Here is a 72089-nt window from a genome sequence, read left to right as displayed (position 1 = left end):
AAAACAGGATTTTGATACCAATAGTTACAACAAATTAATTACATTTCAATGCTAATTTTAAATATATAAGCTTCATCAAGTTTAGTTTTACCCATCCAGAGTTAACAGCCTGGTAAAATGTGTGATATTTTAGAAAAGAGGGGGAAACCCACCTTAAAAGTAATAAAATCTTAATGAAAATCACAACATCAGATTCAGCGTATCAGAGAACCCTGTTGAAGAAGTTTCAAGCTCCTATCTACAAAAAATGTGGAATTCTGTATTTTTTGCCCCAAAACAGATCACGGATGCGTGTTTATTTGATTTTTTTTTTCCAAGGGTGATCATATCGACCCAGTGCTCCTAGAATGCCGCGAGAGGGCTCATTCCAAGGAAAATTGAAAGTTCTATTGCTCTTTTTAAGCAACCAAAAAAATCATTCAATCATTTTTTCTAACAGTCACCGGATTAAAATTCTGAGATAGCCATTTTATTCAGCATAGTCGAAAAACCTAATAACTCTTGTTTTGGGGGACGACTTACTCCCCCACAGTCTCCGTGGGAGGGGCTGCAAGTTACAAACTTTGACCAGTGTTTACATATAGTAATGGTTATTGGGAAGTGTACATATGTTTTCAGGGAGATTTTTCTGGGTTAGGGGGAGGGGGTTATGTGGGGGACTCAATGGAGGAATGTCATGGGGGAAGAGAATTTCCATGGAGGGGCGCAGGATTTTCTAGCATTTCTTTCAAAAAATGGAAAAATAAATATGAAAAAGCTTTTTCGACTGAAAGTAAGGATCAGCATTAAAACTTAAAACGAATAGAAATTATTACGCATGTTAAGGGTTTACCTCCTCCTAATACCTTGCTCTTTATGCTAAAGTATTTTTAGTAATTTCAAATATTGATTTTACGGCTTTTGTGATTCAGGGATTAGGACAAAATTTAAGCTTTTGTGTAAAGAGCGAGGTATTGACAAGGGGGTTAACCCCTTCTCATACGTAGTGAATACATACGAATATAGAAGTTCGTTACGTAAGTTAATTTGTAAGTTAAATATATTTTTACTAATAAAAACGTTCGTAAAAAAGTAAGGTCTAGTTACCTTTTTAAGTAACCAAAAGATTGGAGGGTAACTAGGCCTCCTCCCCCACTCCTTTTTTCTCAAAATCGACCGACCAAAGCTATGAGAAAGCCATTTAGAAAAAAAAAGAAATTAATATTTGAATTTGGTTTTAATCATTCATGTGTGGAGTCTAAATCGAAACGTGCATTATATTCAAAAACGTTCAGAAATTAAATAAAAAAATAAGTTCTGTTTAGCTGAAAGTAAGGAGCGACATTACAACTTAAAACGAACAGAAATTACTCCGTATATGAAAGGGGCTGTTCTCTCCTCAACGCCCCACTCTTTACGCGTAAGTTTTTTACTGTTTTAAAAAGTAGATTTGAGAAAAAGAGTCAAAATTAAGCGTAAAGAGCTAGGCTCTGGGGAGGGAACAGCCCCGTTATATACGGAGTAATTTCTCTTCATTCTAAGTTTTAATGTCGCTCCTCACTTTCAGTTGAAAAAAAAATTTTGTATTGTTTAATAACTACCTATAGCACTGCTGGAACGAAGTAACTGTCAACTACGGCTGACAAAGATTCGAATGATTAGATGGAGGAAAATTTGGCAAATTCCATTTTTTTTGCGACGGTATTCAATTCAATAGGATACATTATACCATTAATGCTACAGGTCCAGACTACAGGTACAGGCCAGACAAAAGAATGACTTCAAATGGTTAAAACTAAAAACTAAGCTAAAGCCGTATCTAGGAGTAAGGAGGGGTGGTACTGGGTTTGTACCCAATCCCTGAAATTTTAACCAAATCATAAAAAAGTAAAAAATAATGCATATTACAAGATTTCTTATACGTTTTGTATAATATAAGTTTCTTATAAGTTTTTTTTTGTTACAGGATCTTTTAATTGATGATTTTTTCGTTGGATATGCAAATTCTCCATTGGGGGGGGGCATATTTCCTAGCATTATTTAAACAACAATCAGAAATTAAATAAAAATAAGTTTTTTCTACTGAGAGTAAGAAGCAAAAATTAAAACTAAAAATGCTTAAAATGAATTCCAGGTTGTTTACTGTTTGTGTAAATAATCATCATTCCTACGTGTATGTGTAGGAATATTGATTTGAAACAAAAAACATCATTTAAAAAATGAGAGGAAAGCGAATTCTCCGTATAATCTAAAACTGGGAGTTTTACCCTCTCATTTTATTCCATGCTCTTCGGTAGAAAAAAAAGAATAAAAAAGTATACCTTAAAGTGTCTAGATAAAAACGAATATCAATTGCAAATTCCTTAACAGTACACTAAAGCGAATTTATTTTAAGCATTTTAAATTTTAATGTTGTTCCTTGATGATTTTTTCGTTGGATATGCAAATTCTCCATTGGGGGGGGGGCATATTTCCTAGCATTATTTAAACAACAATCAGAAATTAAATAAAAATAAGTTTTTTCTACTGAGAGTAAGAAGCAAAAATTAAAACTAAAAATGCTTAAAATGAATTCCAGGTTGTTTACTGTTTGTGTAAATAATCATCATTCCTACGTGTATGTGTAGGAATATTGATTTGAAACAAAAAACATCATTTAAAAAATGAGAGGAAAGCGAATTCTCCGTATAATCTAAAACTGGGAGTTTTACCCTCTCATTTTATTCCATGCTCTTCGGTAGAAAAAAAAGAATAAAAAAGTATACCTTAAAGTGTCTAGATAAAAACGAATATCAATTGCAAATTCCTTAACAGTACACTAAAGCGAATTTATTTTAAGCATTTTAAATTTTAATGTTGTTCCTTACTTTCAGTAAAAAACACTTGTTTTTCCTTATTTAATTTCTGAACGTTGTTTAAATAATCCTGATAAATCTGGCTCCCCCTCCATTGTGAATTCTCTTACCCTACGAAGTTTCTCCATGGAGAGAGCCTTTACCAAAAAAAAAAATCTCTACAAATCACATAAAAATCGTATTATATGTATTTCAGTTACTTTTTTACGATATGGCCAAAATTTTGGCGTGAAGGATACAAACCCAGTGCTCTCCCCTCGATATGACTTTAGCTTAGTTTTTAGCCACGCCATTCTTTTTCGATATACCTGTAGAATTAATGATAAAATTTATCAAACAGTTCGTGGTAACGAACTGTAGTAAGGAGCGACCCAGCTCAATAGTAAACGAAACTAAAAAACGGAATTTTGATAGTAATAGATATATCAAAACAAACGGATTTTCATTTTGATTTAAAACATATTGTTTCACCAAATTTAATATTACGAATAAAAAGTTACGAGCCTGAAAAAATTTGTCTGATCACGGGCGTGTGCTTATTTTTTTGTTTGTTTTTTTTTTTCCTCAGGGATGATCGTATCGACCAAGTAGTCCTAGAATGTTGGGAAAAGGCTCATTCTAATGAAAAATAGAAATTTTAGTGCCCTTTTTAATTGACCAAAAATTCGAGGGCACCTAGGTCCCCTCCCACGCTCAATTATTCCCAAAGTCAACGGATTGAAATTTTGAGAGAGCCATTTTGTTCAACATAGTCGAAACCCATAATAACTATGTGTTTGGGGCTGACTAACTCCCCCACAGTCCCCCGGAAGGGGCTGCAAGTTACAAACTTTGAACAGTGTTTACATACAGTAATGGTTTTTTGGAAGTGTACAGACCTTTTCAGGGGGATTTTTTGGTTGGGGGGATGATGGGAGGGGGGGAGCATCTAAGAAATAAGATATTTCTATATATCAGGTTCCATTAAAATCTGATCACCCATTTGTAAGATAAAGATACCTCAATTTTCATGATTTCCCATTCCTCCAATCCCCCCAGATAGTTAAATCGAGAAAACAACTCTTATCAAGTCAGTTGGCGTAGGTCCTTGCACGCCTACTAATTTTCATCCTCCTATCATGTTCAGAAGCACTGAACTCGCCAAAGCACTGAAAATCCTCCCCCAACTCTCCCGAAGAGAGCGAAAGAGTGGTCTGAAACCTTTTAACGTACGTGAGACCAAGATAAAATGAATTTTATTGTTTCACTATCTGATAATTTTTAATTCGTTATGCAATTACATAATTTATTAAACTAATTGGATAACAATTCCAAATAGAATATCTCTAAGGTGGTCAAGCTCTGAATTAAAGAAACGTAGAGAATTTACTTGCAATGCTCTGTCAGCTAGAAAAGTGGCCACTTTTCTTTTCTCTGTAGGAGAATAATTAGAGGAATAATAGAACATCTCGTTTTAAGATGAGCTTCTTTAATAAGAGCTCTTATTGTAAATCCTGACCATATCTGGTGGCATTATGGGGGGGGAGCTGGAGGGGGAAACTGAGGATCTTGGAAAACGCTTAGAGAGGAGAGATAAAGATGAAACCTGGTGGAAATAATAAACATATGTGGTAGATAAGTGATTGACGTAACCGGACTGGATCTGCTCTCTTTTAGAGAGTTAGGGGATCCAGTGCTTTGGCTAGTTAGATGCTTCTAGACGTGCTAAGTCGATAAATATAGGTAGGCGCTGTATTCCTATTAAAGATGCTATTGCGTTGGATTCGCTGACATATTGGCTAGGAGTTTGTCTGTTTTTAAGTCTAGCAGACGTTTCGTAGTTTAGGAACAGTTAGAGACTTTTGAAATTTAGTCCAAGATCAAGCGATGCAGAAATGGTATGTAATTATAAGTATAGCCTAATTTTTTTTATGACAATGCTGCAAAGAATTTTGAACTTTCAATGATAAATGTATATTTTGGCATTTTTGATTGTTTGATTTAAACATATTAAGAGAACTGCTTAGTAAAATTATATTGTGGATCAAGAGCACAAGGGTAAAGCAAAAGAAAGTTGTTTCAAATCTGGGAGGGGTTGTATATTTTTGCTAAATCATCTAAGGTTTAACTTGCAAGATCATGAAATATCGTTAACTTGAAGATCAGAAAATCAAATGAACCTATTTTTCCTTAATATACTGAAAGTAATAATGTTGAAGAATCCACAGCATTTATGTTGAAAATCAGTTTCCAAAACACTATATTGAATTAAATATTACAAAAGGCAGTTGATCATCATGTTCCAACTTAAATTTTTATCTTTCCAAGCATATAATGATAATTCGTCCTTTTTCTAGCTCGAACTTACACCCTGATTACCTAAAAATAATATCAAGTCTGGAAACAGGAATCTAGGCTTTGGAATGGATTATCTACAATTTCTATTATGCGTTTGAAATTAGTCGAGCATTAATCCATCTAATGAATAATAACAGTAGGATTGGAGTTTCTCCAGCCTTAATTGAAAAAGCAAGAGTAATTCAAATAATTTAAACGATGTAAATATTTTGGATTATAGCTATCCTTTCTTCATTGTTAAAGGTATTCAAACAATTTTTAAAAGCTAATCTATATGATCCAAGAATAAAAAAAAAATTCAGTTTGGGTTCAAGGGTTTACAGTCAGCAAAGCAAGCAGTAGCACTAATTAGGTTAGTTACAAATTGTGACCGAGGAAAATAGGTCCTTCCGTCGATCAATTTCACTGACAAAAAAAAACAGTGCTTTCAAAACTATTTATTATTTACAATTGTAGCACAATCAGCCGTATGGTATCCTATATAGTAATTCCAAACTTACGTATCCAGAACTCGACTGTTGAAAGAGATATCCATCTACTTGCAACAATTGGTTCAACTCTTTCTTTTTAAAATCAGTAACTTATGGAACACTGAAAATACCATGTAGCTTTGGTTACACCTACTTCTTTAAGTCCTGTCCATCATCGCGGGAATGTTTTGGAGCCACTCCTTTCGATGCGGCATGAAATAGGGCACAGTTCCTTGTTTTATCTTGTGCAGTTAGATTCAACTCTACGATGTGCTCTCTGTCAAAGTTTTCATTCCACCTCTTCCGAGGTCTTCCTCGCTGTCAAGATCAATCTATGGTTCCTTCGAGAGAGATCTCTCATAGACAGTAGTGGTTCATTCTCTTGACGTGCCCTAGCCATCGCAGTCGTTGTCGTTTGATTTTATTTAGGATTGTGTCGGAGGACTTTAGCCGTCTTCAGACCTCCTCATTGGTCACATGTTCAGTGTAGGTGATTCTTAGGTTACAACCATTGATTAAAATTAGTTTTACAGAATGAAATAACGAAAATACTGTATTTTTCACTCGTCGAGTCACAAATAACTTAATATTCATTTTGAATTATTCATCATTTGCCTACATCTAAAATTTTCTATGCCGAACTTTCACAAGATAAAAAGTGAGAAATCTCGATCCTCATAGTTAGGGGGAGATATTTGGGAACCAAATTCTCGGTCCATTTGAACTCCACCACTGAGGAAATATTGCTTTTTTTATACAAATATTTTACATGTGTAAATGACCTTCACTCCCTTCATCTGGTAATAGTTACTATTAAGAAAACTTGATTTGACGTTTTTTCTTCCACTGAATTTTTTTTTCTGTGTAATAGTTATTATTTTAGAGTAAAATTTATGTGCTGTACGGCCCCTGTTTGTATTGGATTCTTTACTGCGGCTTTTCAAATCAACTTCCCGAAGATTTGTGCTAATACGAAAAGATTTGTGCTAAAGTACTAATACGATGGAAAACACATGTGACTATTCTTGGTTAAATCACTAGGCTGGTATTCATTTACCTTTTTTTATCCATCTCCCAGCTAATTTGATCTCTTTCCAGTCCAGTATCTGATCTTTTCAATTTTAAAAAGGAGCACTGCAACAAACTCAGTAGACATTGATGCAGTAATTGTTGTCAAAGTTCTTTGGAAATTTCGTTTTTACTCCCTCTTTTCATAAAATGAAATAATTAGAATTTGGAAGGCCGATAAGGCCTTCCCTTTTAATGCAAGATAAATGATAATAGAAATATCCTTATAGGGATATAATATAGATATCCTTAATAGAGATATAACAAGGTAGGTTCCAAAGTCAAGAACTGGTATCACCATCGCCTTGTATAGCTTCAAGAAGATTCCATTTGAACAGCTAGTAAGTGATCTTTTAATAACTCCAAGGCTAAAATTTGCTCTGGAAACAGTTTGTGCAGGGTGTTCCTGGGGCTTCAGAGGATAATCTATAGTGACTCCTAGGTCTTTGCCACTGGTGGAAGTTTGAAAAGGAATGGGGGATGATGTCGGGTTATCATTCATAGAGCATTGATACAGGTAATTATTATGACCAAAAGGAATGGTGATGCATTTAGATATGTTCAAAACAAGAGCCATTTATATGCTCATGCCTGAATATGGTCAAGGTCAGATTGTATTGATGATTTATCAGGTAAACCAAATAGTTCTGAGTCATCAGAATAAAGGGTCAAGTGGTTGCTGACTTAAGTAATCATATAATTTATATAAAGAAGAAACAATATGGGTTCCAAAACTGTTCCCTGGGGAACACTGCTTTGAACATTACAGGGCTGGGAGTAGGCACATTTGCTATCTGTCGCAAAAACTCATACAGTCTGAGACCTACCAGCCAGGAAGTTCATTAGCCAGTCTTCTAATTCATGGTGGACCTCTGCTGCTATTAACTTAAAACGAAGCTGATTATGTGGGACCTTGTCAAATGCATTGGTTAGGTATGAGAGAATCAAATCAACAAGGAGGCATTTTTCCAGTAACTGGGTAGCCTGTTTGTAGGTATCTAGAAGGTTAGTTTCTAATGATTGTCCTGGGAGAAAGCTGAGCTGCCTATTGGGGATGATTTCATTAGTATCAAGGTATTGAAGAGGTGTATTATTAACAATCCTCTCAAGAACTTTTGCAACAGCAGATGTGAGGCTGATAGGTCTATAATTCTCAGCTATTTCGAAGTTAGACATGTTTTTTATAATGGCTTGACTTGTTCTTCTTCGCCAATGGCGTTTCTTTAAGTTGTTTTTTGTTTTATGCTAGCAGTCATGTGTGGTAAGGTCTTAGGTATGGGGGGGGGTCAAACTTTCAATTGTGTCCTGTTGTCGAGTTTCCACACATAGAGCCCTGAATTTTTCCCAGTGCTTGTTGATCCCACTCTGGAGTGTCAACTCCCAATTAATATGTCTCAATGTGAGTCTAATCGCCTCTTAGTCTGTAAAAATTCTTTTGTCTCTTTTTACTTTGTGTCCATGGGTAACTAATTCAATGGTGAGGCTTGACGAATGTTTAAAACATTACAAACTTTAATGAACTAGTAAACAATTTAAACATTAAAAGTATTAAGAATTGAAGACCTAAAAATCTATATTAATTTGGATGAACAATAATTCACCAAGTCAATTAGTGAAATGGGCAGGAACATGAAATTCATAGTGTAGGTGTGAAAGAAAGAAACATATCAAACTTAGACATAATTAAATCATAAAAAGAATGTGCTAGTAGTGATTTATAAAGTTAACTTAGTGAAGAATTTTTACAAATAAGCCAATAGTGATCTGCAGAATATTATAAAACTGACAAGTATTTTTAATTATGATGTGGATTTAATCCAATTTTTATTCTTTAATATTTTTGAATTCCTTGAACCAATTGTAAGTACATTTGAATTAAAAGTAGTCTTAATAGAAACAAATTAGTTACAACTTAAGAAAAAAACAATTTAAACTAAGTATTCACAGTGTAAACTTATACTTTTGTTGATTTGTATTATATTAATGTAAGGTGTAGGAGTATAAGATTTAATTACCATAGTTATATGTGCAAGGATTAAAATAATAAACACAAATTAGTATAGTATAGATGTAGATCAATAATCATTTTGTGGTGAAGGAAGTATAAAAATAAATTTTTAATAGACAATATCAAATTTCAAATTTCCTTTTAAACATAAAACAAATTATCATAATAATGCAAGATTAGTCTGAATGATGAGGACATCATTCTACGACGGGAAGGGGGATATGTGACATAGAGTCTTACAATTCCCCCTGCAAAATCCAAAATTTCAGAATTTGTTTCTTTTCCGATCCGATTTCGCAATAGTGAAAGAAAAACATTCTTTTTTAAATTTGCCAATAAATACGATAAGAAAACTAGCTTTTCAAATTCAACTAGCTTTTGTGACCTCAGTACACTTTATGAAAAAAAAACCTCTTATCAAGATGATGACCAAAGTCGTGACTTTGGAATCAACTCTGGTTGATTCTGTAAGAGGATAGTGTCTTATCAGATTGAAAAATACCAGTTGTATTGTAGAGGCGTGATATCCTCTTTAGGGAAAGTCAATCTGCACGATAGAACAGGATATATGCAAGAGGAAAGATCTTTCGATTTTGCAGGGAGAATTGTAGGGCTTTATATCACAGAGGTGGTCACTTTTACCAAAAGGCAGGATATAATTTATCCTTTTGATGAGTTCACTACTGTTTACAGAGGCTAGGTCAAGTAATGTTGGTTGCTGGTTTGGGCGAAAACGTGGGGGTTAGTTGATTGCTTTGAAAGCAGAGAGATTATGAATATAATCAATAAAGGGACTGATGGTTGACGAACTACAAGTAACTGGGTTATACATAAATCCTTCATTCCACAAGAGATTAGGAAAACTGAAGTCACCTCATAGAAGGAAATCACCTTTGAAATTTTCTGTGGCTTTGCAGAACATATTTGAGAGTACATACTCAGCATTGTTGGAGGAGTAACTGGGTTATACATAAATCCTTCATTCCACAAGAGATTAGGAAAACTGAAGTCACCTCATAGAAGGAAATCACCTTTGAAATTTTCTGTGGCTTTGCAGAACATATTTGAGAGTACATACTCAGCATTGTTGGAGGAGGGAGCTGAGGGACTACGGTATACACATCAATTCCTGTTTTGACTTAAGTCTTCGCCTTGGTCTGTGATTTCAAATATAATGGTCTCCACGGATGGCAAGCTAGATTATATTTAAAGTTTCCAGACAATATACTCTGCTTTTACACAAGCTTGGACTCCAAGCTTGCATTCCCATGAGGAGAGGTTAGAGAGGATTTGGTAACCGGGCAACTGAATATGCGTATCTTCTAATCTACTCTTTCTATTCTTATTACATACTTCGGTAAGTTAGAACTAGATCATGATCTTTACGATCGATTAGACTTTTTAATTATTTTTTTTTTTAGTAATGGGAATGGCAGCTGCCTAAAAATTGAAAGTTCTTAAACCGAACTGGCCAGACATGACAACAAACGACAAAGAGAGATAAAACTCGACAAAGAAGAAACCTCAAACGATACTGCGGGCAGTAGAGGGAAAGAGATGAAAGACTAAAATAACACGAATTTTTCGCCTGTATCTAAACTAGTTGTCCTTAGTACAAGATAAAAAGAAAAAACACTAAACTAAAAATAAATAACCGCCACCAATAATAAGAAATACAATTGTCGCTACTGATCCACGTAGGGAAATGAAGCTATTAGAGTTACTTCAATGAGGAGATCAAAGCAACTGAGGAAAAACAATGAAAATTGAAACTAAGTTAACTATTCTGTTGCGAAATAATCCTTTTGTTAGCTAATATCGAAGCAACTCCTTCTGGTCCAGTGGGTAATCTTGTCTCCTGGTGATTATGCAAAATTCTAATTTCTTTATTGACTATTGGTTCATTTTTCAAAAGACAATCATAAATTGGGTCACTATTTAAATTCCCCGTGTCGCTATTTACTCAAAAATTAGCAAACATATTTTTTAAATTTCTATAACATCCCTCAGCCACTGACAAAAACCCCTATCATTACAAATAGCTATAGCCTCATCAAATCGTATAAAATGTTCAGGATGTTAGAATATATGTTCAGCCAGAGCCGAAAACAAAAGGTTCAGGAGGCTTTCTTAATTGTAGGTTGTTTTTTTTTCTATAGAGTTGCAATGTTCAATAAATATTTCAATTAATTGTTGGTGAGTTCTACCAATATAAAACTTTCCGAAAGAACAAGGAATTTTATGCTCCCCACTAACTAAATCTCCCCGGTTTAAATCCTTCCCTGAATTAAGGAAACTACCTAATGGTCTCATTGATTGAAAACCAGTGTAAATATTGTGTTTACACACATTTCGTTTAAGCATCTCCTCCAAAATAGGTACATAAGGCAAAGAAATGAAACTTTTCGGCATATTTGATTCTCTACACTGTGAAACTCCAATAACCCTTTTGTTATGTTTAATGCGTCTATTCCTTATTATTTTATCAATAAATTTAATTGGTTAACTAATACAATATAAAATATCCATCAAATACAACAATTAAGAATCTAAAAACTCCTGGGAACAAGTTCTGAATACTGTGTCCACCAGTGCAATCAGAGCCCATTCAAATGCCTATCATTGTGTGTAGGCCTTCTGTATATTCAGAACAGTAAATGGAAATCACATTTAATCAATAGGTGATCCAAAAAAGGTAGGTTGTCACTTTCCTGACACTCCACTGTAAATTTTGCATTTTTATCAAAACTATTTAAATGTTTATGTAAATGGACTAAGAACTCTAGACCTTGTTTCCAAATGCAAACTGCATCGTCCATGAATCTGCCCCAGAAACAAGGGGAAAGCCTAAGACTGTGTATAGTGGATGAGTCCATGAAGATATTTACCAGCAATGGAGAGGGAGTTGCCCTCATAGCCAAACCAAACATCTGTTTATTGAATTCACTTCTAAAAACAAAATAAAGAGAATATTCATTTGCAAGGACAACCAACTTCATAATTACTTCAATCTCCAAACTAGCCATGGTCACATCTTGTATAAAATCAAAGTACTTTTGTAATTCAATCCTTAATATATCTTTACACTTTTTCACGTTGCGATTCGAACACATGGAAACTACATCAAAACCACTGAGAAATGAATTTTCCTCCAATGAAAACTATAAGGTTTTTCAACTTTTTAGTGAGATCGGTGAAATTTTTTAAATATGATTTTTGTGTTCCTAAGAATTGACGCAACGCCACCAACAACCACTTTCCTAATTTTGCCACAGGGGATGCGTAAATTCATACAATGAGACGGAGTGGGAGTCCCGTCTTATGAATGTTGGGTAGACCATACACCTTGGGTGTGGAACAACCTCTTGGATAAAATTTATATTAAAATTATGGGGTATGTGTGTAAATTATTTTTCAGTGACTCCAATTCCTTTCTTATCAACTTTACATATTTATCTGTAGGATCAAAATCCAGTTTTTTGTAAGTAAAGTATCCGATAGTATCGGATACAATTGTATCTATTTTACGGTCAGAATCATCAGTGTCCATAATTACAATTATGTTGCCTTTGTCTGCCTTAGTGATAGTAAGGACCTTATCCTTTTTCAAATCAGAAAGTAATTCAATATCATTTTTAGGGATAATTTAATCCCGGCAATGTCGGCAATATGTATACATATATATATATATATATATATATATATATATATATATATATATATATATATATATATATATATATATATATATATATATATATCTATATATATAAAAATAAGTTGTCTGTCTGTGTGTCTGTCTGTGGATCAGGTGACGTCATGTTTCTGTGTTGACTGACGTCATGAAATTAGTTGTCGTCATTTTTGCTTTGACGGTGACGTCATCCAAGATATTTAAGAGATATGTTCACGTAGAAATCTATTAATGTTTAAGTTTACAATGACTGATGAACTTACCATGGCAAAAGCCGATGAAGATGCTCAAAGAGTCTATGCCAAAAAACTTGCTGCTGATAGAGAAAGTCAGAAAAGAAAGCGTGCCGAGGAACTACCAGAGCAACGCGAAAGCAGACTTGCTGCTAAAAGAGAAAGTGAAAAAAGAAGGCGTGCCGAGGAATCAAAAGAACAGCAAGGAAACAGGTTTGAGGCTGATAGAGAAAGAAAGAACAGAAAGCGTGCCGAGGAATCAAAAGAACAGCAAGGAAACAGGCCTGAGGCTGATAGAGAAAGAAAGAACAGAAAGCGTGCCGAGGAACTACCAGAGCAACACGGAAGCAGACTTGCTGCTAAAAGAGAAAGTGAAAAAAGAAGGCGTGCCGAGGAATTACAAGAACAGCAAGAAATCAGGCTTGCTGCTGATAGAGAAAGTAAGAAAAGAAAGCGTGCCGAGGAATCACAAGAACAGCAAGAAATCAGGCTTGCTGCTGATAGAGAAAGTAAGAAAAGAAAGCGTGCCGAGGAATCAGAGCAACCTGAAAGTTATCGCCTGGCATTCAGGTACAACCCAGTCGATGATTATAGCTTGAGTAGATGTGTTCAAATCGGGACAATGTCTAAAATTTGTCCCTATTGCAAGGCCTTGAAATTCAATGGTGAAACAATGGGAATGTGTTGCGTCTCAGGAAAAGTTAAACTTCCTCTATTGGCTACACCACCAGAGCCATTGAAGACTTTCCTTACTGGAACTACGTCAGAATCTAAGCGTCTTTTGTCAAAAATCAGAAAATACAACTCATGTTTCCAAATGGAGTCGTTTAGGGCCCAAATCGAAAATCCAGATCAATTTATGTCTACTTTCAAAGTAAAAGGGCAAATTTATCATAAAGCAGGGTCCCTTCTACCATTCTCAGGCGAGAATCATAAATTTTTACATTTGTACTTCATCAGTGATAGAAATTCTGAAATGAATGCACGTTGCGAAATTTCTCCCAACGTTGAAAGGACAATCGTTTCCCAATTGCAACATCTTTTCCACGAAAATAATAATTTAGTGCGTCTGTTCAAAACAGCCATCGATTTGATGCCTACTGATACGCATAAAATTGTTATTTCCGCTGACAAAACGCCTCCTGGCCAACATGTGCGTAGATACAATGCTCCGACTATCGACGAAGTGGCAATCGTTATGGTCGGTGATCAGTTTTTACCTCGAGATATTATTCTTCATAAGCGAAACGCTCAGTTGTTAAGAATTGCTGAAACTCATCGATGCTACGATGCCCTACAATATCCTATCATTTTTTGGGATGGAGCCGACGGCTATCACTTTAATATTAAATTGATGAATCCAGCCACTAACAAAGAAATGAATAAGAAATGCAGTGCAATGCATTATTATTCCTATAGACTAATGATTCGGCAGGATGAAGAAAATTATATTTTAAAATGCCGTGAATTGTTTCACCAATTCGTCGTTGATATGTATGCTAAAATTGAATCAGAACGTTTGCTATATATCCGCCTGAATCAGACCAAGCTCTGCTCTGGACAATACATTCATTTGCTAGATACAGTTGTGAATGACGGTAATACCACAAACGTTGGAAGATTAACAATTTTACCTTCGTCATATGCTGGCAGTCCCCGTCATATGCATGAATATGCTCAAGATGCTATTGCGTATGTTCGTCTCTATGGTCGTCTAGATTTATTTATTACATTTACATGTAATCAATCTTGGGACGAGATACTGCAGCTTTTACTTCAAGGACAATCGGCGGTTCATAGGCATGACATTACGGCCCGTGTCTTTCGGCAAAAGTTGAAATCACTGATAAACTACGTTGTAAAACTTGAAGTGATTGGGTCAGTGCGATGCTGGATGTACTCAGTGGAATGGCAAAAACGAGGTTTGCCACACGCACATATTCTAATCTGGCTACATAAAAAAATTACTTCGAACGAAATTGATGATGTGATTTCCGCTGAAATACCTGATAAAAATGTCGATAAGGGGTTACATGATATTATTGTAAAAAATATGATACATGGACCTTGCGGTGCACTGAACGAAAATTCACCATGCATGGCCAGGTTTCATTTCCGATACAATTCTTTCATTTCCGATACATGAACGTAGTCCAGCTGTTGTTCACTTAGCGGTACATTTACAGAATGGTCAACGTGTTTATTTCACGGAAACCAACGTGCAACAAAGAGTCCTGAATCCACCGGATACAACATTAACAGCTTTTTTTTCGCTTTGCAAAAATTATTCTTTTGCAAAAAAACTGCTGTATACTGAAGTGCCTTCGTATTACACGTGGAATACTAAAAATAAAGTATTTGAACGTCGAAAACAGGGTTAGTCAGTCGACGGCCAACCTACCATCTTCAAAGATACCACGATAGGAAGACTCTACACCGTTCACCCCAATCAACATGAATGCTTCTTTCTACGCCTGCTTTTGGTGAATGTACCCGGTCCGACATCCTTTGAGTATTTGAGGACTGTAAATGGTACTATACATGACACTTACCGTAGTGCATGCCAAGCTCTGAATTTATTGGAGAATGACCAACACTGTGATAACTGTATCAATGACGTGTGCGAAACGTCAACCCCAAGTCAAATTCGTGCATTGTTTGGCATCATTTTAACAACTTGCTCTCCATCAGCTCCTACAGAGCTATGGGAAAAATATAAGTCAAAAATGTTCGAAGATATACTCCATCGAAAACAGTTAGAGACGTCAGATATGACTTTTGATTTTACATCAGAAATTTATAACTACACTGTAGTTGTTATAGAAGATTTGTGCGTACATATGGCAAACAAACCTCTTCAGGATTTGGGAATGCCTTCACCTAACCGTATCGCTGCTGTTTCGACATGTGTAGAATTGGATCGTGAACAAAGTTACAGTACGAGTGATCTATTGTCGTATGTACAAAATAACATTTCCAAGTTAACGTCGGAACAAAAAGACATTTATGATACGATAATGCATTGTGTCGATAACAACGTTGGAGAAATTTTCTTTTTGGATGCGCCAGGAGGTACTGGTAAAACGTTTGTGATAAAACTGATTCTGGCATCAATTCGATCAAAAAATGATATAGCGTTGGCAATTGCTTCGTCCGGAATAGCCGCAACATTGCTGCCTGGTGGAAGAACTGCTCATTCCGCTTTGAATTGCCTCTGAACTTGCATTCTACAGAAACTCCCACGTGCAATATTTCCAAATCATCTGGGATGGGTAAATTATTGCAGCAATGCAAACTTATTATTTGGGATGAGTGCACAATGGCACACAAAAAATCGCTCGAGGCTCTGGATCAATGCTTGAAAGATTTGCGAGGGAAGTCGAAACCCTTTGGCAGCACATTAATATTGCTTGCGGGAGATTTCAGGCAAACATTACCTATAATACCTAGATCAACTCCTGCAGACGAAATGAATGCTTGCCTGAAAAATTCTAATTTATGGACACACGTAAAAACATTAAAATTAACTACAAATATGCGTGTCCGATTGCAAAACGATGACTCTGGTCAAACATTTTCAGATCAATTGCTGGTAATGGGAAACGGAAAGCTCCCAGTAGACTCAATTTCAGGACGTATACAACTACCTGCTGATTTCTTTAATTTAGTGACGTCCAAAAATGAATTGATCGAAAAAGTATTTCCGAATATTCTAAAAAATTATAAAAACAATAAATGGCTAAGTGAAAGAGCGATTCTCGCACCCAAAAATATAGACGTCCACGAAATCAACAATATTGTTTTGACCAAGATTCGAGACCAGGCAGTCCTTTACAAGTCAGTCGACACAGTTTTGGAACCAAATGAAGCGGTTAATTATCCATCTGAATTTTTAAATTCCATAGATCTTTCAGGGTTTCCACCACACGTGCTACAACTAAAAATAGGCGTACCAATAATACTTTTAAGAAATATAAACCCACCAAAGCTTTGCAATGGCACTCGACTTGCCGTAAAAAAAAAACAATGGAAAACCTAATAGAGGCCACAATCTTGACAGGGCCTTTTGAGGGTGAGGCTGTTCTTATTCCTCGCATTCCCATGATTCCAACGGATCTGCCTTTTCAATTTAAAAGATTGCAATTCCCAATTCGATTAGCATTTGCAATCACCATTAACAAAGCTCAAGGTCAATCATTAGAAAAATGTGGTATAGATCTTAATACTGATTGTCTTTCCCATTGACAATTGTACGTTGCATGTTCGAGGGTCGGTAAACCTGACAATCTATTTATATGCAGCGACAATTGGACAGCGAAGAATGTTGTATATTCGCAAGTTTTACGCAGTTAATTTGTACTTTGGAACCAAATGAAGCGGTTAATTATCCATCTGAATTTTTAAATTCCATAGATCCTTCAGGGTTTCCACCACACGTGCTACAACTAAAAATAGGCGTACCAATAATACTTTTAAGAAATATTAACCCACCAAAGCTTTGCAATGGCACGTGACTTGCCGTAAAAAAAACAATGGAAAACCTAATAGAGGCCACAATCTTGACAGGGCCTTATGAGGGTGAGGCTGTTCTGATTCCTCGCATTCCCATGATTCCAACGGATCTGCTTTTTCAATTTAAAAGATTGCAATTCCCAATTCGATTAGCATTTGCAACCACCATCAACAAAGCTCAAGGGCAATCACTAGAAAAATGCGGTATAGATCTTAATACAGATTGCTTTACCAATGTACAATTGTATGTTGCATCTTTGAGGGTCGGTAAACCTGACAATCTATTTATACGCACAGACAATGGGACAGCGAAGACTGTTGTATATTCACAAGTTTTACGTTGTTAATTTGTATTGTATCTATCTATCTATCTATCTATATAAAAACGAGTTGTGTGTATGCATACAAAACTAAATACAACTTTTTTTATAAATGTTTTCTGCTTGCTTATTTAGTTCTTCTATGTATGCATGTTTGTTTTTTTGTAAACAGAGGGTTTGTTATGACGTCATTACAAGTATATAAGGCTTTGTATATGACGTCATTATAAGATGACGTTACAACCTGGGACACTGGGACACAAATGATGACTGGGACACCGGGAATATAAATGACGACCGGGACACTCAAAGAGAAATTAGAGACCGGGACACCGGGACACAAATGACAACCGGGACACAGGGAATATAAATAACGACTGGGACACTCAAAGAGAAATTACAGACCGGGACATCGGGACACAAATGACGACCGGGACACAGGGAATATAAATGACGACCGGGACACAGGGACAGAACTACAATGGGTACGCCGGGGGGGCACAGGGGGAATATATAAATGATGAAAGAGACACAATATTCAATTAGAAATCACCATCAACAAAGCTCAAGGGCAATCATTAGAAAAATATGGTATAGATCTGAATACGGATTGTTTTTCCATAGGACAATTATATGTTGCATGTGCAAGAGTCAGTAAACCTGACAATCTATTACACAACTACAATAGCGCGTAACTAATACGGCGCGTAACGACTTACGCGCGCGGGGAGGGGGGTTTTTGGGGGGGGGACGTGCGAAGCGCCGCACCAACAGCTAGTATCTTATAGAAATAGGCATAACACTACTGCTAAAAGAACCTGAACCCACTACGTGATCAATCCATGACGTACGGCCTGACGGGCTCAAATATATAAAACTATGTAGAGTGACTTCATCAGAACAAACCAAATCATTTTTAGCTATCATTGCCTTCAGCTCGCGGTTGAAAATAGTTTCTGTAGTGTACTTAGCATTAAAATCACCCAGGAAACAAACATAAATATATTTATCAGATAAAAACGATACTTGCTTACCTAAGTACAGGGAGAATTCATGCAAATTTTCACTTGAGCAAACTGACATATAAACATTAACAAGTATATTAGTAACTACACCAGCATAAATAGACTGTGGCACTGTTGCAGAATCAATACATATCTGGTATAACAAGGTAAAATGCTGGTAGTGTAAGTCATACCCGTGTTGGAGATATTCTGTAGATATGCCATCGATACCAGGGGCTTTCAGGCACTTTAACTAGCGGATAGTACACTTTACATCTGAAGGAGCAATTACAAAAGCGCTTCTTTTTTTAGAAGGGGCTGTAATTTACATTTCAAACTAGTTTCATTGTCACTTTTCAGCTTAAAATTTTTAGATTTAAAGACACCACGGTAATGCTTAAACCACTCTTCCTCACTTATGTTTGAGGACGGTCGACTTTCCGATCCGATTTTTTAATACACTTCCACATGTGGTTTGGATCATTGATCGCTTCCTTAGATACTTCGTCAGCATTCTCCATCTTTGTTCTGTTAACCAACATACTGTATTTCTTCTTGGTTCTTCGGAAAAGATTAAACAGGGTCATACTTCTAGGCTTATTTGAGTCGAGTCAAATGCCATACCAAAACTTGGCTCGCCATCTAGCAATTTTGGGTTTAGGGCAGGTATCCCACCCCAGTTTGCGGGTGCCTTTTCTACTTTTGCACTTTGGTACAGCAGCGGTCTCTCCAACTTCCATTGTATGAATATTCTCCCAACAATAAACATCCAAGGCTATTTGGTTTTTACTTCCATGTAGCAACAAATGATACGGTACTTTAATTTTGTTTAGATTACTATCAGATGTAGCAGCGTACATCTCTCTGTTTATTTTCGACCACTCCGACTTAGTATAGAATTTTCCACTTTCGGGGGTAGGGGCCACTGGCTTGAATAGAAATTTGAAACTTAGGCCAAGATGGTCACTCACTGTGAGTTCTGATTCTACTAGAACTCATCCTGACAGTCTTACGTTGGTTAAAACATGGTCGATATTACTAGTCGAGCCTAATTTATCAATAAAAGACAATTTCTGACTTTTCATATATGTAGACACATCCTAAGGTAAGCTGGCGAGAAGTATATCAATTAATTTACTGTTTGGGTTGCATTGAAAATCGTCACAAATCACGTGGCGCCTGTTGTTATGTTTATGGGTGAGTCTACTTAAGCGGTTACACGCTTCTGAGAACCTTTTCTCCGATTGTTCACTCTTATGGTATGCCGGTAAGTAGACATTAATTAAGAAAAATCCAGATGTTCATGGGAATTCTACTGATAGATAATAATTACAAGATCAAAGCAAATTATTTTGGACCTTACTGATCCCTTTACTACCCCCGATAAAGTTTACAAGCAATAAAACCTACCATTAAAATTGTAATTATTATAATTATTCGCGATTATTATAATATTTCTGGCTTTTTCGTTTTTCTCCATAGCTACAGGATAAATCAAAGGTGTCACTTAAAACTAAGTTTTCAGAATGATTTCTAGCTGAGAGGCTGCCCTCTGGTCAAGCAACCACAAAACAGTGTCAATTAAAGGACACACCCTTCCAGCCGGGAAATCTTCTTGATTTTGCAGAATCCTCGCCACCATGTCAGATTTTGAGTCTCCAGCCAAAGCAAAGACACACAGCTTGGCAGCATTAAGCAGAGGAAACATAAAAGCGACTCTACATGGTTGTTTTTTAGGAGAGTCTTCAATAGGAGCAACAATTCTTTCGTGTTCTTCTAGCAGTGGATGATCTGGAAACTGTGAACAGGTGTGTCCATCCGGACCCATCCCTAAAAGCAGAATATCAAATACAGGAACTTAATCATTGAAATTTTTTCTTAGTTTCTCCTCCTAATCAATAGCAGCATTACTGGGGGTCAGTGAGGTGTCAACAGGAACAAACTGCTTCTCATCAATAATAAGAATCGCAAGCAGTTTTCGTTTGTACGTCCCAAACGTCGATTCATAATGATAAACGGGAACTATCCCTTCGTCACAGAAGAAAAATTTCCATTTGGTCAGATCTAATTTAGCTTCTCTTCTTAAGAGGCCAGTGCATAAGAAATCGACCATTGATCCGCCTGATAGCCCAACAGTAAATGTATTTTTTTCTGCTATGACGGACTCAGCAGTTGAAACCAATATCTCTAGAAGTCGTTCGGAAACCCTTTGGCTATCTTTGACAACTTCAATTTTTCGTACATTTTGAAAATTTTAACACATTTTAACACGTGCTGATAGAAACGTCTTTGAATGCTAATTTGTCTGTTTTTGATGTAATTGAATGGAGCTTCCAGAATTTCTTCTCTATGCTCCAAATTAGCCTATTATTAACGGTAATTGGCTAATTTGTCTATTACTGTGAATTTCAAATCCTCTTTTCTTCTTCAATATTTTTTTTTGCATGTTTGAACTTTTTTTCTTACCAAAACACAATTGAATGTTCGATGCACTATTTAATGCTTGGTATATTTTTGGATCTGAATCTTTGGCAGCAACATAACAAAGAATGAAATTTAGCCTTCAGTAACCAAAAATTTAAAAACGTATCAAAAAAATACACCAATCGATCGTGGCTGCAGTGATAGCTGCAGCCTAGTAAAAGCCGAAAACATCGCATAGTAAACAAAACAAATAAAATCAACAAAACATCACATAGTAAAAAAAACAAATAAAAATTAGTTTCATGATAGCTGCTAAGGGTTTGTTTTACTATTTACGGGCACATATAAAGTAATTTCATTGTCCAAAATATTTTTGACCACACGTAAATCTTCCATCGTGTTTCGATTAAGATCCAATAGATCCAATTGTTTTTTTTACTATGTGATGTTTTGTTGATTTTATTTGTTTTGTTTACTATGCGATGTTTTCGGCTTTTACTAGGCTGCAGCTATCACTGCAGCCACGATCGATTGGTGTATTTTTTTGATACGTTTTTAAATTTTTGGTTACTGAAGGCTAAATTTCATTCTTTGTTATGTTGCTGCCAAAGATTCAGATCCAAAAATATACCAAGCATTAAATAGTGCATTGAACATTCAATTGTGTTTTGGTAAGAAAAAAAGTTCAAACATGCAAAAAAAAATATTGAAGAAGAAAAGAGGATTTGAAATTCACAGTAATAGACAAATTAGCCAATTACCGTTAATAATAGGCTAATTTGAAGCATAGAGAAGAAATTCTGGAAGCTCCATTCAATTACATCAAAAACAGACAAATTAGCATTCAAAGACGTTTCTATCAGCACGTGTTAAAATGTGTTAAAATTTTCAAAATGTACGAAAAATTGAAATTGTCAAAGATAGCCAAAGGGTTTCCGAACGACTTCTAGAGATATTGGTTTCAACTGCTGAGTCCGTCATAGCAGAAAAAAATACATTTACTGTTGGGCTATCAGGCGGATCAATGGTCGATTTCTTATGCACTGGCCTCTTAAGAAGAGAAGCTAAATTAGATCTGACCAAATGGAAATTTTTCTTCTGTGACGAAGGGATAGTTCCCGTTTATCATTATGAATCGACGTTTGGGACGTACAAACGAAAACTGCTTGCGATTCTTATTATTGATGAGAAGCAGTTTGTTCCTGTTGACACCTCACTAACCCCTGCTATTGATTAGGAGGAGAAACTAAGAAAAAATTTCAATGACTAAGTTCCTGTATTTGATATTCTGCTTTTAGGGATGGGTCCGGATGAACACACCTGTTCACAGTTTCCAGATCATCCACTGCTAGAAGAACACGAAAGAATTGTTGCTCCAATTGAAGACTCTCCTAAAAAGCAACCATGTAGAGTCGCTTTTATGTTTCCTCTGCTTAATGCTGCCAAGCTGTGTGTCTTTGCTTTGGCTGGAGACTCAAAATCTGACATGGTGGCGAGGATTCTGCAAAATCAAGAAGATTTCCCGGCTGGAAGGGTGTGTCCTTTAATTGACACTGTTTTGTGGTTGCTTGACCAGAGGGCAGCCTCTCAGCTAGAAATCATTCTGAAAACTTAGTTTTAAGTGACACCTTTGATTTATCCTGTAGCTATGGAGAAAAACGAAAAAGCCAGAAATATTATAATAATCGCGAATAATTATAATAATTACAATTTTAATAGTAGGTTTTATTGCTTGTAAACTTTATCGGGGGTAGTAAAGGGATCAGTAAGGTCCAAAATAATTTGCTTTGATCTTGTAATTATTATCTATCAGTAGAATTCCCATGAACATCTGGATTTTTCTTAATTAATGTCTACTTACCGGCATACCATAAGAGTGAACAATCGGAGAAAAGGTTCTCAGAAGCGTGTAACCGCTTAAGTAGACTCACCCATAAACATAACAACAGGCGCCACGTGATTTGTGACGATTTTCAATGCAACCCAAACAGTAAATTAATTGATATACTTCTCGCCAGCTTACCTTAGGATGTGTCTACATATATGAAAAGTCAGAAATTGTCTTTTATTGATAAATTAGGCTCGACTAGTAATATCGACCATGTTTTAACCAACGTAAGACTGTCAGGATGAGTTCTAGTAGAATCAGAACTCACAGTGAGTGACCATCTTGGCCTAAGTTTCAAATTTCTATTCAAGCCAGTGGCCCCTACCCCCGAAAGTGGAAAATTCTATACTAAGTCGGAGTGGTCGAAAATAAACAGAGAGATGTACGCTGCTACATCTGATAGTAATCTAAACAAAATTAAAGTACCGTATCATTTGTTGCTACATGGAAGTAAAAACCAAATAGCCTTGGATGTTTATTGTTGGGAGAATATTCATGCAATGGAAGTTGGAGAGACCGCTGCTGTACCAAAGTGCAAAAGTAGAAAAGGCACCCGCAAACTGGGGTGGGATACCTGCCCTAAACCCAAAATTGCTAGATGGCGAGCCAAGTTTTGGTATGGCATTTGACTCGACTCAAATAAGCCTAGAAGTATGACCCTGTTTAATCTTTTCCGAAGAACCAAGAAGAAATACAGTATGTTGGTTAACAGAACAAAGATGGAGAATGCTGACGAAGTATCTAAGGAAGCGATCAATGATCCAAACCACATGTGGAAGTGTATTAAAAAATCGGATCGGAAAGTCGACCGTCCTCAAACATAAGTGAGGAAGAGTGGTTTAAGCATTACCGTGGTGTCTTTAAATCTAAGAATTTAAAGCTGAAAAGTGACAATGAAACTAGTTTGAAATGTAAATTACAGCCCCTTCTAAAAAAAGAAGCGCTTTTGTAATTGCTCCTTCAGATGTAAAGTGTACTATCCGCTAGTTAAAGTGCCTGAAAGCCCCTGGTATCGATGGCATATCTACAGAATATCTCCAACACGGGTATGACTTACACTACCAGCATTTTACCTTGTTATACCAGATATGTATTGATTCTGCAACAGTGCCACAGTCTATTTATGCTGGTGTAGTTACTAATATACTTGTTAATGTTTATATGTCAGTTTGCTCAAGTGAAAATTTGCATGAATTCTCCCTGTACTTAGGTAAGCAAGTATCGTTTTTATCTGATAAATATATTTATGTTTGTTTCCTGGGTGATTTTAATGCTAAGTACACTACAGAAACTATTTTCAACCGCGAGCTGAAGGCAGTGATAGCTAAAAATGATTTGGTTTGTTCTGATGAAGTCACTCTACATAGTTTTATGTATTTGAGCCCGTCAGGCCGTACGTCATGGATTGATCACGTAGTGGGTTCAGGTTCTTTTAGCAGTAGTGTTATGCCTATTTCTATAAGATACTAGCTGTTGGTGCGGCGCTTCGCACGCCCCCCCCCAAAAAACCCCCCTCCCCGCGCGCGTAAGTCGTTACGCGCCGTATTAGTTACGCGCTATTGTAGTTGTGTAATAGATTGTCAGGTTTACTGACTCTTGCACATGCAACATATAATTGTCCTATGGAAAAACAATCCGTATTCAGATCTATACCATATTTTTCTAATGATTGCCCTTGAGCTTTGTTGATGGTGATTTCTAATTGAATATTGTGTCTCTTTCATCATTTATATATTCCCCCTGTGCCCCCCCGGCGTACCCATTGTAGTTCTGTCCCTGTGTCCCGGTCGTCATTTATATTCCCTGTGTCCCGGTCGTCATTTGTGTCCTGATGTCCCGGTCTGTAATTTCTCTTTGAGTGTCCCAGTCGTTATTTATATTCCCTGTGTCCCGGTTGTCATTTGTGTCCCGGTGTCCCGGTCTCTAATTTCTTTTTGAGTGTCCCGGTCGTCATTTATATTCCCGGTGTCCCAGTCATCATTTGTGTCCCAGTGTCCCAGGTTGTAACGTCATCTTATAATGACGTCATATACAAAGCCTTATATACTTGTAATGACTCCATAACAAACCCTCTGTTTACAAAAAAACAAACATGCATACATAGAAGAACTAAATAAGCAAGCAGAAAACATTTATAAAAAAAAGTTGTATTTAGTTTTGTATGTTTGACGACTGATGTCATTATAAGGATTGCGCATTATGACATCAATATATGTATTTAGTATGTTTTTATATGACGTCGTTATAAGTTGACGTCATTATAAGTATATAAGGCTTTGTAAATGACGTCATTATAAGTATATAAGGCTTGCGATTCAAAGAGAATATTTAGTATAAATCCTACAATGACAGAAGAAACAGCCGAGGAATCAAATCGTGCGAAAAATTTTAGTATAAATCCTACAATTTCAGAAGAAACAGCCGAGGAAGCGGATCAAAGAGATAATACCAAAAGGCTTGCGGCTAAAAGAGAAAGTAAGAAAAGAAAGTGTGCCAAGGAATCACAAAAACAACGTGAAAACAGGCTTGCGGCTCAAAGAGAAATTGCCAAAAAAATCGTGCCGTCACAAAAGCACCGTGAAAACAGGCTTGCGGCTCAAAGAGAAATTACCAAAAGAAAGCGTGCCGAGGAATCACAAGAGCAACGTGAAAACAGGATTGCGGCTCTAAGAGAAATTACCGAAAAAAATCATGCCGAGGAATCACAAGAACAACTTGAAAACAGGCTTGCGGCTCAAAGAGATAATGCCAAAAGAAAGCGTGCCGATGAATAACAAGAGCAACGTGAAAATTATCGCCTGACATTCAGGTACAGCCAAGTCGATGATTATAGCTTGAGTAGATGTGTTCAAATCGGGACTATGTCTAAAATTTGTCCCTATTGCAAGGCCTTGAAATTTAATGGTGAAACAATGGGAATGGGTTACAACTCAGGAAAAGTTAAGCTTCCTCAACTGGCTGCACCACCAGAGCCATTGAAGACTTTGCTTACTGGAACTACGTCAGAATCTAAGCGTTTTTTATTAAACATCAGGAAATATAATTCATGTTTCCAAATGACGTCGTTTGGTGCCCAAATCGAAAATCAAGATCAATTTATACGTACTTTCAAAGTTAGAGGGCAAATTTATCATAGAGTGGTGTCCCTTCTACCATTCTCAGGTGAGAATCATAAATTTTTACAACTGTGCTTCATCAGTGACAGCAATTCTGAATTGAATGCACGTTGCGAATTTTCTCCCGACGTTGAAAGGACTTTTGTTTCCCAATTGCAACATCTTTTCCACGAAAATAATGATTTAGTGAACCTGTTCAAAACAGCAATCGATTTGATGCCTACTGATACGCATAAAATTGTTATTTCCGCTGACAAAACGCCTACTGGCGAATATGTGCGTAGATATATTGCTCCAACTATAGACGATCGTTATGGTCGGTGATCAGTTTTTACCTCGAGATATTATTTTTCATAAGCGAAACGCTCAGTTTGTATGAATTGCTAAAACTCATTGATGCTACGATGCCTTACAATATCCTATCATTTTTTGGGATGGAGCCGAAGGCTATCACTTTAATAATAAATTGATATATCCATCCACTAACAAACAAATGGATAAGAAATGCAGCGCAATGAGTTATTATTCCTATAGACTAATGATTTTTCACAATGAAGATAATTATATTTTAAAATGCCGTCTGTTGTTTCACCAATACATCTTTGATATGTATGCAAAGATTGAATCCTAACGTTTGCGATTTATCCGTCTGAATCAGACAAAGCTCCGCTCTGAACAATATATACATTTGCGAGATGCAGTTGTAAATGACGGTAATATCACTAACGTTGGAAGATTTAAGATGCTATTCTGTATGTTCGTCTCTATGGTCGTCCAGATTTATTTATTACATTACATGTAATCAATCTTGGGACGAGATTCAGCAGCTTTTACTTCAAGGACAATGGGCGGTTCATAGAAATGACATTACGACCCGTGTCTTCTGGCAAAAATTGAAATCACTGATAAAAAAAAAGTAAAACTTAAAGTGTTTTGGTCAGTGCGATGCTGGATGTACTCAGTGGAATGGCAAAACGAGGATTGCCACACGCACATATACTAATCTGGCTACATGATAAAATTGCTTCTAATGAAACCGACGATGTGATTTCATCTGAGATACCTGAAGAAAATGTCAATAAGGGCTTATATGATATTGTGGTAAGAAATATGATACATGGACCTTGCGGTGCACTGAAGGAAAAATCACCATGCATGGCCAAAGGAAGGTGCACAAAGCAATGTCTTCGACTTTTAGTACCCAACACAATTACTGGCAATGATGGTTATCCATAATATAGAAGAACATCTCCTGAAGCTGGTGGTAAAAGAGCAATAATAAAGAAGCATAACGGTACCACCATCGAAGTAGATATCCAGTGGGTTGTTCCGTATTCACCTTTATTATCAAAAACATTTAATGCAAACATAAACGTTGAAGACTGTAACTCCGCAAAGGCAATCAAATACATGTGTAAATACGTCAACAAAGGCAGTGACATGGCAATTTTTTGCTTGCAGTCCGAAATCAGAGATATCGATGAAATCGAACAATATCAGGCTGGAAGATACATAAGCAGTAATGAAGTTGTTTGGCGAATTCCTTCATTTCCGATACATTAACGAAGTCCAGCTGTTGTTCACTTAGCGGTACATTTACAGAATGGTCAACGTGTTTATTTTTCGGAATCCAACGTGCAACAAAGAGCCCTGAATCCACCGGATACAACGTTAACTGCTTTCTTTTCGTTATGTCAAAATGATTCTTTTGCAAAAAAACTGCTGTATACTGAAGTGCCTTCGTATTACACATGGAATGCTAAAAATAAATCATTTGAACGTCAAAAACAGGGGTAAGTCAGTCGACGGCTAACCTACCATCTTCAAAGATACCACGATAGGAAGACTCTACACCATTCACCCCAATCAACATGAATGCTTCTTTCTCCGCCTGCTTTTAATGAATGTACCCGTTCCGCGGTCCTTTGAGTATTTGAGAACTGTAAAGGGTACTGTACATGACACTTACCGTAGTGCATGCCAAGCTATGAATTTATTGGAGAATGACCAATACTGGGATAATTGCATCAATGACGCGTGCGAAACGTTAACTTCAAGTCAAATTCGTGTATTGTTTGGAATCATACTAACAACTTGCTCTCCTTCAGCTCCTACAGAGTTATGGGAGAAATATAAATCGAAAATGGCTGAGAATATACTCCATCGAAAACAGTTAGAGACGTCAGATATGACTTTTGATTTTACATCAGAAATTTATAACTACACTTTAGTTGTTATAGAAGATTTGTGCGTACATATGGCAAACAAACCTCTTCAGGATTTGGGAATGCCTTCACCTAACCGTATCGCTGCTGTTTCAACATGTGTAGAATTGGATCGTGAACAAAGTTACAGTACGAGTGATCTATTGTCGTATGTACAAAATAACATTTCCAAGTTAACGTCGGAACAAAAAGACATTTATGATACGATAATGCATTGTGTCGATAACAATTTACATCAGAAGCTTATAACTACACTTTAGTTATTATTGAAGATTTGTGCTTATGTATGGCAAACAAACCTCTTCAGCATTTGGGAATGCCTTCACCTAATCGTAACGCTGCTGTTTCGACATGTGTAGACTTGGATCGTGAAAAAAGCTACGACACGAGTGATCTATTGTCGTATGTACAAAATAATATTTCTAAGTTAACGTCTAAGCAGAAAGACATTTATGTAAGATAATGCATTGTGTCAATAACAACGTTGGAGAAATCTACTTTTTGGATAAGCCAGGAGGTACTGGTAAAACGTTTGTGAAAAAGTTGATTCTGGCATCAATTCGATCAAAAAACAACATAGCGTCGTCCGGAATAGCCGCAACGTTGCTGTCTGGTGGAAGAACTGCTCATTCCGCTTTAAAATTGCCTCTGAATTTGCATTCTACAGAAACTCCCACGTGCAATATTTCCAAATCATTTGTGATGGGTAAAGTATTGCAGCAATGCAAACTGATTATTTGGGACGAGTGAACAATGGCACACAAAAATCGCTCGAGGCTCTGGAGCGATCATTGCGAGAATTGCGAGGAATTTTGAAACCCTTTGGCAGCACATTAATATTGCTTGCGGGAGATTTCAGGCAAACATTACCTATAATACCTAGATCAACCCCTGCATACAAAATGAATGCTTGCTTGAAAAATTCTAATTTATTGGCACACGTAAAGACATTAAAATTAACTATAAATATGCGTGTCCGATTACAAAACGATGACTCTGGTGAAATATTTCCAGATCAATTGCTGCAAATTGGAAATGGAAAGCTCCCAATAGACTCAATTTCAGGATGTATACAACTGCCTGCTGAAATCTGTAATTCAGTGACGTCCAAAAATGAATTGGTTGAAAAGGTATTTTCGAATATTCTAACCAATTATAAAAATCATAAATGGCTAAGTGAACGAGTGATTCTGGCAGCCAATAATAAAGACTTCCACGAAATGAACAATATTATTTTGACCAAGATTCGAGACCAGGCAGTCATTTACAAGTCAGTCGACACATTTCTGGAACTAAATGAAGCGGTTAATTATCCATCTTAATTTTTAAATTCCCTAGATATCCCAGGGTTTCTACCACACGTGCTACGACTAAAAATTGGCATACAAATAATACTGTTACGAATTATTAACCCACCAAAGTTTTGCAATGGCACGCGACTTGCCGTAAAAAAAAACAATGGAAAACGTCATAGAGGCAACAATCTTGACAGCGAAGAGTGTTGTATATTCGCAAGTTCTACGTAGTTAATTTATAGGGTATATGTATATCTATCTATCTATCTAGCTATAAAAGAATAAGTTTTATCTATGCATGTTTGTTTGTTTGTAAAAAGAGGGTTTGCATATGATGTCATTATAAGTATATAAGGCTTTGTATATGCACAGACAATGGGACAGCGAAGAATGTTGTATATTCGCAAGTTTTACGTAGTTAAAAACATATATCTATCTATATATATAAAAATAAGTTGTCTGTCTGTCTGTGGATCAGGTGACGTCATGTTTCTGTCTTGACTGACGTCATGAAATTAGTTGTCGTCATTTTTGCTTTGACGGTGACGTCATTCAAGATATTTAAGACATATGTTCACGTAGAAATCTATTAATGTTTAAGCTTACAATGACTGATGAACTAACAATGGCAAAAGCCGATGGAGATGCTCAAAGAGTCTATGCCAAAAAACTTGCTGCTGATAGAGAAAGTCAGAAAAGAAAGCGTGCCGAGGAATCAAAAGAACAGCAACGAAACAGGCTTGAGGCTGATAGAGAAAGAAAGAACAGAAAGCGTGCCGAGGAATCAAAAGAACAGCAAGGAAACAGGCTTGAGGCTAAAGAACGCAAAACCGCGCAGTTAGATGAAAATCCACCTGGAAAGCGAGAGTCAAAACATATCAAAACTGTAAATTATAGCGATGATGATTGGGTTTGGGATTTTGACTTGGATAAGGTCATCAATGCCTACCAGATTTAAGTTAAAAAACAAAGGTTCGGCGATATGTACTTCATAGTGACGCTGAAAAATAAAGAAGAAAAAAAAACTGAAAAAATGTAAAAAACTAAAAAAAACTAAAAAGAAAAAACACTCAAAGAGAAATTACAGACCGGGACACAAATGACGACCGACATAGAGGGAATATAAATGACGACCGGGAACCTCAAAGAAAAATTACAGACTGGGACACCCGGACACAAATCACGACCGGGAATATAAATGACGACCGGGACACAGGGACACAACTACAACGGGGACGCCGGGGGCACAGGCGGGATATATAATTGACGACTGAGACACAGGGATTGTTTGAATAGAAATTACAGACCGGGACTCCGGGACACAAATGACGACCGGGACACAGGGAATATAAATGACGACCGGGACACTCAAAGAGAAATTACAAACTGGGACACCAGGACACAAATGACGACCGGGACACAGGGAATACAAATGCTATTTATATGCACAGACAATGGGACAGCGAAGAATGTTGTATATTCGCATGTTTTACGTAGTTAAAAATATATATTTATATCTATCTCTATTCACAGGTGGGAAACAGGGACACAGCTACAATGGCGCGTAACTAATATGGCGCGTAACGACTTACGCGCGCGGGGGGGCTTGGGGGGCGCGAAGCGCCCCACCATATATATATATATATATATATATATATATATATATATATATATATATATATATATATATATATATATATATATATATATATATATATATATATATATATATATATATATATATATATATATATATCTGTATTCACAGATGGGACACAGGGACACAATTGCAATGGCGCGTAACTAATATGGTGCGTAACGACTTACGTGCGCGGGGGGGGGCTTGGAGGGGGGATGAAGCGTCTCTTCCAACTAGGTGTTGGTGTGGCGCGAAGCGCCACACCAACAGCTAGTTTGCATATATATAAATAGATGATATATTTGTTTCAGACCATTTCGCTTTTTTGTTTGAATTATCTTGTGCTATTCGTGCTGCGGATGCGTTGCGTGTAGACTGCCACCACCTGGTCCGCCTGCTGTGGAATGGGAGCGTGGGAATGGGTCTCAGCTTGTGGCGTATGGTGTGGAGATTGAGAGGTACATCCTTGCTCTGGATATAACTATTATATACCATTGTACTCTCCCTTACTGTACTAATCCTTCTCATACTAAAGGGTTATGGCCTCTTTATTACACATTGATTTCGATTCTTGTTGTTAGTGCATGTCATACTCTACCTCTCCGTCCGGGTTGTACTAACAGGAAAAGGGTGGGGTTGAATGTTTTTCCTGGTTGGAATACTCACGTTCGCCCTTATTATTTAGCTGCGACAAATGTCTAGCTTTTGTGGGTTGCTAATTGCAGACCTCTTGGAGGTGGGCTCGATTCTGCGAGAATTCTTCACAGTAGGTTCCGGAGTGCCATTCTGTGGTGCAAAAGGAATATGGAGAGTTTAAGGACATCGGTGCTAGCCAGTAGTTTGGGTTTACTTCATCTCCGTGATTTTTGGAAAAAAGTCGCTAGTTCTAAGAGTGCTGGTCCCCAAAAAATGTCAAACAAAGTCGGTTCAGCGACTGGTCCCAAGGACATTGTTGAGTTATGAAGGGATCATTACAGTGCTGTTTTCTCGTCAGTTGCTTCGGATCCCAAAGCAGCAAGGGAAAGGTCCTTCTCCAAACATTGGACTGATCCTGTTAAGCAGCTAATAACGGCAGAGTCTGTGGCACGGTCGTTGTCTGGGCTTTCGGGCAGCAAGTCTGGGTGACTTGATGGAATGACGGTAAATCACATTAAGCATGGTGGCCCATCCCTGATTTGTTTGTTGATACTTCTCTTCAATCGTTTCTTTAACCCTTGCTGTGTCCCAGATTCCCTTACTGAGGTTTGCGTGGTTCCTATTCCGAATTCAAATACAGGTGATATGGCATCGTTAAGCAATTACAGACCGATTGCTCTAGCGGGTGCCATCTCAGATCTTTTTGAAAAATGTCTATAATCTTTGATATCACCCCAGATTGATTCATCGCATTATCAATTTGTGTTCAAAGAAGGATCTTTGACGGAGTTCTGTGTGTTTATCTTTAAATCTGTAGTGCAGTGCTTATGGCTTTTTTTCTAGTCCTGTGGTTGGATGCTTCGTTTATGCAAAGGCGGCTGTCGACTGAGTGAACCTTGAGAAGCTCCTTGACCAAAAAGACACTAAAGGAGTTGACCGTCGTATCATTGGAACTCTTTAATTTGGGTTTGAAGTGCAGCCTTTCAAAATCAAATGGAGTGGTTATTTCAGTGAGTATTTCCCTGTTTTGAATGGTATGCGGCACGGTGGGGTCCTCTCGCCGTTGCTGTAAAACGTTGCGTTGTTGGATGATCTTAACCTGTGTTTGGCACAAACTGGGGTTGGCTATTTCATTGGTGGTGTTTGCTTCAATAACCTGAGTTATGCTGACGACCTGACTATTATAGCTCCTACAGTGGCTGCACTTAACCATTTACTTTCAATATGTGACGAGTTTGCGTCAGCCAATGATATCGTGTTCTACATGGCTAAGACCCAGTGTACGGCGTTTATTCCCCAAGGAACTTCTTTGAAACATATCGCTATGGCTTGGCATTCTGGAATATCATTATCTTTTGCTGGAAACTACAAATATCTTGGATTCACGGTGGCTCCAACTCTGAGTGATGAGCTTCATGTTAAGGCACTTTCACGTTTGCTTTGCTGCAGGCTAACTTACTCATTCGGAAGTTCGGGAGTTGTTAACCTTCTGTAAGATGCTTTCTTTTCAGAGCTTACTGCGCTCCGTTGTATGGGCTAGCCTTTGTACAATCTCTGTCTGTAAGGTGTGAGAATTCTCTTCGGGTTCTTTATAACAATTCTTTACGGTGGCTTCTTAATCTTCCTTTGAATTGTAGTGCATCTGGAACGTTTGTTGGTGGTGGCCTCCCATCTTTTCCTGAGCTGCGTAGAAAATATTATCTTTATATCCAGACAAAGATATTTGATTCGGATAATCCCGTCATTTTGGTACTATCTGAGCCACTTTTTCGCCTCTCACTGCCACTTTGGCTAACTTGGTCAAGTGTGATTTGCACACAATAATTTTGATATGTTTAAATGTACCATTGTTATTTGAATGAGCATTTTTTTCCTTTTTTTTCGCTGATTGTTTTTTTTGTGTTGTTGATTGATCGGTTTTTGTTCTATTTTTTTTATTGTTTTTTTTTTGTATGTGGCCCTACTTGATCTCAAGTTTAATAATAAGTAATAGGAAATACTGAGAAAGGGTAAAAATGCAAACGACTGCTCTGGTTAATAACAGTTTCTACCACATCGATTAAAGTGTTTGAACGTCTTATACTTTCAGAAATAGTATCCAAGTGTTCGCTAGATTACCGTCAGTTTGGCCTCCGTCAGAACTTGGGTTGTGCTTCTGCTCACAGGGTTCTTAAAAGAGTTGTAGCTAAAGCAGAAAGTTCGGGTTTGCCCCTATTTATATGTTGTGTAGACATATCATCTGCTTTTGACTCAGTAATTCAAGCGCAAGTATTAGCAAAGTTATTGGAGTAGGAGTTAAAGCTTACATAGTAGCAAGTCCTAAATGCTGGTAAAATACTTCTTCCAGAATTAAGTTAAATGGAGAAACACTTTCAAGACCAGTGAAAATTATAAGAGGTCTGAAACAAGGTTCAAAACTTAGCCCTGTGCTGTTCAGTATATTGACTTCATCTGTAACTAAAGGTATTAAAGGTGACTTTTCAATTGATTTATGCAATCTTAGTCTATTGTGTTATGATGATAATGTACTGATGATAAGTAGTAACCTTTTTACTCTCCACCGTAATCTAGACCAGCTAACTTGTGGATATGATTGTTTAGGCCTAAGTGTGAATGCTAAAAAAAACCGAGTCTTTAATCTTTGGTTCATAGGCATCTATGCAAAACACAGCCTGAATTAGCCCCGCCACTTCATATTTTGTTGTATGTGGGGCAAAAGCATTTCCAGAAAAACAGCTGAAATACCTGGGTATCACTTACGGTTGTAGCGAACAAGCACTAGGACTCTTTTAGTAGAAAATATATCCAAGGCAATTAGGCTGAGCTATGCCAAATTTAACTGTAGCTCTGCCACACCTTTTGTATATCGTACCTCTACAGGAGTGGCTTACAGCGACAGAAAAATTGAAGCTTCATTCAGCTTATTGCAAGTACCTAAAATTTTTACTGCGTATGCCACACTACGAAAGAAATTCTTCATTACTAAACCGTTATAATATGCATGATCCTCTAGATATTTTACCTGAGGTGGAAGAGTCGACAAGGTAAACTGACGAGTTTACAAGGTTTCCCTTCGTAAACTGACCAGTTTCTATTTTGTACGATTGCGATTTTTGAAGTTGAGTTGTAGTAGAAGTCAGATTACTATCTATCTTCTTTTTTTATTTAATTTTTTCCACTTTCTTATGTTGTATGAGTGGGCATCAATAAGTTACTTACTTACTTAGTTTTTCAAACATTTCGTAGCAATGAACTGTAGTAAGGTATGACCCGGCTCAATAGTAGCCGAAACCAAAAGTTCTTTATTGTTTTAAAAATTATATTTGTGACAAAGAGTCAAATCAGTATCTTGCAGAATAAAAACGTTATTGAAGTTGGAAGAAAGATGTTCGAATTTAATCCTTTCTGATGCAGTTCCGCCTTTCATTTAGCCAACACAGCCAGTATGTCATAATATAAGAAAAGTATCTCAAACAATCAGATTAAAAAAAATAAACAAATCCTCTACAATTTACTGACGGGCATTGACAATTTGAACAAAATCTGGCTTGAGAGACACGCCACCGACGAGAAAACCGTCGATATCTCTCTCTCTGGCAAGTTCACGACAGTTATCAGCAGTTACGGAGCCACCATAAATAATTCGTGTTTTCCAAGCCACATCTGCAGAGACGTTATCGTTTAGCCATTTGCGAAGCTTGACATGGATCTCTTGAGCCTGAGCTGGAGACGCTGTTTTACCAGTACCGATTGCCCAAACCGGCTCATAGGCAATGACCACATTTTGCCATTGATCAGGCTTGATATTATCAGCAATTGCTTTCAGCTGACAGAAAACAACCTCCTCTGTCTTTCCACTTTCCCTCTCTTCGAGTTTTTCACCAATGCATGGAATCACCTTCAACCCAGCTTCAAGGGCATGGCCAACCTTGGCCCCAATTAGCTCATCAGATTCCCCAAACACATTTCGTCTCTCAGAATGACCTATGATGGCCCACTCAACTCCAACATCTTTGATCATTGCAGGACTAGTCTCTCCAGTAAATGCTCCTTTAGGAACCTTGTAGCAATTTTGTGCTGCCACACAAACTGACGATGGTAAAGTTTTTCTAACATATTCCAAATAAATGGTAGGAGGAGCACATACAACCTCTGTGCTTGGGTCAAGATTTCCAGCAGTTAGGAAATTTATTATTTTTCCAATTTCCTGCTTATTTCCATTTAACTTCCAGTTTCCACCGACGAAGAAATTCCTTGGTGCAGACAACATTTCTAACAACAATTTCTCTTTAATTAACAACAATCCTTGGTCCAATTTCAAACAACATTTTCTACTAAGCTTCAAACTTTTGGTTTTCTTTTTTAAAGTTTTTGGATTGCTTTAACCCATTGTCAAAATATATTCAAATATTTTTGCAATCACCAGTTTTTTACTCTTTAAACAATTTAATACTAAACCTGGTTTTAGTCGATTTCCAAAAAGCATTTGACTTAGTTTAGCACAATATCCTAATTCGTTTACTACATATTAACTTTGAAATTAACCCACTTTTAGTGAATATTGTTATATTATTCCTTTCAAAGAGATCGCAAGCTGTAAAATACAAAAATACTTACTCCAACCCCCTCCCTAGGAACCTTATTGGGACCACTCTTATTTCTTGTCGTGATTAACAATATTGGCTAGGAATTTATAAGTATGGAAATATGTGGATGACTTGTCGTTCCTTGAAGTATGTCGTAGTAATATTAAAAGTGACCCCATTGAAATCCTAACCCAATGTTCGGATGAATCTAAGAATCTAAAAATGACAGTAAATCCCACTAAATCACCGATAATGACGATCAACTTCTTGAAATCTACTCCTGTTTTTTGCGACCCGATCCCTCGCGAAATGCTAGTGAAACATGTTAAGCTTCTTGGTGTCACAATTTCTAATGATCTTAAGTGGGGCACACAGGTTTCCAACATTGTTAAACAAGCAAATCTTTCACTATCCATTTTAAGATGCTAAACAAATTAAAATCTCCTAAGATACATTCCCTCTGTGTTTACTTATCCCTTGTCAGGCCATTATTGGAATATGCATGTCCGGTCTGGCATTCGCAACTTTCAAATGAACTTACTGACAAAATCGAGTCGGTCCAAAAGCGTTCGCCCAGGATCATTTACAAAGAAGGCAAAATTCCGTACTCCTTCCTCTTTAAAGCTGCACGTATTACCACCTTAAAAGAAAGGAGGGCAAAAATTTGCCTGCTTTTCGCTAAATCAGTCATTTCCAATCCCTGTACTGAGGACTTACTCCCTGATTTTCACAATCCCACTACACTCCGACTCCCCAGGTCAGCCTCCTTAGCAATCCCAACTTACTCTCCGATAAGTTGTTACGTAAAAGGTTTCGTAAAAGTTTTATCCCCTTTACTCTGGAACATGATCCGTGATTATGTACTTGCCAAATTCCCCTCTTCCTCTATTGCCGTTTTTTTTTACTGCAATGTTTTTGTAATTTAAATGTTAAGTTTACTGATTTGCCCTTTATCTTTGATGATTTTTCTTTTTTAATTTCTTTTTAATCTTAAGTGTTTGACTTGATGTACTGATTGAAAATTTTATTTTGCTTAGCTTTTACTGACATATAAAGCGAATTCGGCTCTATAGAGCTTGTGATAGTCTTTTGAAAATAAATATTATCTTATCTTATCTTGCCATCGTAGTTTACCCATATCAAATTAGCGAACTTGTAATGGAATTAGTAACATTTCCACAGCTTTCAAGCTTGTCGTCACTTCGTTAGGATTTAAGTTGAAATCCTCAAAATAACAACTGATATATTTTACTCAACAAGATTCCAAAGGCGATATCCTTTATTTTCCTTGCACTACATCCATACTTTTAGTGTATTTATGTGGATGGCACGTTTGATGCTACGCTCAAAAATATAGCTGAGGTAAAGCACATTGCGATGAGACATATGTGGACTCCAATCAAAGTTCTTTGTGCATCCACATACATTTTTTCGCTCTTTGGAGAAAGTAAGCATATGTTATTCCATCACGTATTTTATTGCCTCATTCGGTTAAGGTATTCCTGCTGATAATTCCGCATGTCTTTAAAATACTCTAGAATCAATTATTTTTTCAAGAGTTTCAAGACAAAATACTTTGCGAGCCTCATTGCATAATACCAGAATAGCTTATAACTATCTTAACTGATGGCTCAAGAAGGAATTATTACTTTCCACTTTGTTTACGCATATTCAACCAATAAATTTGAAATCAACACTTCCACAGCCTACACGTTCATGGCCACTTAGATCAAGATATACGTTGTCATCCTCAAAATAATGCCTCTCATTTAGGACATCATATATTCTAGACTATAGACTCCAAAGTGATGAAACACAAGTGCAAGAGGGCATAACCAGGAAGACCTCAAAGTAGAAAGTGCACATTTAATATGTCTACTATTTAGCTTCTGAATTGTGTGCTTTTTCAAGGGTGGAAAAGAGCTTCGCTGAATATTAAAAGAATACCAACTTTAAAAAACAAAATCCAATTTTAAAAAAATTGTGCTTGGACACTGTCATGCCAGTTGAAGTATTTTTTACATTAAGATGCCAAGATCAACACGACAGATGAAGGCAGAAGCATTTTACGAAGAAAGAAAAGATTCATCGACACTCAAGATCCTACCAGTCGCCTCCAGTGAAGCAGGATTTATTTCTTAGAAAACTGTAGGGGAGTAATTGCACCGTAGACATAGACAGGGGTGTGTCCTATCTAAGGGGGATAGGAAGTTCAACCTTAATAAAATGCATCAGGCACTTACTTTTACCTGTCTTTCTTTTACCATATTACTATGCGTATCAGCTAATATAGCTCTGCACTATTTTCTCTTAAAAAATGTGTTTTTAATTTTCAGATTTTGTCAATATCTGGAATTCTGACCCTCCTTACTTCCAGTAGAAAAGACTTGTTGTTTATTTATTTAATACAAACAAAATCCCAGACAAACCTTTTAATCTCTCTCTTTTTTAGACTATAGACTCCAAAATAATGAAATACAAGTGTGTGAGGCATAACCAGGAAGAAATCAAAGTAGAAAGTGCACGTTTACTATGGTTATATTTAGTTTCTGAATTGTGTGCTTTTTCAGGAGCGGAAAAGAGCCTCGCTGAATCTTAACAGAATACCAACTTCAAAAAAAGAAATCCAATTTAAAAAAAAAAATGCGCTTGGACACTGCCAAGACAGTTGCAGTATTTTTTACGATAAGATGCTAAGATCAAGACGACAGATGACGGCAGAAGCATGTGTCCTTTCTGGGGAAAAAATTTCTTATTATATTGGCTTCAGATATCGCGTTATGGGTACTCAGAGTCAGAGTTTGTTGGTTTTTGAATTAAAATCAAGCTGCTAGCATCAAGCCATGGCAAATTGGAGATAAAGCCAAGACAGATAGTCTGAGTGAGATGCAAAACCGGTATAGCCCTTTTTATGGATTGCATAAAAATGATGCAATTTTACTTGTTGATAGAATTTCAAGGCATATTTTTGTTGGGATTTCCCTCCTTGAATGTTGTTTTCCTTGTTTTGTTATAGCCTAATTATGCTAACTTACGTATGTTCTAGTTAGATACAAAAAAAAAATCAACTTAGAGTACGCAGCAATATTAAAACTTTAAAGAGTCGAAATTATTCCGTATATGAGGGGGTTTACCCCCCTTCCTAATATTCTAATTTTTCCAGGGTAAACTTTTTCTGGAAAGTTCACACCCAAAAACTTCCCCCTCCACCGAAATTTCTGCCGTAATAAATTCAACCAAGAAGAATATCCCCCCCCCACCCAAAAATGTCCGTACACATCCTATTAGTAAATACTATAAGTGAACAATGGTACATTTTGGAAATTACAGTGTCATGTTATCACCAAAGACATAGTTGCTAGAAACTTCAACTATGTTGAAGAAATGACTATCTCAAAATTTGGATGGGGCAACTTTGGGGGAAAGGGGCGTGGCAGGGGGGCCAAATGCCCTTTCCCGCCGCTTAAAAAGAGTTGTAGAGCTTTTCATTTTCTATCAAATAATCCCTCTAAATCTTTGGGGATCAATGGTTTGATACAATCACCCCTAGAAAAAAAACGAATCCATGATCTTTCTTCTGGTAAATTAGAATATAAGATTCCACAATTGGGTATAAGCCTCTACAGAAGATGTTTTGATTTGCAAATCTGATGCTGTAATTTTCATTAGGATTGCTTGACGTTTTGAGGGTGTTTTGGCCCTTTTCCAAAAAAAATAGTAATTTCTTTTTTACCCGTAACCTTTGATGGGTAACATTAAACTTAATGAGCTTTATATATTCTGAATCAATATAAAAGTTCAGTTCGTTTGATTCTATTTCTATGAAATTTTATTTCATACTGTTTTGGCTACTATTGAGGCGCCTCGCTCCGTGCTTATATTTCGTTACCGGAAACTGTTTGTTAAACTTTGATTATAAGCTTATAAAAATATACATATGAAATCACTGTAAAAATCTGATTCTTTGGTTTAAAAATCAAATTAAAAAAACTAGTTTTTTAACTGAAAGTAATGAGCGACATTAAAGCTTAAAACGAACAGAAATTACTCCGTGTAGGAAATGGGTTGTCCCCTCCCCAATCCCTCGCTCTTTACGCTAAAGTTTTTAATTGTTTTAAAAAGTAGAATTGTGGCAAAGAGTCAAACTTTAGGGTAAAGAGCGGGGATTGCGGAGGGGACAACCCATTTCATATACGGAGTAATTTCTGTTCGTTTTATTGTCGCTCCTTACTTTCAGTTAAAAAAATTATTTTTTTTATTTAATTTCTGAAAGTTTTTGAATTAATGTATGTTTGATTTTGTCTCTCCGCACATAAATTATTAAAATGAAATTTGCATATTAATTCTTTTTTTGGCTAAATAGCTTTCTCTTAGTTTTGATCAGACGATTTTGAGAAATAAGGGGTGGAGAAGGAGGCTTAGTTGCCCTGCAGTTTTTCGGTTGCTTAAAAAGGCAACTAGAACTTTTAATTTTTAACGAACGTTTTTATTAGTAAAAAATATACGTAACTTAAGAATTAACTTACGTAACAAACTTTATATTCTTATATTTTTATTATGTATACGAGGGGGCTTGTACCCTCATTAATACCTCGCTCTTTACACTAAATCGTAAGTTTTGTCCCAATTGTTTAAGAATGACCCCTGAATCAGAATACCATTAATACCTCGCTCTTTACACTAAATCGTAAGTTTTGTCCCAATTGTTTAAGAATGACCCCTGAATCAGAAAGGCCGTAGAAAAATAATTGAAATTACTAAAAATACTTTAGCATAAAGAGCAAGGTATTTATCTCCTTCTAAATACCTCGCTCTTTATACTAAAGCATTTCTAGAACCCCTTATATGCGTAATAATCTCTGTTCGTTTTAAGTTTCAGTGCTACTCCTTACTTTCAATTGAAAAAACGTTTTCATGTTTAGTTTTTCATTGTTTTTTTATAGTAATGCTAGAAAATCCTGCGCCCTTTTCATTGAATTTTTTTCCCCCATGACATATTCCTCCAAGGAAAGATCCTACCAAAAGGCCCCCTCCCCTCAAACCCACTCCCCAAACCAAAAAAATCCCCCTGAAAACTTCTGTACACTTCCCAATAACTATTACTGTATGTAAACACTGGTCAAAGTTTGTAACTTGCAGCCCCTCCCTTGGGGATTGTGGGAGTAAAGTCATTCCCAAAGACATAGTTATTATAATTTTCGACTATGCGGAACAAAATGGCTATTTCAAAATTTTGATCCGTTGACTTTGGGGAAAACATTAGCGTGGGAGGGGGCCTAGGTGCCCTCCAATTGTTTTGGTCACTTAAAAAGGGCACTAGGACTTTTCATTTCTGTTAGAATGAGGCCTCGTGCAACCCAAAGACATAGTTATTATAATTTTCGACTATGCAGAACAAAATGGCTATCTCAAAATTTTGATCCGTTGACTTTGGGGAAAACATTAGCGTGGGAGGGGGCCTAGGTGCCCTCCAATTGTTTTGGTCACTTAAAAAGGGCACTAGGACTTTTCATTTCTGTTAGAATGAGGCCTCGTGCAACATTCTAGGACCAATTTGTCGATACGATAACCCTGGGGAACAGAAAAAAAAACAAAAAAAAAAAAAAATAAACACGCACCCGTGATTTGTCTTCTGGCAAAAAATACGAAATTCCACATTTTTATAGATAGGAGCTTGAAATTTTTGGTTTAAGGTTCTCCGATACGCTGAATGCGATGGTGTGATTTTCGTTAAGTTTCTATGACTTTTAGGGGGTGTTCCCCCTATTTTCCAAAATGAGGCAAATTTTCTCAGGCTCATAACTTTTGACGACAAAGATTGAATTTGATGAAACTTATATATTTAAAATCAGCATGAAAATTTGATTCTTTTGATGTATCTTTTAGGATCAAAATTCCGTTTTTTAGAGTTTCGTTTACTATTGAGCCGGGTCGCTCCTTACTACAGTTTGTTACCACGAACTGTTTGATTCTACATAAATTTAGGTTCTTGTACTTTCTTCATTAACAAGGATTTTTCCTTGCTTAAAATTATTAATTAAAAATCGGTGGGAAAACTGGAAAGAAGTCATTTTGTCAAAAGTTAGAACTCGCATTTACTCTGTTAAGGAGAAAAACTTATTGGTCGACATCCAACCGTAAGGATGCACATAATTTCTTTTCAATTTGCCATTATTTTTCCATGTTTTTCCATAACTGTGACCACTTTCCCATGGCTTTCTCAAGATTTACTTATCGTCTCTAATTTATAGTGACCTGCGACCTATGGAGTAATTCCGTCAATATCTTAGGGGAGGGGCAAAATTGGAACAAAGTTGTCTGTGCAAATGGAAAAATGAGCTATGCAGTACCAAAGAACGATATTTACCGAGCATTCGAGTCGAAATTCGTTGTTTTATCCAATGATTTAACAACCAAAACGAGGATGAAAAAGATAACAAGAGTAAATAGTCTCATGTTCAATGGGGTTAAATAACCTCCCAATAGTGACTTGACTTAAGAACAAGAACGAGTATGAACAAGAAACAAGATTCAATAGTCTCACGTTCAATTGGGTTAAACAACATCCCAATAGTGACTTGATGTCAGAAGTTCTGGAAATATTGACATATAAAAGGAGCTTTATTTTTGTGTCGGAAAAGCTGACGAAACGAAGACATGATGTTATGAACTTAGCATGGGATAAATATTAGAATAAGCAAGTTTGGTCTGATCAAGGCTGAATTTGTTAACGTCTCATTAGTGATTCGTTTCCTCGTCGTTCATGGTGTATCAACGATATTGCTTAATTGTGTATGCTAATAGCTAAAAGTTGTTATATTTTCACTACTTTTTTGCTTTTCTTAGAAGATGTATTGCGCCAAGCTATCTTAAAGTTTTGGTGAGAGACTAAGAACATTTGAAAATGATCTATTTTATGCCATAATCCATCAAATAATGTTCATGAAAATTCGTTTTGTCTTGGTCATTTGAATTGTCACGTTATGTCGTCGTACCGTGCGATTCTAGAGATGCTTGAAAGTACGAATTGAAGATTTGATATCATAGGTCTATGTGAGAGTTACTACGTACAAAAAAGTCAAAAATAAAGAGGACAAAGAAAAGGTTACTGAAAAAAAAGAATATTGTCAAATTTAGGCAAGAACTGAGTGTTCTTTCGTGGCAAGAGGTTTATTATGAATATGAAAGTACATACGCTGCATTTGATAAATTTATGGGTAACCATGCTTAACTCAGGAGCTTCTTTGACTCCAGCAACTTTTCAGAAGGCCACTAGCTAGTGCCTTCTAATTCACATCGGCGTCCTTTATCTGTTTTATGTCGTCAAGGGCTGAAACTATTGCTTCAAATGAAATAACTACTGCTTGTATATTGTTTCAGATGTTTTTTTAAGGGCGGCAAAACGCTTTGTAGATGAAGAGAAGAATACGTATATTTCTTCAAGGATGTTGAAAAGGTCGGGTGCAAAAAGATATGAATTGTAACTATGCTCTGTAACGGTATTTAGTCTGAAGTTCCGAAAGGGAATATAAAGCACATGGTGATAAAGAAGTTCAGAAGAGGATGCCTGATGGCTATGAAGAATGTCATGTGCAAGACCAGGATTGCAACAAAGAAAACTTGGAGGATGAGATCAACATCATCAACGCAATCGAGATGCTCGAAGCTACGAGAAAACTTTTCAGAGAGAACTTTGGAGAACGAAATGAACGATTTAATTGACAATTCAACAGTGGTTACCAGAAAGATGGAAGTCGATCTAGAATCAAAATCCATCAGACGTCTTTGTTGGCGACTTGAACCATCTCGTTATTATAGGCAAACTCAGATCAAGCCAAGATCCTAATATATCAGCTCTATAGACAACATTTTAGAATCCTACTTGATAGGTTGACTATAATGATAGAAGATAATCTCAGAGCTTGCCTGGTCAACATTCTACCCCTTCACTCCTTAATTCAGCCTCCTTTAAAAAGAAAGGGCTTCGGTTTTAGATATTGAGCTGGCAACAACGTTTTTCCAAGCTAGGAAAGAACTCCTGATTCTACTTTTCTTCATGTAGAGCTTGAAGCTCTGTTTCAGTTTGCCAAAATGCTACTTGCTTCGAGGAAGTCCTAGGCGAAGGGCATCGTCGGCAACATCAGCTTAAGTAATCTAATCTTCTTTGCAAATTGGCTGTGACAACACCTGTTGCAGTTGCTGCTGCCGAAAGAATATTCAGTAGCCTCAAGTTTGTTCGGAACTTGAACTGCTGTAGTTGTCTTTGGCTGGATTCCCTCATCTTGTTGGCAAATGAAGAATATTTCATCGATGCCATTGCCTTAAACATGATTTTCCAGCGATGGTTCATTTCAAAGAAGAGGCGAATACAAATGTAGCTCTTCTTAGTTACGCATGAGGTATTCCGTTTAAATTTCTTGTTGGTCTCCGCTGATAAGTATAATTGACAAAGGATTAATGCATAGTACATTTTTTTGAATCGCATAATGTGATCTAGGAGTATTCTAAATAAGGAGATATTACCCCCCTGGCCTAAATGCTTCGAGCAACCCGTGTACGCATGAAATCTTTTACTCCCAAGAGGGCTTCCTATTTCTTGGGGGGTTAGTTTGGCGAATTAAGGACAGCAAATGGTTTTTAAATTCTACAAATACTTGAAAATATGACGAGCAGGTTAATTTTATATAGCATATTTCATACATCTTACCCAATCCACTGAATAATTTTTTATTTCGTTTTAACTCGGAATTTTGCTTTTACCTCCCTAAGCCGTAATTCAGTCGCAAGGAAGAAAATATTCTGATGAGGGATGTGAACTGAGAAAATATAAGGAGGGGGAAAGGATTTTGCTTCATTTTTCTAATGAAGAGAAAAAATGAAGATCTTTTCTAATTTAGAGCATGTATGTACAAAAAGGCACGACCTTCCGCCTTCTGAGATTTCAATTTTCCAGCTAGCAGCACCTCTTATTAAATGTTTCTGATTATGCTGGGAGATGGAACACACACTGAGTTCGTATAAGCTATGATAGTTAACATCAGTAAAACTTCAATAACAAAACAGCTGGCCCTCAACTACTATTCGCAATTTTTGAAGTTTATTGAGGTTAAATAAAGCAATGGAGGTTTTTTTTAACAAGATACAAAAATAAAACAACAAACCATGTTGTGCTTTTAAGCACGCATGCAAAAGGGGAAAGATGTCGAAATTTTTCACAATTTCTGAGCATTTGATCTTATTCAAGTTATTAATTTTCTAATTATCCCCCCCCCCTTCGAAAAAAAATTCCATAGACTTATGCCTCCGACACTGAAAGAACTTACCTAAAACAGGAGTAACGGAGACTTTGCTCAAAGGCAATGACCAAGAGTTAAAAGATTTTTTTTTGTTTTCCATTTTTGGTTGGTGAATTCGTTTTCGTACTGAAATAAAAAAAAAAAAAACCGTTTATTGGTACAAAAGACGCAACTAATATTTATAGCTTGAAAAAGATTTTTTTAGTTGCAGCAATATTTTGCGAGATGCAACTCAGCAATGTATTGCCAACAACTCAGCTTACGATTTAGTGTAAAGAGCGAGGTATTAATGAGGGTACAAGCCCCCTCGTATACATAATAAAAATATAAGAATATAAAGTTTGTTACGTAAGTTAATTCTTAAGTTACGTATATTTTTTACTAATAAAAACGTTCGTTAAAAATTAAAAGTTCTAGTTGCCTTTTTAAGCAACCGAAAAACTGCAGGGCAACTAAGCCTCCTTCTCCACCCCTTATTTCTCAAAATCGTCTGATCAAAACTAAGAGAAAGCTATTTAGCCAAAAAAAGAATTAATATGCAAAATTCATTTTAATAATTTATGTGCGGAGAGACAAAATCAAACATACATTAATTCAAAAACTTTCAGAAATTAAATAAAAAAATAATTTTTTTAACTGAAAGTAAGGAGCGACAATAAAACGAACAGAAATTACTCCGTATATGAAATGGGTTGTCCCCTCCGCAATCCCCGCTCTTTACCCTAAAGTTTGACTCTTTGCCACAATTCTACTTTTTAAAACAATTAAAAACTTTAGCGTAAAGAGCGAGGGATTGGGGAGGGGACAACCCATTTCCTACACGGAGTAATTTCTGTTCGTTTTAAGCTTTAATGTCGCTCATTACTTTCAGTTAAAAAACTAGTTTTTTTAATTTGATTTTTAAACCAAAGAATCAGATTTTTACAGTGATTTCATATGTATATTTTTATAAGCTTATAATCAAAGTTTAACAAACAGTTTCCGGTAACGAAATATAAGTACGGAGCGAGGCGCCTCAATAGTAGCCAAAACAGTATGAAATAAAATTTCATAGAAATAGAATCAAACGAACTGAACTTTTATATTGATTCAGAATATATAAAGCTCATTAAGTTTAATGTTACCCATCAAAGGTTACGGGTAAAAAAGAAATTATTATTTTTTTTGGAAAAGGGCCAAAACACCCTCAAAACGTCAAGCAATCCTAATGAAAATTACAGCATCAGATTTGCAAATCAAAACATCTTCTGTAGAGGCTTATACCCAATTGTGGAATCTTATATTCTAATTTACCAGAAGAAAGATCATGGATTCGTTTTTTTTCTAGGGGTGATTGTATCAAACCATTTTATCCCCAAAGATTTAGAGGGATTATTTGATAGAAAATGAAAAGCTCTACAACTCTTTTTAAGCGGCGGGAAAGGGCATTTGGCCCCCCTGCCACGCCCCTTTCCCCCAAAGTTGCCCCATCCAAATTTTGAGATAGTCATTTCTTCAACATAGTTGAAGTTTCTAGCAACTATGTCTTTGGTGATAACATGACACTAATTTCCAAAATGTACCATTGTTCACTTATAGTATTTACTAATAGGATGTGTACGGACATTTTTGGGTGGGGGGGGGATATTCTTCTTGGTTGAATTTATTACGGCAGAAATTTCGGTGGAGGGGGAAGTTTTTGGGTGTGAACTTTCCAGAAAAAGTTTACCCTGGAAAAATTAGAATATTAGGAAGGGGGGTAAACCCCCTCATATACGGAATAATTTCGACTCTTTAAAGTTTTAATATTGCTGCGTACTCTAAGTTGATTTTTTTTTTTGTATCTAACTAGAACATACGTAAGTTAGCATAATTAGGCTATAACAAAACAAGGAAAACAACATTCAAGGAAGGAAATCCCAACAAAAATATGCCTTGAAATTCTATCAACAAGTAAAATTGCATCATTTTTATGCAATCCATAAAAAGGGCTATACCGGTTTTGCATCTCACTCAGACTATCTGTCTTGGCTTTATCTCCAATTTGCCATGGCTTGATGCTAGCAACTTGATTTTAATTCAAAAACCAACAAACTCTGACTCTGAGTACCCATAACGCGATATCTGAAGCCAATATAATAAGAAATTTTTTCCCCAGAAAGGACACATGCTTCTGCCGTCATCTGTCGTCTTGATCTTAGCATCTTATCGTAAAAAATACTGCAACTGTCTTGGCAGTGTCCAAGCGCATTTTTTTTTTTAAATTGGATTTCTTTTTTTGAAGTTGGTATTCTGTTAAGATTCAGCGAGGCTCTTTTCCGCTCCTGAAAAAGCACACAATTCAGAAACTAAATATAACCATAGTAAACGTGCACTTTCTACTTTGATTTCTTCCTGGTTATGCCTCACACACTTGTGTTTCATCATTTTGGAGTCTATAGTCTAAAAAAGAGAGAGATTAAAAGGTTTGTCTGGGATTTTGTTTGTATTAAATAAATAAACAACAAGTCTTTTCTACTGGAAGTAAGGAGGGTCAGAATTTCAGATATTGACAAAATCTGAAAAGTAAAAATACATTTTTTAAGAGAAAATAGTGCAGAGCTATATTAGCTGATACGCATAGTAATATGGTAAAAGAAAGACAGGTAAAATTAAGTGCCTGATGCATTTTATTAAGGTTGAACTTCCTATCCCCCTTAGATAGGACACACCCCTGTCTATGTCTACGGTGCAAATTACTCCCCTACAGTTTTCTAAGAAATAAATCCTGCTTCACTGGAGGCGACTGGTAGGATCTTGAGTGTCGATGAATCTTTTCTTTCTTCGTAAAATGCTTCTGCCTTCATCTGTCGTGTTGATCTTGGCATCTTAATGTAAAAAATACTTCAACTGGCATGACAGTGTCCAAGCACAATTTTTTTAAAATTGGATTTTGTTTTTTAAAGTTGGTATTCTTTTAATATTCAGCGAAGCTCTTTTCCACCCTTGAAAAAGCACACAATTCAGAAGCTAAATAGTAGACATATTAAATGTGCACTTTCTACTTTGAGGTCTTCCTGGTTATGCCCTCTTGCACTTGTGTTTCATCACTTTGGAGTCTATAGTCTAGAATATATGATGTCCTAAATGAGAGGCATTATTTTGAGGATGACAACGTATATCTTGATCTAAGTGGCCATGAACGTGTAGGCTGTGGAAGTGTTGATTTCAAATTTATTGGTTGAATATGCGTAAACAAAGTGGAAAGTAATAATTCCTTCTTGAGCCATCAGTTAAGATAGTTATAAGCTATTCTGGTATTATGCAATGAGGCTCGCAAAGTATTTTGTCTTGAAACTCTTGAAAAAATAATTGATTCTAGAGTATTTTAAAGACATGCGGAATTATCAGCAGGAATACCTTAACCGAATGAGGCAATAAAATACGTGATGGAATAACATATGCTTACTTTCTCCAAAGAGCGAAAAAATGTATGTGGATGCACAAAGAACTTTGATTGGAGTCCACATATTTCTCATCGCAATGTGCTTTACCTCAGCTATATTTTTGAGCGTAGCATCAAACGTGCCATCCACATAAATACACTAAAAGTATGGATGTAGTGCAAGGAAAATAAAGGATATCGCCTTTGGAATCTTGTTGTGTAAAATATATCAGTTGTTATTTTGAGGATTTCAACTTAAATCCTAACGAAGTGACGACAAGCTTGAAAGCTGTGGAAATGTTACTAATTCCATTACAAGTTCGCTAATTTGATATGGGTAAACTACGATGGCAAGATAAGATAAGATAATATTTATTTTCAAAAGACTATCACAAGCTCTATAGAGCCGAATTCGCTTTATATGTCAGTAAAAGCTAAGCAAAATAAAATTTTCAATCAGTACATCAAGTCAAACACTTAAGATTAAAAAGAAATTAAAAAAGAAAAATCATCAAAGATAAAGGGCAAATCAGTAAACTTAACATTTAAATTACAAAAACATTGCAGTAAAAAAAAAACGGCAATAGAGGAAGAGGGGAATTTGGCAAGTACATAATCACGGATCATTATTAAGGTGTTCCAGAGTAAAGGGGATAAAACTTTTACGAAACCTTTTACGTAACAACTTATCGGAGAGTAAGTTGGGATTGCTAAGGAGGCTGACCTGGGGAGTCGGAGTGTAGTGGGATTGTGAAAATCAGGGAGTAAGTCCTCAGTACAGGGATTGGAAATGACTGATTTAGCGAAAAGCAGGCAAATTTTTGCCCTCCTTTCTTTTAAGGTGGTAATACGTGCAGCTTTAAAGTGGAAGGAGTACGGAATTTTGCCTTCTTTGTAAATGATCCTGGGCGAACGCTTTTGGACCGACTCGATTTTGTCAGTAAGTTCATTTGAAAGTTGCGAATGCCAGACCGGACATGCATATTCCAATAATGGCCTGACAAGGGATAAGTAAACACAGAGGGAATGTATCTTAGGAGATTTTAATTTGTTTAGCATCTTAAAATGGATAGTGAAAGATTTGCTTGTTTAACAATGTTGGAAACCTGTGTGCCCCACTTAAGATCATTAGAAATTGTGACACCAAGAAGCTTAACATGTTTCACTAGCATTTCGTGAGGGATCGGGTCGCAAAAAACAGGAGTAGATTTCAAGAAGTTGATCGTCATTATCGGTGATTTAGTGGGATTTACTGTCATTTTTAGATTCTTAGATTCATCCGAACATTGGGTTAGGATTTCAATGGGGTCACTTTTAATATTACTACGACATACTTCAAGGAACGACAAGTCATCCACATATTTCCATACTTATAAATTCCTAGCCAATATTGTTAATCACGACAAGAAATAAGAGTGGTCCCAATAAGGTTCCTAGGGAGGGGGTTGGAGTAAGTATTTTTGTATTTTACAACTTGCGATCTCTTTGAAAGGAATAATATAACAATATTCACTAAAAGTGGGTTAATTTCAAAGTTAACATGTAGTAAACGAATTAGGATATTGTGCTAAACTAAGTCAAATGCTTTTTGGAAATCGACTAAAACCAGGTTTAGTATTAAATTGTTTAAAGAGTAAAAAACTGGTGATTGCAAAAATATTTGAATATATTTTGACAATGGGTTAAAGCAATCCAAAAACTTTAAAAAAGAAAACCAAAAGTTTGAAGCTTAGTAGAAATTGTTGTTTGAAATTGGACCAAGGATTGTTGTTAATTAAAGAGAAATTGTTGTTAGAAATGTTGTCTGCACCAAGGAATTTCTTCGTCGGTGGAAACTGGAAGTTAAATGGAAATAAGCAGGAAATTGGAAAAATAATAAATTTCCTAACTGCTGGAAATCTTGACCCAAGCACAGAGGTTGTATGTGCTCCTCCTACCATTTATTTGGAATATGTTAGAAAAACTTTACCATCATCAGTTTGTGTGGCAGCACAAAATTGCTACAAGGTTCCTAAAGGAGCATTTACTGGAGAGACTAGTCCTGCAATGATCAAAGATGTTGGAGTTGAGTGGGCCATCATAGGTCATTCTGAGAGACGAAATGTGTTTGGGGAATCTGATGAGCTAATTGGGCCAAGGTTGGCCATGCCCTTGAAGCTGGGTTGAAGGTGATTCCATGCATTGGTGAAAAACTCGAAGAGAGGGAAAGTGGAAAGACAGAGGAGGTTGTTTTCTGTCAGCTGAAAGCAATTGCTGATAATATCAAGCCTGATCAATGGCAAAATGTGGTCATTGCCTATGAGCCGGTTTGGGCAATCGGTACTGGTAAAACAGCGTCTCCAGCTCAGGCTCAAGAGATCCATGTCAAGCTTCGCAAATGGCTAAACGATAACGTCTCTGCAGATGTGGCTTGGAAAACACGAATTATTTATGGTGGCTCCGTAACTGCTGATAACTGTCGTGAACTTGCCAGAGAGAGAGATATTGACGGTTTTCTCGTCGGTGGCGTGTCTCTCAAGCCAGATTTTGTTCAAATTGTAAATGCCCGTCAGTAAATTGTAGAGGATTTGTTTATTTTTTTTAATCTGATTGTTTGAGATACTTTTCTTATATTATGACATACTGGCTGTGTTGGCTAAATGAAAGGCGGAACTGCATTGTAAATGCAACCAGCAAATTTCTGTGTAAAAGATTGGTTGAAATAAAGTAAATTGTGCATCTAAAAAAAAAAAAAACTAATAACCTATAAAAAACTTAAATAACCTTTTTCTGGATATTGAATAAAGCTGTTTGGCAAGAAAAAACTAAAAACAGAAAAAAAAATAAAAGCTAAAAAAAGAAAAACTAAAAAAGAAAACAAATTAATAAAAAGAAAAAACAAAAAAGAAAAACTAAAACAGAAAAAAAGTAAAAAAAGAAAAAGCCAAAAAAGAAAAAACTAAAAAAGGAACTATATCTATATATATATACTAGCTGTTGGGGTGGCGCTTCGCGCCACCCCAACACCTAGTTGTTGGGGGCGCTTCGCGCCCCCCCAAGCTCCCCCGCGCGCGTAAGTCGTTACGCGCCATATTAGTTACGCGCCATTGTAGTTGTGTCCCTATGTCCCACCTGTGAATATAGATATATATATATATATATATATATATATATATATATATATATATATATATATATATATATATATATATATATATATATATATATATATATGTTTTTAACTACGTAAAACTTGCGAATATACAACATTCTTTGCTGTCCCATTGTCTGTGCATATAAATAGAATGTCAGGTTTAACGACTCTTGAACATGCAACATATAATGGTCCATGGGAAAACAATCCGTATTCAGATCTATACCTCATGATTCTAATGATTGCCCTTGAGCTATGTAGATGATGATTGCTAATCGACGATTCCCTGTGTCGCCATCGTCATTTATATATCCCCCTGAGCCCCCCAGCGTCCCTGTTGTAGTTGTGTCCCTGTGTCCCGGTCGTCATGTCCCGGTGTCCTGGTCGTCATTTGTGTCCCGGTCTGTAAATACATTCGTTTTTCAATTGGTCTTTTTTTAGGTTTTAGTTTTTTACCTTTTTTAGTTTTTTTTTCTTTTTTTGGTTTTGTTTTTCTCCTTTATTTTTCATTTTTTTTCCTTTTTCATTTTATTTTCTTTTTTTGTTTTTTTTTAGCTTTTTAGCTTTTTAGTTTTTTATTAGTTTTTAGTTTTTTTTTCTTTGTAGTTTTTTTTGTAGTTTTTACCTTTTTTTAGTTTTTAATTTTTTTTAACTTATGTCCTGGTCGTCATTTATACTCCCTGTGTCCCGGTCGTCATTTGTGTCCCGGTGCTTTGTTGATGGTGATTGCTAATCGAACATTCCTTGTGTCCCGGTCGTCATTTATATTCCCTATGTGCCGATGTCCCGGTCGTCATTTGTGTCCAGATATCCCGGTCTGTAATTTCCTCAGTCGAAAACATGACGTCAGTCGACACAGAAACATGACGTCACCTGACAGATCCACAGACAGACAACTTATTTTTATATATATAGATATATATATATATATATATATATATATATATATATATATATATATATATATATATATATATATATATATATATATATATATATATATATATATATATATATATATATTTTCTTTCTAGTTTTTTTGTAGTTTTTACCTTTTTTAGTTTTTTTCTTCTTTTGTATTAATGCTTAAGCCAAGGTTCAAACCTGGAGCCTTTCGGACCTAGAACCTGAAACATAACGCTTTACCAACTCAGCTACTTCGGCTTGAATACATTCGTTTTGAGCAGCTTCCTCGGGTGTTGCCATTGTAGGTTCTTCAGTCATTTTACAATTAGAAATTTCTCTTTCAACGGTCTTCTTACAATTAAAAATTTGTCTTTGAACGATATTCTCAAATACCTGTGTCCTGGTCGTCATTTATATTCCCTGTGTCCCGGTCGTCGTTTGTGTCCCGGTATCCCAGTCTGTAATTTCTCTTTGAGTGTCCCGGTCGTTATTTATATTCCCTCTGTCCCGGTCGTCATTTGTGTCCCGGTCTGTAATTTCTCTTTGAGTGTTTTTTCTTTTTAGTATTTTTTAGTTTTTTACATTTTTTCTTTTTTCAGTTTTCTTTTTCTTCTTTTTTTTTCAGCTTCACTATGAAATACATATCGCCGAACCTTGGTTTTTTAACTAAAATCTGGTAGGCATTGATGACCTTATCCAAGTCAAAATCCCAAACCCAATCATCATCGCTATCATTTTCAGTTTTGATATGTTTTGACTCTCGCTGTCCAGGTGGATCTTCATCCAACTGCGCGGTTTTGCGTTTTTTAGCCTCAAGCCTGTTTCCTTGCTGTTCTTTTGATTCCTCGGCACGCTTTCTTTTCTGACTTTCTCTATCAGCAGCAAGTTTTTTGGCATAGACTCTTTGAGCAACTTCATCGGCTTTTGCCATTGTAAGTTCATCAGTCATTTTAAACTTAAACATTAATAGATTTCTACGTGAACATATATGTCTTAAATATCTTTAATGACGTCACCGTCATAGGAAAAATGACGACAACTAACTTCATGACGTCAGTCGACACAGAAACATGACGTCACCTGTTTTTAGTTTTTTACATTTTTTCTTTTTCCCGTTTTCTTTTTCTTCTTTATTTTTCAGCTTCACTATGAAATACATATCGCCGAACCTTTGTTTTTTTTAAACTAAGATCTGGTAGGCATTGATGACCTTATCCAAGTCAAAATCCCAAACCCAATCATCATCGCTATCATTTTCAGTTTTGATATGTTTTGACTCTCGCTGTCCAGGTGGATCTTCATCTAACTGCGCGGTTTTGCGTTCTTTAGCCTCAAGCCTGTTTCCTTGCTGTTCTTTTGATTCCTCGGCACGCTTTCTTTTCTGACTTTCTCTATCAGCAGCAAGTTTTTTGGCATAGACTTTTTGAGCATCTTTTTCCTGGTCGTCATTTATACTCCCTGTGTCCCGGTCGTCATTTGTGTCCCGGTGCTTTGTTGATGGTGATTGCTAATCAAACATTCCTTGTGTCCCGGTCGTCATTTATATTCCCTATGTGCCGGTGTCCCGGTCGTCATTTGTGTCCCGATGTCCCGGTCTGTAATTTCGTCAGTCGAAAACATGACGTCAGTCAACACAGAAACATGACGTCACCTGACAGACACACAGACAGACAACTTATTTATATATATATAGATATATATAGATATATATATATATATATATATATATATATATATATATATATATATATATATATATATATATATATATATATATATATATATATATATATATATATTGTTTTTATCCTTTATTTTTCAGTTTTTTCCTTTTTTTCTTTTTTTCTTTTTTAATTTTTTTAATTTTTTATTAGTTTTTAGTTTTTTTATTTTTAGTTTTTTTGTAGTTTTTACCTTGTTTTAGTTTTTTTAGTTTTTTTAGTTTTTTTATTTTTTTCTTTTTATTTTTTTTTGTAGTTTCTCAGACCTAGAACCTGGAACATAACGCGTTACAAACTCAGCTACTCGGGTTTGAATACATTCATTTTTGAACTGGTTGATGAAATAAATTTTTTGTTGTTAGTTTTTCTTTCTTTTTTTTTTAGTTTTTTTTGTAGTTTTTACCTTTTTTAATTTTTTTTTCTTCTTTTGTATTCCGGGTTGAACCTCTCAGATCTACAACCTGAAACATAACGCTCTACCAATATTAGTTACGCGCCATTGTAGTTGTGTCCATGTGTCTTTTAGTTTCATTATTGGTTTTTACCTTTTCTTTTTAGCTTTTTTAGCTCTTTTCTTTTTCTTTTTAGTCTTTTTTCTTTTTCAGTTTTTAGTTTTTTTATTAGTTTTTAGTTTTTCTTTCGTTTTAGTTTTTTTTCATTTTTACCTTTTTTTTAGTTGTTTTTAGGTTATTGTTTTGTAGTTTTTACGTTTTTTAGTTTTTTTCTTTTTTAGTTTTCAGTTTTTTAACTTTTATTAGTTTTTTTAGTATTCCAACCATTTTAGTTTTTTAAAGTTTTTTTCCTTTTTAGTTTTTTGTAGTTTTTACCTTTTTTAGTTTTTTTCTTCTTTTGTATTCAAGGTTCGAACCTGGAATCTCTCGAATCTAGAGCCTGGAACATACCGCGTTACCAACTTAGCTACATCAGCTTGTATACTTTCGTTTTTGAATTGGTATATGATGAAATAATTCAGACGTCATATGCGGACAGACAGACAGACAGACATAACCCACAAACAACTTATTTTTGTATAGATAGATACATATATATATATATATATATATATATATATATATATATATATATATATATCTTATATATATAAAAATAAGTTGTTTGTCTGTCTGTCGACTGACGTCATGTTTGTGTGTCGACTGACGTCATGTTTGTCGACTGACGTCATTTTAAGGATTGAGCTGTATGTCGTCATAAAGTTGTTTGTCGTCTGACGTCATGTTTGTCGACTAACGAAACTACAGACTGGGACACCGGGACACAAATGACGTGCTATGTCTGTTATAACGTAATAGAGGCAACAATCTTGACAGGGCCTTTTGAGGGTGAGGCTTTTCTTATTCCACGCATTCTCATGATTCCAATGGATCTGCCTTTTCAACCTAAAATATTGCAGTTCCCAATTTGATTAGCATATTTAGTTTTCAGTCCAGAACCACTAAAGCTATTATGTAAATATCAAAAATATTTATGTTGTCTGAGCTATAATTTTTAGTTTTTATTTCAAAAATAGAAAATTACCTGACAATTTTAGAATTATATCTATCTATATATTTAAAAATAAGTTGTCTGTCTGTGGATCAGGTGACGTCATGTTTCTGTGTCGACTGGCGTCTTGAAGTTAGTTGTCGTCATTTTTGCTATGACGGTGACGTCATTAAAGATATTTAAGACATATATGTTCACGTAGAAATCTATTAATGTTTAAGTTTAAAATGACTGATGAACTTACAATGGCAAAAGCCGATGAAGATGCTCAAAGAGTCTATGCCAAAAAACTTGCTGCTGATAGAGAAAGTCAGAAAAGAAACCGTGCCGAGGAATCAAAAGAACAGCAAGGAAACAGGCTTGAGGCTAAAGAACGCAAAACCACGCAGTTAGATGAATATCCACCTGGACAGCGAGAGTCAAAACATATCAAAACTGAAAATGATAGCGATGATGATTGGGTTTGGGATCTTGACTTGGATAAGGTCATCAATGCCTATCAGATTTTAGTTAAAAAAAACAAAGGTTCGGCGATATGTATTTTATAGTGAAGCTGAAAAATAAACAAGAAAAAGAAAACTGAAAAAAGAAAAAATGTAAAAAACTAAAAAATACTAAAAAGAAAAAACACTCAAAGAGAAATTACAGACCGGGACACAAATGACGACCGGGACAGAGGGAATATAAATAACGACCGGGACGCTCAAGGAGAAATTACAGACTGGGATACCGGGACACAAATGACGACCGGGACACAGGCAATATAAATGACGACCAGGACAACAGTGGCAACACCCGAGGAAGCTGCTCAAAACGAATGTATTCACGCCGAAGTAGCTGAGTTGGTAAAGCGTTATGTTTCAGGTTCTAGGTCCGAGAGGCTCCAGGTTTGAACCTTGGCTTTAGCATTAATACAACAGAAGAAAAAACTAAAAAAGGTAAAAACTGCAAAAAAACTAAAAAGAAAATATATATATATATATATATTTATATATATCATCTTTTCCACAAAAATAATAATTTAGAGCTTCTGCTTAAAAACAGCAATCGAATTGATCCCTCCTGATACGCAACTATCAACAAAGTGGCAATCGTTGTGGTCGGTGATCAGTTGTTACCTCGAGATAATATTCTTTATAGGCGAAACAATCAGTTGACAAGAATTGCTTAAACTCATTGGTGCTACGATGCCCTACAATATCCTGACGAATATAAATGACGCCCGGGACACTCAAATAGAAATCACAGACTGGGACACCGGGACACAAATGACGACGGGGCCACAGGGAATATAAATGACGACCCGGACACAGGGACACAACTACAACGGGGACGCCGGGGGGCACAGGGGGATATATAAATGACGAAGGCAACAAAGGAAATGGTCGATTAGCAATCACCATCAACATAGCTCAAGGGCAATCAATAGAATCATGAGGTATAGATCTGAATACGGATTGTTTTCCAATGGACCATTATGCGTTGCATGTTCATGAGTCGGTAAACCTGACAATCTATTTATATGCACAGACGATGGGACAGCAAAGAATGTTGTATATTCGCAAGTTTTACGTAGTTAAAAACATATATATATATATATATATATATATATATATATATATATATATATATATATATATATATATATATATATATATATATATATATATATATATATATATATATATATATATCTATATATATAAAAATAAGTTGTCTGTCTGTCTGTGGATCTGTGGATCAGGTGACGTCATGTTTCTGTGTCGGCTGACGTCATGAAATTAGTTGTCAGGTGACGTCATGCTTATGTGTCGGCTGACGTCATGAAATTAGTTGTCGTCATTTTTGCTTTGACGGTGACGTCATTCAAGTTATATAAGACATATGTTCACGTAGAAATCTATTAATGTTTAAGTTTACAATGACTGATGAAGATGCTCAAAGAGTCTATGCCAAAAAACTTGCTGCTGATAGTTCCTCGGCACGCTTTCTTTTCTGACTTTCTCTATCAGCAGCAAGTTTTTTGGCATAGACTCTTAGAGCATCTTCATCAGTCATTGTAAACTTAAACATTAATAGATTTCTACGTGAACATATGTCTTATATAACTTGAATGACGTCACCGTCAAAGCAAAAATGACGGCAACTAATTTCATGACTTAATTTCAGAACTTAATTTCTGTCTTGACTGACGTCATGAAATTAGTTGTCGTCATTTTTGTTATGATGATGCTTAGTATATTGTAAAACACATTAATTTGGTTAATAATATACCATTTAAAACACCAAAATGAACATGCTGGAGTAGTCACTCGGTGAGAGAGGGTGTCAGAACGGAGAATGAAGGTCCCAGGTTCAAATCCTGGTTAGGCTAAAAAAGGTAAAAATCTAAAAACTAAAAAAAAAACTGAAAAAAACTAAAAAAGGCAAAAACTACAAAAAAAACTAAAGACTAATAAAAAAAATTAAGAATAAAAATAAAAAAAAATAAAAAAGATAAAAACTAAAAAAAAAAGTAAAAAGAAAAAACGAAAAAAAAAAACTAAAAAAGCTAAAAAAAGGTAAAAACCAATAAAAAACTGAAAAGAAAAAAAGGAATAAAACTAAAAAAATTTTCATCTAAAAAACTAAAAAAAAACTAAAAAAGGTAAAAACTAAAAGAACTAAAAAGAAAAAAAACTAAAAAAAGGAAAAAAACTGAAAAATAAAGGAGAAAAAGAAAACTAAAAAAATATAAATAAAAATAGAAAAACTAAAAAGATAAAAACTTCAAAAAAACTAAAAAGAAAAAAGAAAAAAACTTAAAAAACCTAAAAAAAGGTCAAAACCAATAAAAAAAAACTAAAAGGAATAAAAGGGAAAAAATTAAAAATTTATTTCATCATATACCAATTCAAAAACGAATGTATACCGGGATGACGACCGGGACACAGGGAATATAAATGACACAACTACAACGGGGACGCCGGGGGGCACAGGGGGATATAAATGACGACCGGGACACAAGGAATATAAATGACGCCCGGGACACTCAAAGAGAAATCAGAGACTGGGACACCGGGACACAAATGACGAACGGGACACAGGGAATATAAATGACGACCGGGACAGAGGGACATAACTACAAAGGGGACGCCGGGGTGCACAGGGGGATATATAAATGACGATGGCGACTCAGGGAATGGTCGATTAGCAATCACCATCAACAAAGCTCAAGGGCAATCATTAGAATCATGAGGTATAGATCTGAATACGGATTGTTTTCCCATTGACCATTATATGTTGCATGTTCAAGAGTCGGTAAACCTGACAATCTATTTATATGCACAGACAATGGGACAGCAAAGAATGTTGAATATTCGCAAGTTTTACGTATTTAAAAACATATATATATATATATATATATATATATATATATATATATATATATATATATATATATATATATATATATATATATATATATATCTATATTCACAGGTGGGACATAGGGACACAACTACAATGGCGCGTAACTAATATGGCGTGTAACGACTTACGCGCGCGGGGGGGCTTGGGGGGGCGCGAAGCGCCCCCACCAACTAGGTGTTGGGGTGGCGCGAAGCACCACCCCAACAGCTAGTATATCTATAATATTAAGTTGTCTGTCTGTCTGTGGATCAGGTGACGTCATGTTTCTGTGTTAACTGACGTCATGAAATTAGTTGTCGTCATTTTTGCTTTGACGGTGACGTCATTAACGGTATTTAAGACATTTGTTCACGGAAAAATGTTTAATTGTAAAATGACTGAAGAACCTACAATGGCAACAGCCGAGGAAGCTGCTCAAAGAGTTTATGCCAAAAAACTTGCTGCTGATAGAGAAAGTAAGAAAAGAAAGCGTTCCGAGGAATCACAAGAACAGCAAGAAAACAGGCTTGCGGCTAAAGAACGCAAAACCGCGCAGTTAGATGAAAATCCACCTGGACAGCGAGAGTCAAAACATATCAAAACTGAAAATGATAGCGATGATGATTGGGTTTGGGATTTTGACTTGGATAAGGTCATCAATGCCTACCAGATTTAAGTTAAAAAAACAAAGGTTCGTCGATATGTACTTCATAGTGACGCTGAAAAATAAAGAAGAAAAAGAAAACTGAAAAAAGAAAAAAGGTAAAAAACTAAAAAAAAACTAAAAAGAAAAAACACTCAAAGAGAAATTACAGACCGGGACACAAATGACGATCGAGACAGAGGGAATATAAGTGACGACCGGGAACCTCAAAGAGAAATTACAGACTGGGACACCCGGACACAAATCACGACCGGGACACAGGGACACATCTACAACGGGGACGCCGGGGGCACAGGCGGGATATATAAATGACGACCGGGACACAGGGATTGTTCGAATAGAAATTACAGACCGGGACACCGGGACACAGGGGAATATAAATGACGACCGGGACACTCAAAGAGAAATTACAAACTGGGACACATGGACACAAATGACGGCCGGGACACGGAATATAAATGACGACTGGGACACAGGGACACATCATTAGAATAATGTGGTATAGATCTGAATACGGATTGTTTTTCCCATGGACAATTATATGTTGCATGTTCAAGAGTCAGTAAACCTGACAATCTATTTATATGCACAGACAATGGGACAGCGAAGAATGTTGTATATTCGCATGTTTTACGTAGTTAAAAACATATGTTTATATCTATCTCTATTCACAGGTGGGACACAGGGACACAACTACAATGGCGCGTAACTAATATGGCGCGTAACGACTTACGCGCGCGGGGGAGGCTTGGGGGGTGCGAAGGGCCCCACAGGACACAGGGACACATCATTAGAATAATGAGGTATAGATCTGAATACGGATTGTTTTTCCCATGGACAATTATATGTTGCATGTTCAAGAGTCAGTAAACCTGACAATCTATTTATATGCACAGACAATGGGACAGCGAAGAATGTTGTATATTCGCATGTTTTATGAAGTTAAAAACATATATTTATATCTATCTCTATTCACAGGTGGGACACAGGGACACAACTACAATGGCGTGTAACTAATATGGCGCGTAACGACTTACTCGCGCGGGGGGCGCGAAGCGTTCCACCAACTAGGTGTTGGGGTGGCGCGAAGCGCCACCCCAACAGCTTGTATATATATATCTATATATATAAAAATAAGTTGTCTGTCTGTCTGTGGATCAGGTGACGTCATGTTTCTGTGTTGACTGACGTCATGAAATTAGTTTTCGTCATTTTTGCTTTGAAGGTGACGTCATTAACGGTATCTAAGACACTTGTTCACGGAAAAATGTTTAATTGTAAAATGACTGAAGAACCTACAATGGCAACAGCCGAGGAAGCTGCTCAAAGAGTTTATGCCAAAAAACTTGCTGCTGACAGAGAAAGTAAGAAAAGAAAGCGTTCCGAGGAATCACAAGAACAGCAAGAAAACAGGCTTGCGGCTAAAGAACGCAAAACCGCGCAGTTAGATGAAAATCCACCTGGACAGCGAGAGTCAAAACATATCAAAACTGAAAATGATAGCGATGATGATTGGGTTTGGGATTTTGACTTGGATAAGGTCATTAATGCCTACCAGATTTAAGTTAAAAAAAACAAAGGTTCGTCGATATGTACTTCATAGTGACGCTGAAAAATAAAGAAGAAAAAGAAAACTGAAAAAAGAAAAAAGGTAAAAAACTAAAAAAAAAACTAAAAAAAAAAACACTCAAAGAGAAATTACAGACCGGGACACAAATGACGACCGAGACAGAGGGAATATAAGTGAAATTAACCGAGGGAATATAACCTCAAAGAGAAATTACAGACTGGGACACCCGGACATAAATCACGACCGGGACACAGGGAATATAAATGACGACCGGGACTCAGGGACACAACTACAACGGGGACGCCGGGGGCACAGGCGGGATATATAAATGACGACCGGGACACAGGGATTGTTCGAATAGAAATTACAGACCGAGACACCGGAACACAAATGACGACCAGGACACCGGGACACAGGGAATATAAAAGACGACTGGGGCACTCAAAGAGAAATTACAAACTGGGACACCGGGACACAAATGACAACCGGGACACAGGGAATATAAATGACGACCGGGACACAGGGACACATCATTAGAATAATGAGATATAGATCTGAATACGGATTGTTTTTCCCATGGACAATTATATGTTGCATGTTCAAGATTCAGTAAACCTGACAATCTATTTATATGCACAGACAATGGGATAGCGAAGAATGTTGTATATTCGCATGTTTTACGTAGTTAAAAACATATATTTATATCTATCTCTATTCACAGGTGGGACACAGGGACACAACTACAATGGCGCTTAACTAATATGGCGCGTAACGACTTACGCGCGCGGGGGGGCTTGGGGGGGGCGCGAAGCGCCCCACCAACTAGGTGTTGCGGTGGCGCGTAGCGCCACCCCAACAGCTAGTCTATCTATATAAAAATACGTTTTCTGTCTGTCTGTGGATCAGGTGACGTCATGTTTCTTTGTCGACTGACGTCATGAAGTTAGTTGTCGTCATTTTTGCTATGACGGTGACGTCATTAACGGTATCTAAGACATTTGTTCACGGAAAAATGTTTAATTGTAAAATGACTGAAGAACCTACAATGGCAACAGCCGAGGAAGCTGCTCAAAGAGTTTATGCCAAAAAACTTGCTGCTGATAGAGAAATTAAGAAAAGAAAGCGTTCCGAGGAATCACAAAAACAGCAAGAAAACAGGCTTGCGGCTAAAGAACGCAAAACCGCGCAGTTAGATGAAAATCCACCTGGACAGCGAGAGTCAAAACATATCAAAACTGAAAATGATAGCGATGATGATTGGGTTTGGTATTTTGACTTGGATAAGGTCATCAATGCCTACCAGATTTACGTTAAAAAAATAAAGGTTCGTCGATATGTACTTCATAGTGACGCTGAAAAATAAAGAAGAAGAAGAAAACTGAAAAAAGAAATAAGGTAAAAAAACTAAAAAAAAACTAAAAAGAAAAAACACTCAAAGAGAATTTACAGACCGGGACACAAATGACGACCGAGACAGAGGGAATATAAGTGACGACCGGGAACCTCAAAGAGAAATTACAGACTGGGACACCGGACACAAATCACGACCGGGACACAGGGAATATAAATGACGACAGGGACACAGGGACACAACTACAACAGGGACGCCGGGGGCACAGGCTGGATATATAGACACCGGGACACAAATGACGACCGGGACACAGGGAATATAAATGACGACCGGGACACTCAAAGAGAAATTACAAACTGGGACACCGGGACACAAATGACGACCGGGAAACAGGGAATATAAATGACGACCGGGACACAGGGACACATCGTTAGAATAATGAGGTAATGATCTGAATATGGATTGTTTTTCCCATGGACAATTATATGTTGCATGTTCAAGAGTCAGTAAACCTGACAATCTATTTATATGCACAGACAATGGGACAGCGAAGAATGTTGTATATTCGCATGTTTTACGTAGTTAAAAACATATATTTATATCTATTCACAGGTGGGACACATGGACACAACTACAATGGCGCGTAACTAATATGGCGCGTAACGACTTACGCGCGCGGGGGGGCTTGTATATATATATATATATACATATATATATATATATATATATATATATATATATATATATATATATATATATATATATATATATATATATATATATATATATATATATATATATATATATATATATATATATATATATATATATATATATATATATATATATATATATATATATATTCGTCGATATGTACTTCATAGTGACGCTGAAAAATAAAGAAGAAAAAGAAAACTGGAAAAAGAAAAAAGGTAAAAAACTAAAAAAAAACTAAAAAGAAAAAACACTCAAAGAGAAATTACAGACCGGGACACAAATGACGACCAAGACAGAGGGAATATAAGTGACGACCGGGAACCTCAAAGAGAAATTACAGACTGGGACACCCGGACACAAATCACGACCGGGACACAGGGAATATAAATGACGACCGGGACACAGGGACACAACTACAACGGGGACGCCAGGGGCACAGGCGGGATATATAAATAACGACCGGGACAAAGGGATTGTTCGAATAGAAATTACAGACCGGGACACCGGGACACAAATGACGACCGGGACACCGGGACACAGGGAATATAAATGACGACCGGGACACAGGGACACATCATTAGAATAATGAGGTATAGATCTGAATACGGATTGTTTTTCCCATGGACAATTATATGTTGCATGTTCAAGAGTCAGTAAACCTGACAATCTATTTATATGCACAGACAATGGGATAGCGAAGAATGTTGTATATTCGCATGTTTTACGTAGTTAAAAACATATATTTATATCTATCTCTATTCACAGCTGGGACACAGGGACACAACTACAATGGTGCGTAACTAATATGGCGCGTAACGACTTACGCGCGCGGGGGGGCTTGGGGGGGGGGGGCGAAACGCCCCACCAACTAGGTGTTGGGGTGGCGCGAAGCGCCACCCCAACAGCTAGTCTATCTATATAAAAATAAGTTGTCTGTCTGTCTGTGGATCAGGTGACGTCGTGTTTCTTTGTCGACTGACGTCATGAAGTTAGTTGTCGTCATTTTTGCTATGACGGTGACGTCATTAACGGTATTTAAGACATTTGTTCATGGAAAAATGTTTAATTGTAAAATGACTGAAGAACCTACAATGGCAACAGCCGAGGAAGCTGCTCAAAGAGTTTATGCCAAAAAACTTGCTGCTGATAGAGAAATTAAGAAAAGAAAGCGTTCCGAGGAATCACAAGAACAGCAAGAAAACAGGCTTGCGGCTAAAGAACGCAAAACCGCGCAGTTAGATGAAAATCCACCTGGACAGCGAGAGTCAAAACATATCAAAACTGAAAATGATAGCGATGATGATTGGGTTTGGGATTTTGACTTGGATAAGGTGATCAATGCCTACCAGATTTACGTTAAAAAAACAAAGGTTCGTCGATATGTACTTCATAGTGACGCTGAAAAATAAAGAAGAAGAAGAAAACTGAAAAAAGAAAAAAGGTAAAAAAACTAAAAAAAAACTAAAAAGAAAAAACACTCAAAGAGAATTTACAGACCGGGACACAAATGACGACCGAGACACTGGGAATATAAATGACGACCGGGACACTCAAAGAGAAATTACAGACTGGGACACCCGGGACACAAATGACGACCGGGACACAGGGAATATAAATGACGACCGGGACACAGGGACACATCATTAGAATAATGAGGTAATGATCTGAATACGGATTGTTTTTCCCATGGACAATTATATGTTGCATGTTCAAGAGTCAGTAAACCTGACAATCTATTTATATGCACATACAATGGGACAGCGAAGAATGTTGTATATTCGCATGTTTTACGTAGTTAAAAACATATATTTATATCTATTCACAGGTGGGACACATGGACACAACTACAATGGCGCGTAACGACCTACGCGAGCGGGGGGGCTTGTATATATATATATATATATATATATATATATATATATATATATATATATATATATATATATATATATATATATATATATATATATATATATATATATATATATATATATATATATATATATATATATATATATATATATATATATATATATATATATATATATATATATATATATATATATATATATATATATATATATATATATATATATATATATATATATATATATATATATATATATATATATATATATATATATATATATATATATATATATATATATATATATATATTCACAGGTGGGACATAGGGACACAACTACAATGGCGCGTAACTAATATGGCGCGTAACGACTTACGCGCGCGGGGGGGCTTGGGGGGGGGGGCGCGAAGCGCCCCCACCAACTAGGTTTTGGGGTGGCGCGAAGCGCCACCCCAACAGCTAGTATATATATACATATATATATATATATATATATATATATATATATATATATATATATATATATATATATATATATATATATATATATATATATATATATATATATATATATGTATATATATATATATATATATATATATATATATATATATATATATATATATATATATATATATGTATATATATGTATATATATATATATGTATATTATATATATATATATATATATATATATATATATATATATATATATATATATATATATATATATATATATATATAAATAAGTTGTCTGTCCGTTACGCCAGATTATATATTCTATATATATAAAAGAAAACAAACTAGAATGTAAAAACTGGAAATTGCATAAATATTTCGAAATATTTTGACAATAGATTAAAGTAATTCGAAAAAAGAAAAATGGTAAAAAACTAAAAAAAAACTAGAAAGAAAAAACTAAAAAAAAAATTAAAAATTAAAAAAATTAAAAACAAAAAAAAGAAAAAACTGGGAATTGCACAAATATTTCAATGTATAAAATATATATAATAAAGTGTCTATATATATAAAAATCTATATATATAAAAATAAATTGTCTGTCTTTTATGTCTGTTACGCCAGATTATATCTTATCTATATATTAAAAATAAATTGTATGTATTTTTGTATTGAGGGTTTGCATATGACGTCTGAAATATAAAGAAGAAAAAGAAAACTGAAAAAAGAAAAATGGTAAAAAACTAATAAAAACTAAAAAGAACAAACTAAAAAAAACTAAAAAATAAAAAAAATTAAAAAAAGAAAAACTTAAAAAGAAAAAATGTAAAAGAAAATAAAAAAATAAAAAGGTAAAAAACTAAAAAGAAAAAAAACTAAAAAAAGCTAAACAACTAAAAAAAGAAAAAACTAAAAAAAAACTGGGAATTGCACAAATATTTCAATATATTTTGACAAAAGATTAAGGTAATTCGAAAACCTTAAAACAGATACCCAAAATTTGAGGTTTATTATAAATTGTTGGAGCTTTAGCTTGCTTGGCACGTAAAGATTTTTCCAAGTGTCAATGTTAGAATGAACGTTGACAAATTGAAGAAAACAAATCAATAAAAAGAAGAAACTTAAAAAAAAACTAAAAAAGAAAAAAACTAAGAAAAGAAAAAACTAAAAAAGAAAAAAAAACTGAAATGAAACTGTATCTATCTGTATCTATCTGTATCTAACTGTATATATAAAAATAAGTTGTCTGTGTGTGGATCTGTGGATGGATCAGGTGACGTCATGTTTCGGCTGTGGATCTGTGGATCAGGTGACGATCCACAAAAAAGGTAAAAAACTAAAAACTAAAAAAAAAACTGAAAAAACTAAAAAAAGGCAAAAACTACAAAAAAAACTAAAAACTAATAAAAAAAATAAAAAAGCTAAAAAACTAAAAAAACTAAAAAAACTAAAAAACTAAAAAAACTAAAAACTAAAAAAAAAACTTAAAAAAAGAAAAAACTGAAAAATAGAAGAGAAAAAGAAAACTAATAAAATTAAGAATAAAATAAAAAAAAATAAAAAAGATAAAAACTAAAAAAAAAAGTAAAAAGAAAAAACGAAAAAAACTAAAAAAGCTAAAAAAAAAGGTAAAAACCAATAAAAAAACTAAAAAGAAAAAAAGGAAAAAAAACTAAAAAAACTAAAAACTAAAAAAAAAAAACTTAAAAAAAAAGGAAAAAACTTAAAAATAGAAGAGAAAAAGAAAACTAATAAAATTAAGAATAAAAATAAAAAAAATAAAAAAGATAAAAACTAAAAAAAAAAGTAAAAAGAAAAAACGAAAAAAACTAAAAAAGCTAAAAAAAAGGTAAAAACCAATAAAAAACTAAAAAGAAAAAAAGGAAAAAAACTAAAAAAAATTTGCATCTAAAAAACTAAAAAAAACTAAAAAAGGTAAAAACTAAAAGAACTAAAAAAGAAAAAAAACTAAAAAAAGGAAAAAAACTGAAAAATAAAGGAGAAACAATCTAAATAAATGACGACACTCAAAGAGAAAGCGACCGGGACAAAAGGAATGTTCGATTAGCAATCAACAAAGCACCGGGACACAGGGAGTATAAAAGTAACGTCCGCGGATCGCTGGTTGGCATCGTTTATGGTTAGAACTAGGGCGGTATCTGATCGCCTTCGAACCTCTAACTTTCGTTCTTGATTAATGAAAACATTCTTGGCAAATGCTTTCGCAGCACAGGGAATATAAATGACGAGTGGGACACTCAAAGAGAAATTATATACTGGGACACAGGACGCAAATGACGACCGAAACACAGGGAACATAAATGACGACATAAAAATGACCGGTGGCACAGGGGGGGGTATATAAATGACGACAGGGACACAGGGAATGTTCGATTAGCAATCACCATCAACAAAGCTCAAGGGCAATTATTAAAAAAATGTGGTATAGATCTGAATACGGGTTGTTTTTCCCATGGACAATTATATGTTGCATGTTCAAGAGTCGGCAAATCTGACAATCTATTTATATGCACAGACAATGGGACAGCGAAGAATGTTGTATATTCGCAAGTTTTACGTAGTTATAAACATATATATATATATATATATATATATATATATATATATATATATATATATATATATATATATATATATATATATAATGTAAAATCTCCATTATTTTTCTAAAATCTCCTTATTTTTGTAAAATCTCCATTGAGAAAATTGAAGAGACCACAAAGTTATCCCACCTTAAAAGCTTAGACAAATTAATCTCACGTTGAATTAATTCAAAATCTGTAGTCAACTAGCAACCAACACCTTTTCACAAATATATGGCGTAGTGGCTATAGAAATGTCGCTTAAATCCCCGAATATTACCTTAATAATAAAAACTTGAATGATAGTAAAAACTATTTTTTACTCTTTTTTGTTGGTGAACCCCGGCCAGGGACTTTCAAAAATGTTGGGGAGCTCGGATGGGGAAGGTCGTCAAAGCATTGCAATTAATTACTCAGAATTTTGTATATTGGAAAATCAATAAATAAAATTGTAGATCTAAATAAAGAAGAATAAATAAAAGTTTATATTAAGAAGGAAATGACTGTCAGATTTTATGCTTTTGGATAATTACTTTTACTGTCTTATTGTTGCTCAAAGACAGGATTAATGCTTATTGAGACTCAAAATCCCCTTTACACTTAATTTAATTATAAATCAGTACAGTGAAGTCAAATAGACAAGAGCGTTATTAATATAAAAAAGACAGAGCAGGCCCACTAATATATTCAATCACCAAGCTGGAATATATGAACGGTATGAGGCAATGATAATTTAGAATATATGAGTATGAGTTTCAATTCTACTAAAGATAGAAAGAATATATGTGAATGCACAAAAATTTATATTGGAAATCTACATATTTTTCTTCGCAATTTCCTTTACACCCATCATATGTTTCAGTATTGTATTAAAAATAGAACTCTCATTAAGACTCCAAAAGTACGGATATTGTGCTCCTTGGAATTTATCGTATATTAAATGCAATGTCTTATTTTCAGGATGTCAACATATAAACTTGTAGCCTGTGGGGAAATTTCTATTTTTTATTGCGAATTAGCTGGTAGGATATGCGTCAATCAAGAGGAAGGCAGTAATTCCTACACAAGCAATCTGCCTGAATTGTTACATATCATTAGAAATAGAAAGTCAACATAAGGGGAAAGACTGGAACAGTTTAACCTTCTAAACCATAGTTGTTATTTCTCCATATTCTAAAATAATTAACTATAAACCTTTTCGCATCGTGTATGAATGAGACTTAATACTTATTTTAAAAACACGAATGATCCCCGAGTATATTGATGACAGAAGATTATACGCCAGAATTTACTAACTGTATGAGGTAAACATATAAGCCAGAATTTATTAACTGTATGTGAATTTATTTATTCCTAACCTATTAATTCGGGAAATAATCAATTAATACACAATCAATTAAGGCTACACCGTTTTACATCACGTATGGCAGAATTTAAAAGTCCTTTTAAATACATTACAGAATACAAAGACTAATTATTATGCCAAAAGATAATTGTAAGCACGTATAATTTAACTAAATTAGTTAATGATGTAAACGCATTTGGACCCACTCGATTTTGTCACTAAGTTCATCTGAAAGTTGCAAATGCCAGACCGGACATGCATATTCCAATAACGGTCTGATAAAGGATAATTAAACACAGAGGGAATGTATCTTAGGACATTTAAATTTGTTTAGCAGCTTAAAATGGATAGTGAAACATTTGCTTGTTTAACAATGTTGGAAACATGTGTGTCCCACTTAAGATCATTAGAAATTGTGACACCAAGAAGCTTAACATGTTTCACTAGCATTTCGTGTGGGATCGGGTCTAAAAAAAACAGGAGTAGATTTCAAGAAGTTGATCGTCATTATCTGTGATTTAGTGGGATTTACTGTCATGTTTAGATTCTTAGATTCGTCCGAACATTGGGTTAGGATTTTAATAGGATCACTTTTAATATTCCTATGACATACTTCAAGGATCGACAAGTCATCCACATATTTCCATCTTTGGGGGAATTCCTTGCCAATATCGTTAATGATGACAAGAAATAAGAGTGGTCCCAATAAGGTTAAATGAGGTATTCCACAGTACCTAGGGAGGGGGTTGGAGTAAGTATTTCTGTATTTTACAACTTGCGATCTGTTTGAAATTAACGATATAACCATATTTACTAAAAGTGGGTCAATTTCAAAGTTATCACGTAGTAAACGAATTAGGATATTGTGGTCAACTAAGTCAAATGCTTTTTGGAAATCGACTAAAACTAAAGTTTGGTATTAAATTGTTTAAAGAATAAAAAACTGGTGATTGCAAAAATATTTGAATATATTTTGACAATGGGTTAAAGCAATTCAAAAACTTTAAAAAAGAAAACCAAAAGTTTGAAGCTTAGTAGAAATTGTTGTTAGAAATTGGACCAAGGATTGTTGTTACTTAAAGTGAAATTGTTGTTAAAAATGTTGTCTGCACCAAGGAATTTCATTGTCGGTGGAAACTGGAAGTTAAATGGAAATTAGCAGGAAATTGGAAACAATAAATTTCCTAACTGCTGAAAATTTTGACCCAAGCACAGAGGTTGTATGTGCTCCTCCTACCATTTATTCGGAACATGGTAGAAAAACTTTACCCTCATCAGTTGGTGTGTCATCACAAAATTCCTACAAGGTTCCTGAAGGAGCATTTACTGGAGAGACTAGTCCTGCAATGATCAAAGATGTTGGAGTTGAGTGGGCCATCATAGGTCATTCTGAGGGAAGAAATGTGTTTGGGGAAGCTGATGAGCTAATTTGGGCCAAGGCTGGCCATGCCCTTGAAGCTGGGTTGAAGGTGATCCCATGCATTGGTGAAAAACTCGAAGAGAGGTAAAGTGGAAAGACAGAGGAGGTTATTTTCTGTCAGCTGAAAGCAATTACTGATAATATCAAGCCTGATGAAAGGCAAAATGTGGTCATTGGCTATGAGCCGGTTTGGGCGATCGGTACTGGTAAAACAGCGTCTCCAGGTCAGGCTCAAGATATCCACGTCAAGCTTCGCAAATGGTTAAACGATAACGTCTCTGCAGATGTGGCTCGGAAAACACGAATTATTTATGGTGGCTCCGTAACTGCTGATAACTGTCGTAAAATTGCCAGAGAGAGAGAGATATTGACGGTTTTCTCGTCGGTGGCGCGTCCCTCAAGCAAATTTTGTTCAAATTGTCAATGCCCGTCAGTAAATTGTAGAGAATTTT

The 72089-nt window shown here is 35.7% G+C and overlaps 2 protein-coding genes and 2 pseudogenes across 2 annotated transcripts; 2 read left to right on the top strand and 2 right to left on the bottom strand.

Moving 5' to 3' along the window:
* Positions 1-19993: 19993 nt before the first annotated feature.
* On the bottom strand, positions 19994-20308 carry LOC136036765 (6-phosphogluconolactonase-like). Its single transcript, XM_065719089.1, has one exon. The coding sequence runs from the start codon at positions 20306-20308 to the stop codon at positions 19994-19996; it is 315 nt and encodes a 104-aa protein (XP_065575161.1).
* A 14790-nt stretch (positions 20309-35098) lies between these two features.
* LOC136037080 (triosephosphate isomerase-like) lies at positions 35099-35940 on the bottom strand. The gene has a single exon (XM_065719529.1). It carries the CDS (start codon positions 35722-35724, stop codon positions 35215-35217), a length of 510 nt encoding a protein of 169 aa, XP_065575601.1. The 5' UTR covers positions 35725-35940; the 3' UTR covers positions 35099-35214.
* A 14829-nt stretch (positions 35941-50769) lies between these two features.
* On the top strand, positions 50770-51730 carry LOC136037079 (triosephosphate isomerase-like; annotated as a pseudogene).
* A 19399-nt stretch (positions 51731-71129) lies between these two features.
* The window catches only part of LOC136037078 (triosephosphate isomerase-like), a 3568-nt pseudogene continuing 2608 nt past the window's right edge, over positions 71130-72089 (top strand).

The sequence above is a fragment of the Artemia franciscana genome, chromosome 16 (genome assembly GCF_032884065.1).
Source record: "Artemia franciscana chromosome 16, ASM3288406v1, whole genome shotgun sequence".
NCBI lineage: Eukaryota > Metazoa > Arthropoda > Branchiopoda > Anostraca > Artemiidae > Artemia > Artemia franciscana.
This window is presented reverse-complemented; position numbering and strand designations above follow the sequence as displayed.

What these genes read in the sequence shown, in the direction of transcription:
- LOC136036765 (XM_065719089.1), bottom strand. Translation starts at nt 20,308, where the DNA reads ATGGGTCCGGATGGACACACCTGTTCACAGTTTCCAGATCATCCACTG.
- LOC136037080 (XM_065719529.1), bottom strand. Translation starts at nt 35,724, where the DNA reads ATGATCAAAGATGTTGGAGTTGAGTGGGCCATCATAGGTCATTCTGAG.